This window comes from Jatropha curcas, chromosome 10, assembly GCF_041381405.1.
Source record: "Jatropha curcas cultivar XTBG-Jc1 chromosome 10, XTBG_Jcur_1.0, whole genome shotgun sequence".
Lineage (NCBI taxonomy): Eukaryota > Viridiplantae > Streptophyta > Magnoliopsida > Malpighiales > Euphorbiaceae > Jatropha > Jatropha curcas.
Window position 1 is genome coordinate 9,144,765 of NC_143160.1, and position 71,610 is coordinate 9,216,374.

The 71,610-nt window shown below is 29.9% G+C and overlaps 8 protein-coding genes and 3 long non-coding RNA genes across 16 annotated transcripts in view; 2 read left to right on the forward strand and 9 right to left on the reverse strand.

The window, feature by feature from the left end:
- Positions 1–8,132: 8,132 nt before the first annotated feature.
- LOC110009835 (uncharacterized) lies at positions 8,133–8,941 on the reverse strand. Its single transcript, XR_002284711.3, has 2 exons — positions 8,597–8,941; positions 8,133–8,407 (listed from the first exon to the last, which is right to left on the reverse strand). It is a non-coding gene; the product is annotated as an uncharacterized LOC110009835 (long non-coding RNA).
- Positions 8,942–20,634: 11,693 nt separating this feature from the next.
- LOC105636930 (uncharacterized) lies at positions 20,635–21,430 on the forward strand. The gene has a single exon (XM_012220339.4). It carries the CDS (start codon positions 20,824–20,826, stop codon positions 21,061–21,063), a length of 240 nt encoding a protein of 79 aa, XP_012075729.1. The 5' UTR covers positions 20,635–20,823; the 3' UTR covers positions 21,064–21,430.
- Positions 21,431–21,593: 163 nt separating this feature from the next.
- Positions 21,594–27,742, reverse strand: LOC105636929 (Nucleotidylyl transferase superfamily protein). The gene is made up of 12 exons (XM_037641436.2): positions 27,581–27,742; positions 27,384–27,482; positions 27,207–27,291; positions 26,949–27,018; positions 25,085–25,145; positions 24,937–24,990; positions 24,045–24,201; positions 23,867–23,963; positions 23,682–23,791; positions 22,923–23,029; positions 22,086–22,196; positions 21,594–21,995 (listed from the first exon to the last, which is right to left on the reverse strand). The coding sequence occupies exons 1-12, from the start codon at positions 27,668–27,670 to the stop codon at positions 21,879–21,881; spliced, it is 1,158 nt and encodes a 385-aa protein (XP_037497364.1). The 5' UTR covers positions 27,671–27,742; the 3' UTR covers positions 21,594–21,878.
- A 1,098-nt stretch (positions 27,743–28,840) lies between these two features.
- On the reverse strand, positions 28,841–31,748 carry LOC105636928 (phosphopantothenoylcysteine decarboxylase HAL3a). 2 transcript variants are annotated; one of them, XM_012220337.4, is made up of 3 exons: positions 31,409–31,748; positions 30,087–30,451; positions 28,841–29,375 (listed from the first exon to the last, which is right to left on the reverse strand). In XM_012220337.4, exons 2-3 carry the CDS (start codon positions 30,429–30,431, stop codon positions 29,082–29,084), a joined length of 639 nt encoding a protein of 212 aa, XP_012075727.1. In that variant the 5' UTR covers positions 30,432–30,451; positions 31,409–31,748; the 3' UTR covers positions 28,841–29,081. The 2 variants fall into 2 exon arrangements, with proteins under 2 accessions (XP_012075727.1, XP_012075726.1); XM_012220336.3 differs by having other exon boundaries at positions 30,087–30,434; positions 31,409–31,746.
- Positions 31,749–40,653: 8,905 nt separating this feature from the next.
- LOC149493037 (uncharacterized) lies at positions 40,654–42,853 on the reverse strand. The gene is made up of 3 exons (XR_016322859.1): positions 42,410–42,853; positions 41,712–41,777; positions 40,654–40,996 (listed from the first exon to the last, which is right to left on the reverse strand). It is a non-coding gene; the product is annotated as an uncharacterized LOC149493037 (long non-coding RNA).
- Positions 42,854–45,410: 2,557 nt separating this feature from the next.
- Positions 45,411–48,199, forward strand: LOC105636927 (receptor protein kinase-like protein ZAR1). The gene is made up of 2 exons (XM_012220335.4): positions 45,411–47,117; positions 47,238–48,199. The coding sequence occupies exons 1-2, from the start codon at positions 45,641–45,643 to the stop codon at positions 47,906–47,908; spliced, it is 2,148 nt and encodes a 715-aa protein (XP_012075725.1). The 5' UTR covers positions 45,411–45,640; the 3' UTR covers positions 47,909–48,199.
- Positions 48,200–50,374: 2,175 nt separating this feature from the next.
- Positions 50,375–51,259, reverse strand: LOC110009840 (auxin-responsive protein IAA32-like). The gene is made up of 3 exons (XM_020680438.3): positions 51,024–51,259; positions 50,653–50,749; positions 50,375–50,528 (listed from the first exon to the last, which is right to left on the reverse strand). The coding sequence occupies exons 1-3, from the start codon at positions 51,136–51,138 to the stop codon at positions 50,483–50,485; spliced, it is 258 nt and encodes an 85-aa protein (XP_020536097.1). The 5' UTR covers positions 51,139–51,259; the 3' UTR covers positions 50,375–50,482.
- A 2,210-nt stretch (positions 51,260–53,469) lies between these two features.
- Positions 53,470–54,416, reverse strand: LOC110009820 (auxin-responsive protein IAA34). The gene is made up of 4 exons (XM_020680371.1): positions 54,326–54,416; positions 53,881–54,012; positions 53,703–53,799; positions 53,470–53,575 (listed from the first exon to the last, which is right to left on the reverse strand). The coding sequence occupies exons 1-4, from the start codon at positions 54,414–54,416 to the stop codon at positions 53,470–53,472; spliced, it is 426 nt and encodes a 141-aa protein (XP_020536030.1).
- A 4,554-nt stretch (positions 54,417–58,970) lies between these two features.
- LOC110009812 (uncharacterized) lies at positions 58,971–61,622 on the reverse strand. Its single transcript, XR_005179036.2, has 2 exons — positions 60,894–61,622; positions 58,971–59,772 (listed from the first exon to the last, which is right to left on the reverse strand). It is a non-coding gene; the product is annotated as an uncharacterized LOC110009812 (long non-coding RNA).
- Positions 61,623–63,596: 1,974 nt separating this feature from the next.
- Positions 63,597–64,832, reverse strand: LOC105636976 (auxin-responsive protein IAA32). Its single transcript, XM_020680436.3, has 4 exons — positions 64,688–64,832; positions 63,957–64,205; positions 63,768–63,876; positions 63,597–63,645 (listed from the first exon to the last, which is right to left on the reverse strand). Exons 1-4 carry the CDS (start codon positions 64,830–64,832, stop codon positions 63,597–63,599), a joined length of 552 nt encoding a protein of 183 aa, XP_020536095.1.
- Positions 64,833–66,849: 2,017 nt separating this feature from the next.
- Positions 66,850–71,610, reverse strand: part of LOC105636926 (alpha/beta hydrolase family protein) — an 8,059-nt gene continuing 3,298 nt past the window's right edge. The window contains exons 5-9 of one of the 5 annotated variants that reach the window (XM_012220334.4): positions 69,565–69,665; positions 69,297–69,471; positions 67,654–67,824; positions 67,460–67,560; positions 66,850–67,376 (exon numbers count right to left, since the gene is read on the reverse strand). In XM_012220334.4, the coding sequence (XP_012075724.1) occupies positions 67,323–67,376; positions 67,460–67,560; positions 67,654–67,824; positions 69,297–69,471; positions 69,565–69,665 (602 nt within the window). In that variant the 3' untranslated portion in view covers positions 66,850–67,322. Of the gene's footprint in view, positions 67,377–67,459; positions 67,561–67,653; positions 67,825–69,243; positions 69,472–69,560; positions 69,666–71,610 lie in introns of those variants that run through there. The other 4 variants (XM_020680410.3, XR_001046981.4, XM_020680411.3 and 1 more) reach the window with 4 other exon arrangements.

Below are 71,610 nucleotides of genomic sequence, written 5' to 3' on the forward strand. Positions count from 1 at the left end.
TAATATAAGTTTAGACTAAATATTTCTCTCTTTTTTTACCATTTTATTTTTTAGATTTTTAACTTTAAAAAAAAGTGTATTTTAAAAAAAAATCTTAAGTATATCATGTAATAAAATATTATTGAGACTTTTAGAAATGTATTAAATAGGCTAAGTGATTATTATTTTAAAAATAAAAATAGAAAATTTTCGTTTCGAACCGGAACGGAACGGCAGGATCAGAGCTGGTTCAAGTTCAGAAAATTTTTAGTTTGAATCGATAATTTCGATCCAGTTCTGATTCATCTACAGTACGATTCAATTCTAATTCGGTTTTAGTTCAAAAAGAATCGGCCACCATGCGTATCTACAGCACAAATGTTAAAACATGGATAGACATACCTACCTCTCTATTATTAATGATGATCCTCACCATTCTTACTAATTTTAATTTTAGTGATGTTGAATGACTAAATTACCCCTAGTAAAATTTGAGGAAATTTATGGTAGGAATATAACTTATATTGGCTTGTAATAAAAGTTAATAATTAAAAAATTGATAGGACAACGAATGATGTTGTGAGAAAAAGTAAATGACATAAGCATAAATATATGTGTAAAGTAATTGAATTCATGCATGCATTTACTAAAAGAAAATATTACTCTCGGAGTTCTCTTTATATAAATAAACTTTTCAATTAGAGTATTTCTTTTATATAGAAAATTTTATTTCAAATGGAAATTTTGAGAAGAATGTCAGATAAAAATGCAAAATAATTTTATATGAGCTATGTTATGTGCGTAAAAGTTACACACTGAACGAGAAAAATGACAAACATGAGTGACAGTATGTGTAATTATCCATATATATACACACACAATCGAATGGTTGAACCCTAGTTTTAAAAGACCCTTTTTATGTTGATATTTGCACATTGTAAATATGTGCACAAATTTCATTATATCACTCAAGCACAATGCCTTCTTCTTTATCATTAGGTAAGGAGTTAAAATGTGACAGTTTGAAAGCTATGGGCACATTGTGAGATATGCATACATTTTTTTGTGTTATTTTAACCTTGCATCATTTTACATTTCCTTATTATTAGCATGAATAAGTTACACTGTGCAGATGCTCCGAATATTTTGATCTCTCTTGTAATTATGCAGTAATATAAGATTTCAACAGTGTCGAAGTGAAAATGAGGGCACCTTAGACAATTCCACGCACCAGCAGAAGAAGGCTAAACCTATAACAGAGAATATTGGCATTTACTGAAATGTATCTCCAAACTTAAAAGCTAAGAGTTAACCAGCAAAAATACTGTTCATCCGATAATTGTGTATTTCACATTTCTTTGAACTACAAAAAATACAACCAAAACATAGAAGACATGATTTGAGCGAATTGAAGAAAGAGAGAGAAGCGAAAGGGCGAGCGATCAGTTTGGGAGAGACGGAATTTTCACTTTCGGTGGCTAAGCTTGCTCAAGACCGTGAGCTCTGAGCATTTAATTCATCCATGTTAAGTTAACCTAGACAACTAAATTTGGATCTCGTTTTATTATTTTTTTTAATTGCTGAAAGAAATCCTAATTTGATTTTAAGGTGTTATTGATATAATAATTTTTTTAAAATGTTCATAATAATTTATAATATAAAAATGAAATGTGTCGCGACGTAAATTAATCAATTACTAATTTATATTATATTTGTTTCTGTAAAATAACTTGCAGGAAAATAACTTGCTGAAAAATATTTTTATGAAAAAAGTTTTCTTAAAAAATATTTTCCAAATGATTCACTTTCCGCTATTTGGTTATAATATTGAAAATTAGTTCAACATGTTAAATATAAAAAGAATATTATATAAAAATTTTATAATTTAAAAATTTTATTATTAAATATGAAAAAAATAAAAAAAATGTAAATTATGAAAGTTGAGGTGGCCGTGGTGGCCTAATATTTAATATAATCCATCTAGTTTAAACAAATCATGTTTGAAATTGTGCCCTCCAGTCGGGGACCTTACGCTAGATGCAGACCACTGCAGGGTAGATTTTCTTTATAAACTCCAATAATTTGAGTTTGCAGAACTGAGATTGCAACTTCCAGAAAAGTTAATATGACCAAGTCTAGCATGCAATAATAATTGTCCTATCTTTGAGAAAGTTTGCAACAACAATGAAATAAAATAAGATAAAATTTATTATATTTTGTATTCAAATTATATTTATTAAATATTTAAACGATAATAATTAAAAATTTAAACAATTAACAAAAACTAATTATTCATCTTTGAAACTGATAAATTGTTATATAGTTAAAATTCACACACATACATATATATACATGCACATAAATGTCTGCTATGTATATCCGTGACAATCTCCAACATGAAACTGCAAAATAAGAAAATATATACAAAAAGTGAAATATTTGATAGATATAAATGCAAAGCCTCGTGGAATAAATGCAAAGCCTCGTGGAATAAATGCAAAGGTTGTCCGCACTACCTCAGCTAGCTTTGGCCATTTGCATAAACGTGTTTGTGTTGTCATCAATAATACACTTGATAGATTTATTATATGTATTAATATGGAATTTATTTATAAATTATTCTTTTATAAGTTTTCTTGGTGATACATTATTCGTTAAGACGAAGAGTGGAAGGTTTTAAGTTCAAATTATTCCGATTACAAAAATTTTTATTAATTTGATGAGTTAATGAAAAAAATATCCCTATTTAAGAGTATCAAAATAGGTTATGATACGCGAATACGTACAATTCGCCTAACACGCAAAATAAATGGGTTAGGATTGAGGTTAAACGAATTCATATCATAAACGAGTTATCATTTACCTTAGCATATTACTACTATTTAGATATCTCCATAAATACCATTGATATTAAATATAAGATTGAATATAATTAAAGTTGTCTTGAATAATTAGATGAAGGCATGCCAATTGTGCGGGCTACTCTCTTTATTGTACATTATACTTTATTTCAAAAAAAAATTTCATTGATAAATTGTTAATAAATGAATAATAAAAATAATTGAAAGTTTTTTAGATAAAAATGATTTGAGCTAAACCTATTTAAATTTTCAAGACTTTTTAAGTTCATAAGTGTATCAAGTTTTATGTTCTAATGATACAACAATACCCCTTACAAAATATATAACTTTCATAATTAAAATAAAAGAATAATGACTTGCAAAAGTAAATTAAATAATAACATGCTAATTGTTTTTGATAGGTTAGTGTAATAGTTAATTTAGATGTGTATTTATATAAATATCACTAGATTCTTGAAAACTAAGATATATAAAAAGGTAAAAATGTGTAAACATAGATAAGGGAAAAAAATTCAAAAGTAAAAACTAATAATTATCTCTGTATCTATTAATTAAAAATAGCTGGGTTTATAGATATATATGTAAAAAAATATTTTATGTATCTAGATATTGACTCTTATTTTTCAACATAGGACACTAATTAAGTTAGAGTCGCATCAATTAAAAGTTACATGTTAATTAACAAAGTTCATAAAACCTCTAATAGATTTTTAATTATAATTATACTGATTTTTCAGGGAACCAAAATTATAAAATACCTATATGAACCAATCTCTATCAAACTAAACAAATTTTTTCAAAAAAAAAATCTTTGTATCAAACTACTGTTTTTATCCAAACTCGAGAAGTTGTAATCTGCAGTGACGAAATTTACATATGCCTCCACTCCTCTAAATTTTAGAACTGTCATATCATATGAATTAAAATAAAATACAGTTCAAGAAAATAAGTTGAAAAGTACCATAAGATTGAGTGAAGAGAAGAAAATTCATGACTTGGTTTGTGATAAACACAAGATTAATACTCTCTAAATTTATATCCAATTCATTCATTGAGCTACAGGCAGAAATAAAATACAACATATATAGAAATAGAAATTGATTAAACAACAACATAATAATATATTTGAGAATGAAAAGAAAAAAAGAAACAAAAGAAAAAAAATAGAGCAAGATGACCACAACTCAAGCGTAACCTTCTCGTAAGCCGCAACATGCATTTTTTGCAACAAAAATTTCCACCCAAAAGAAAAAGATGAATAACATAGAAAATAAATAAATAATATAGATAAACAAATAAATAAGAAAAATTAGAGAATAAATATACAGTGAACCAATAAATTAAGATGGGTATAACCAATTTGATTAGCTCCTCTAGAACTTTGATCAACTTAAATAAATAAAAATGGAATTTAAAAAATTTTAAATTAAAATAAATATTTTTATTTTGACGTTTAAATTTCAAAGATAATTATTTTTAAGTTAAAAAAAGTTTTTAAACATTAAAAAGATAAAGTAAGATATATTTTGTTATCTTAACCAATTAACTATTTATATATATTGAGTAAAAAATTATTTTTCTAATTAATTATTTATCTATAAAAACTAAAAAATAAGATAGAAAACTGAAAATTTTGTAGAAAAAGAGAAACAAGAATACTGGATGGAGAGAACGCCAAGTCAGCTTAGCTTTATAAAGATACTAGCAGTATGCCTGTGCTATGCACAGTATATATCTTTATCTATAATATTTTTAAAGTACATAATTTAATTGAGAAAAAATTTATAATTTAAAAACATTAATTAGACTAATTATATAAAAATTAATGTTTATAACAAAGTGAAAGAAAAGGAAATATATATTAAAAATCATTGATTTTAATTTATTTTTCAATTAATAGATTTTGTTAGACGATATTAAAAATAATAAAATAAAATACACAATAGAAATTGAATGATGAACGTATGTATATTATTTTTAATGATAATTTTATATAAACCGTTTTCTTTTATTATTTATCAAAATTTTCCTAATTTGATAGAGTAATAGAAATTAGAAGAGAAAAAATATATCAATGTTGAAAAGAAATTATATAAGAACTATTGAATTTGCCAAAAAAAAAATGATTATACCAAACCTTAAAGAGCTCTCTATCACCATTAACCTTCTCTATCATTCTTTTAAATATAAAATTCTTATATATAATAATAAATGATAATTATGAATGATTATAATGATATGCATCAATATGATAATCAACATCAAAATTATGATAATTTTTAATTAAAAAATAGGTTATAATATTGTAATAACTTTAATTATTTAATACATATTAATATGATAATTGAATGACAATTAAGAACAATATTATGTAATTTTAATTGAGAAAGATAGGTTATAATATTATAGTAATTATAATTATTTATTAATATGTATTAATTATGATAATTGAATGATAATTAATGTCGATATTTATATAACACTATAACTAATAATTAAATTTTATGTGGCACTATCAAAATTTAAGAGTCCTATGTGACATTATAATTCTATGTATCATCACCAAGAATTTTATGTGGCAAAAGTAAGGGAAGATCATTCATCTAAGAAATGTCATATGTCAACTTCTTAGGAAAAAAAATACTTGTTTTATATATATACTAGCATTATGCCTATGCTATGCATGGTTTTAATATAAAATTTTTTTATTAATTTTAAATTTTTTTCAATTATAACATTATTAATGATTTCTTATTATTGTAATATATTGTATAATTTTATTCGAATTTATTGCTCTATTTGACTAGAATATTTTTTTTTTCTTTTTTTTCTTTTCTCATTAAAGTATATTTAAAACAAATATTAGATGCATTTTTAGTATAAAACACTAATTGTGATAAGTTTTTTCCAACTATATTTGTTTCAAAGCTATATTTGAAATTTTTTTATATATTATCCAAATCACAGTTAAATTCAACTAATCTTTTTTGAAAATAACAAATAAATTCAACTAATCTAAAATATATCATAAATGTTTCAACTTTAAAACTAATTATAAAATGTATTATAAAACTCTCATTGTGAAAAATATATTCTAGCTATAGTTATTTAAAAACTATATTTAAAATGTTGTTATATATATCAGATCATTCATCACATTTACTAAGTTGTTTATTGTGTAAAATATTTATTTAAATTAATTTTAAATGACTTGAATTGAAATAAAAACATTTAGTCTTTTGTTTAATCAAATTTTTATTATTAGTTTTTATTATTAATAATTTCAAATGATGATAAATATATTGATAATAAATAATCAATTATTATATATTGATTGTGATAATTATTTATGTAAATTAATTGCAACTAATAGAAAATTAGAAGATGCAATCCTATTTGGTTCTATGCATAGATAATTTAATAAATATTGATTTTAATATTTAATTAAAATTTTTATATCTCAATTTTCATTAAATTGATTTGTAGATAAATAACTTCAGAATTTACATTGTTTAAATTTAATGTAATAAATATAGTTAAAATTTTTTATCTAATCTTTTTTTATTAATTAATTAATCTATTTATTTATTTTAAATTTGCAACGTAAGGCATTAAAAAAAAATACTTGAATAAATTTATTAACCAGCCAATATTAAATTCTAGCATGATTTGCTTTGTAATTTTTATTTATTGAATTGGCTTTAGTCTTTTCTTTTCATCAATTTTAAATTTCAATAGATTAAGTGCTTTGTAGTTGAAGGATGGATTGATTTTTGAAATTCAAATTGATAATTTTTTTAATATAATATGTTTTTTTATTATATGTTAAGTTCTAAAAAGAGTTTTATTTTTTTATCCCACTGGAAAGAGTTTTATTCTTAATGAAAAAAATTTATTTTTTATTTTTTATCCCACTATATTTAAAATTTATTTTTTATTTTCTTTCTAAAAATTTATTAATTCTTTTATTATATATATATATAACCGGAAGGTGTATTAAATTAGTTTAGATATCTTTTCTTTTTTTTTTTATTATTATTATAACCAGAAAGTGTAACTTAGCATAAATCTTTTCTGCACACTCAACAAAATGCATTTTTCAAAAATCGAATTCGCACCTTTATTACAGAGATTGAGATCACTTATCACCTCAACCAACACTTTATTAATTAAGTATCATCTCTTTTGATTCTTTTGATTTTAATTGAAAAATGACAAATGGCTAGCTTGTCTTTACCAAACACTTTCGCATAAATGTGGCAATTTAAATTAGAATATATAACCTGTGATTCAATAGAAATTCTGATTTTTAATTTTGAAAAAAACTAAAATCTATCATCCTATTTAATGGAATTATCTTTTTATACTCATCTTTAATATTCTCCCTCTCTCTCAAAATAATAAAGGTTTTTGGCTTTCTCGACAAAATGGGTTTTTAGAAATCGAATTTGTGTTCTCATCCTTATGAGATTAAGGTCGCTAACCACTAGTATCATTACTAACGAAAATCAACCTTTTCAATTTGAATCACTAAGCCTAAACATTCTTAGTGTTTTTCAGGCTTCTCTATGCTCCGTTATGTTATAGATAAGGGTGAGCAAACCGCCGATTTGGTTTGGTCGACGCCACAAAATATAAACCGAAATTTCTTTATAATAAATTGAATTGAATTGAAATTTGTATATGAACCAAACCAGTCAGTTCGGTCTATTTTTTTTGTCAATTTTTATCATTTCGGTAGGATTCTAAGCCCAACTGCCTAATATTTGTGTAATCGAATTGAACGGAGCAACAAATTCGGTTTAAAACCGAACGAACTGACCAACTGAACCTCTCTTGGGCATCAGACCGAACTAAAATGAGTCGGTTTGATTTTCAGTTCGGTCCGTTCGGTAATTTTGCTCACCCCTGATCTTATGTATTTTACAGTTAAAAGCATCAAATTCAGTATAATGGAAGAGAAGTTCCAAAAGTTTCGAGACATAAATGAATATCGAAAGAAGAATAGAATAGGTACCTGAGGAGCTTTTTCGATGAGTTCTTAAACGTAGTTTTCGCCCAGACACTGATGGCCGAGGTCATAGACATGGCGGAGGAGAGCCACCAGTTTAGTCTTGCTTATGGCCACTACTCGGTTCTTAATATCATGAAACTAATTAACAAATAAAAACTACAGTAACAGTCCTAATCAAAGAGTTCTTCTCAGTCTCAGCCTCCTATTTGCAAAATTTGCTCGCTGGCTATATAAAGCACAATTGCCTCTGAGAATTTTATATATGTAGATCGAAATAGTTATGATTAAATTTTAAAATTAAATTTAACTCACCTTCTTCGCATTTTACGCTTTTCAAAACTAAATATTCCATAGTAACAATTTATACTTATATTACTGATCAGATACCAAAAAGCAGAACATATGTAACTTAGCATCATCATCTATGGTTGATAAGATCATGAGTAGAGATGCTAAATCTTGGAGTCTTGGACTTCACTTGATTCTTTTTTGACTCGAATTCGACCAGCCGTTCAATATGCCAGAGTTAACCCGCTTGATTCGTTGATCTAACCTGAAATGTGAGTTAAAAAAAAATGACAATATATATAAATCCAATCTAAGTGTTTTAACTACAGGATTGCAAGAAGTTAAATAAATTTTTTATAATAAATTATTTTCATTCTTGTATAACCATTGTAAGCAATTAAGCTAATCTGAGAAAAGTATATCAGAGACAATGAAGATGAATGAAACGAATTACCTGATTTACTTGAAAGAGGTGGTTTTTGCTGTTGGGAAAGCAAAGTGTTCTTGATTTAGAAAACTCAAGAACCCACTGGAAGCCGCAGCAAAGTTGGACGAGGGCAAATTAGTGAAAGGCAATACTGGCAATTCTTCCGCCATTTGAGGAAACTGCAGGATATTATCAGCTGATAACGGTTGTGGTGGCTGTGGCACAAAAACTCCGGCGCAGGATTGACTCATGGACACACGTTCTCTATTCGGCATACCAGTTCCGCCACTTGCAGTCTGACTCATCTCGGTGGCTTGCCACGTGATCATGGAAAATTCCAGAGCCTTATTAACAAGACGAATAAAAGTTTTAGTGCTTTTAATCTCCAGAAGCAGCCTATATATTCACTATATATATATATATATATAATAATTACTTCATTTTGCATCTTTAAGGCTTTGATATATGCGATAGCGCCATCCAATATTGAAGCTTTATCCGTCTGAAATTGCAAGTTCGAAATGAAATTAAAGAAAGCTTTGAGGACCTAACACTTTTGCAGAAGCTTTGAGCACTGAAATCCATCCCAACTCAACTCTTGAAAAATAAATAAATGTTTTTCTATTAATCCTAAATTAAAGTTTCAGTATAGAATTATTATTTTAATTTTATATAAAATTAATTTTTTTATTAGATTCAAAGATTAGCCCAATAGAGTTTTATAACATTTGACTAGATTCATCACTCCGCTTCAAATTCAAATAATTTTTTAGTCAAATTATTTTACATAGAAGGTTCAATAGATTAAGAGAATATGTGATTAAACAACATAAACAATCACTTTTTTTAATAATATTTTATTAAATTTATGATAATTTTAAATTTAAAACCTTTTACTCTTCCTATCTTGTATAAAATGTGAAAAGATTACACGACCCTATGATTAAAATATAAAAGAGTATAAATAATAGAGATCGAATTAAATCCCCTCATCTTATTCAATATAATATTATTTTATTTGTCTACGGTTCTGCGGTGAACTTTTTATTCAATATAATATTATTTTATTTGTCTACGGTTCTGCGGTGAACTTTTTATTCATATATTAACCAAACATTTAATTGATAAAGTGTGTATCACTGTGAATATAAAAATATATTAAACAATTTTTCTTGTAAATATCACTTTTTCTATTAAAAGGTTAAAATAATATTATAGTAGACACATTCAAAAAATCTAGTCAGTGAAGAGCAATGTATAAATAATAAAGGAGGTAAAAGATAAAATTTTAAGTAAGTTGGAATCAATATAAACATATAAATATATAAATTAAAATCTAAAACATGAATATAATTGTCTGGCCTAAATTCACTTTTGGTTATACAAAAGAAGAATAATTGTATTTTGTTTATATAATATTCGTTAAATTGATGAAAACGAAGATGAATTTAAAGTTAAGACATTTCACTTTTATTTCCTTATAATGAGATATACCCACTAATGTGAATATAATATACAATATTCATTTGACCATCCGAAGTGGTGGCTTAGTGATAAAAACGTTGATCATCCGTCTGTTTGATTAATTTCGATTTCCTATAATAATATCCAATAGTTATGCATGATGTCTAAATATTGATTTTACTACCCGCAACACTACAATCTTACTTGAAGGGACAGGGTTCTTAAATCGGGACGTCAACACTTGACCGGTAGTCCAAGTTGACGGGACAATGAGTAACACACCTAATAGTCCCTTTTTTTTTTACAACAAAAAGAAATATTCGCTTCACTCTTTGCAAATTCAATTAACTTTATGCAATTTGTAATTTGTAATTCAAAACATGCTTCTAAAGCATAAACAGTGACTTTATCGAACAATATACATGTTGATAGCAATATGTATATTTGTACGTATATATATGTAAATATACATGTATAACCAACCTTCCAACTGTAGGGTATTAGTCCCTGCAGAGCTTTCATTTTTTCTTTGATTCGATCCCTACGCCTCTGCTTAATACAACAAGAATAGAATAAAAGAAATTAATTTTGCAGAACTTGCTAAAAGAAAATACAGTATCAAGTTATCTACTATATATACATCTTACCCTCTCATACATCTTGTGTATTTCTGATGAAAGAGTGGTTTTGGATTTTTTATATTGTTGCTTTTTATTTGCTTCTACGGAAAACTGCAATCAAATAAATTAACGAATAAGTAACTTTTATTCACTTAAATCAAAAACATAAATATAGGCTAAAAAATTTATAAAAATTTAATTCTTTTAACCATATGTATACTTCCAACCCTGAAAAACTCCATGCATCAATTACCATGTGACAAACAATTTTCTAAAAATTTCATTTAATTTCTTTATTCTAAATTTATATGTAAAGATCTAGACCTTCTTATAACTTATCCAGAAAAAGAACTACGTTGATCTTTGGACGCTACAACTCTCCCCTAAGAAATATTATTGTTAAGGGTTGAGAAATTATGTTTTACCCTCCCAATCAATTTCTAGTACCGTATCTTTTTTTTTTTTTTTTTTTTTTTTTTAAATGGAGAGCTAAAGCTTCAAAGATTACGTGCAAATTCGAGAGTGAGTTACATCACTAATTTAGATTAATGTCCAATTAAAATGGTATTAATGTCCAATTCTTTCTTTGCTCTTTTAGAGGCTTTTATAAAAATAATCTGTCAAAGCCATTTGTTTATATTTCATATTGTCTGTACAAAGACCTTGGAGAAAAGAGATTTGAAATCCACTAATAAATTGAAAAATTACAAACTAATTAGAAAAATAATAGTCAAACCCTAAACCTAAGTCCACACAAAGCCAAATATTGTAAATAATATTGCTTTATCGTAAATTAAGAGCAGAAATGTTAAAAAATATTATCTTAAACTTGTTGCCAAACTATGTGTCTCACCACTACTTACTCTCGCATTTGTCATATCAAAGATGTGTCGCCAATATCCTTCAAATTGAAGAATACTGAGCTCGCATGGCGAGCTCATTATGCAAAATTACCAATTTTAATTCTTTGGATAAGACTTGCTTGCTTACACTCCGTTCATAGAACCTTATCATACGATTTGAAAAAAATTTTCAAAAATATTATTACTATTCTATTATTTTTACTCAGTAGGCCGATACAAAGGGAGCAGCAAGATCTTCCCTAATCCCTTCATACTGTAGAATAAAAGCTTGCATGACAAGCTCATCATGCAACCAATGAGAGATGACTTTATGAAATTTAAGCTATTTTCTCTCTTTTCTTTCTTCTTCTTTTTCTTCTCTCTCTCTCTCTTTTTTTTTTTTTTCTTTTTCTGGGTTTCAAAGGGTAGCTAAGCTCCAACAAAACTAAAGACAGACTCTGGGATATGAAATCCCAATAACCAATTTTCACTTTAATACTAGATGCAAATTTGTTTCGAGTCCAACACTCCAAAAAACTGAATATGATACTTACTCCACTTGGACAATGACACCTTGGAATATCCATTTCAGTTGATTTCCTTTTGCTACTAGAACTTGATTGTACATTAGATGCGGTTTGTGAAGTCGCGCAACATAGAATATCTGGTACACCTCTGCAAACATCTTGAAGATAATTTTTTTCATACATGATCGCAGCGGAGTAATTTGATGTTTGGAATGAAAATTTTGGTTTATTGATACAAGAAATGGAATCATTTGTAACCATAGAATCATTTCCACCTTGATGTCTAAAGAATGGTTCTAAAATCTCCCATAGTGGCATAACCTGAGAGTTCATGATCCCATTAATGTAAAAGACACACGAGAGAAGAGTTATTTATTATAAGAGTTGCATGTATAGGGTTACGTGTGTACATATAAAAACTTCAAAAAGTTTATTATATTTTTTATGGAGTTATTATATATTTTTTGGATCTGAATTTTCTTTAGATATTTTTTACGATAACAACGATTTTGGAGCATTGGGAAGGGAAATATGTGCAAGGTGCGAGGTTGGGCAAAAGTTAAGAGATTATACTTTTGCGTGAACTAATTTTATGTCTCCGTTCATGGAACAATTTAAAATTTAATGCATTATTTCTTTTCAGCGTATGATTAAATATATTTTCGTTTTATTAAAAATTCTATTTTCATTTAATCTATTTTATATGTGAATGCGTGAATTTAATTTAAACAAGTCAACGACAAGATTAAATAAAAATCTTATTATATTTATATTATACTCGTATTCAAATATTTATATTTTTCAAACACGCGTTAGATATTTTAGATGCCTTTGTTTTCATTTAAATTTATTTATTTTGATTTTTCTATTTTGATAATATTTTATTGATTTAAAATTATTTAATTTTTTTATAAAACTATTTTAAAATGAAAAATAAAATTTTATGAAATTACAAAATTAATTTATAAATAATGATTTACGTAATATTACTTTCTGTTGTTAATTACATGTTTATTCTTTTTCTACTTTTTTTAGGATATTATTATTATTAGTATTATTGTTGTTATTATTATCATCATCATCTATGTTCGCGTTTATTCATTCAAAATTCACAAGCATTGATTTTATTTCTATGTAACATTCTCTTCTTCTTTCCTGTCTCTTATATATATATATATATATATATATTGTATCCTTTATTATTTGTTTATTTAAACTACTTGGATATAATATTTTTGTGCAATTGATTCTATACATAATAATTAATGGTTATTGTAACTTTAAAATTTAAAGATCAAATGCAAAATTTGTTTAACTATTTTGTTCTTAAACTTTAATTTTTAGAATTTTTATTATTAACTAAAATCTTTAGTGACTAAATAAGGAAGAAATTTGGCTATTAGGAGAATTTTTAACATCATGAATCAAAAAGAAAAAATAATTTTAGAAAAAAAAAAAGAACAGCTTCAAAGAAAAAATAATCAAAAACTAGAAACTATTTTTATTTCTAGTAAATAAAAATTAGAAACACACAACTATAACAAATAAACTTAAAAAACGTATATTATTTTTTTAATTTTATTAATTTCTAACATTATAAAAGTTTTGAGGGTACTTCTTAAACACTAAAAGAATATAATTGATAACTCTATAGAATTTTTAGATAAACATATTAACGAAAATTCAAATTAAAACCTTAAATATAAATTCAATAATTATTAATTCATACTCAAATTAAAATTAAGACATAAATAAAAAGAAAGAAAACTCTAACCAATAGTAAAAGGCGGCTAAAGGCTGCGAGGGGTACGTCAGAGTTTAATTTTCAAGGATTTGTCTGCGAGGGCCACGTCATTTTTTCATATCTCTGCCTCTTTCTGTAGTACGCATGTTAAAACGTGGATAGACATACGTACCTGTCTTTGATTCAGTATTTTATCACAAACGTACCATATGCACAGCGTATAAGTATAGGTATTTTGTGAATATTGAAAACGCAAAACAGTGTCTTTTTATGTGCCCATCTGATACAGCAGCGCCCGTAGCAATCTTCTCACCCTGTTTTTTGATTGGATAATAAATTATTTCCTTCTCAAAATGCCGAGAAAATACAAAACTTTTAGTATGCACCAGTGAATACATTAAATACGATTAATATTTGTTATTGATGATTAATGATTAACAATTAAAAAATAAAATTTTGTAATTACGATTTGAAATTGATGGTTGTAAAAGTCATTGTTAGCTAAGTAAAGAGGGTTAGAGTTGAATCCCACGTTAAATAATTTTTCTTCTGTTACAAAATATAAGTTATTTTTGGGTGATCAATTCGTCCTAAAATATAAATCGTTTTAAATATTTGAAGGAATAATAAATGTTCCAATATTATCTTTATTGACATTAAATATAATAAATACTTTTATAAGTAACTACTGACTTTGAGATAAAAATAATTTAATTAAATTACTCATATTTTTGTTATAATCTAGAAAAATAATTTCCTTAATCTTTATATAAAAACGTTAAACGACTTATATTTTGAGAGTAATAAATGGTCCAATATTATCTTTATTGACATTAAATATAATAAATACTTTCACAAGTAACTATTGATTTTGAGATAAAAATAATTTAATTAAATTACTCATAGTTTTGTTATAATCTAGAAAAATAATTTCCTTAACCTTTATATAAAAATTTTAAACGATTTATATTTTGAGAGAGAGAGTAATCATCATATTCGTTTTGCCCATGTATGCGTGATTATACTCGTTTTGGGATTTGAGAACCCTTAATCTTATAAAAATGGTCTACTAAACTCAATATCTAATTACTTGTCCCAGGTAACACGTGTATACATTCTTAAATATTCATAATAATTTACTTAAAAGATAGTAAAAATTAAACCGCCACAATGCAAATTGATCAACTGCTAATTTATTTTTAATCCAAATTTACCTAACTACTTATCATCCTTGATCGAGTTAAGGGATTTTGGGGTGGTCCCACCTCCCTAACAAAATTTTTTTTAAAAAAAATAACTTATAAAATATTAAATTTTTTTATTTTACCCACTAAAATAGTTTTTTTTTTTTTCAATTTTACTCCCTTAATTCTTGAAATTTTTTTAGTCTCCTCTAACTTTAATTCGTGGCTCTGCTTATCCTGTTACATATATCGTTTAAACAAATGATGTTTGGAATTGTCTACCCTTCACTCGGTGACCTGATAGACAGTAGTTGCAGACTAGACAGTGTAGGTTTTCTTATATAACTCCAACAATTTGAGTTTGCAGAACCGAGAAATGCAACTGCATGACAATTTCGTAATTTGAAGAATATTTACCAATTCTAGCATGCAATAACAATTGTCGTACCTTTGATAAATTTTGCGATAACAATGAAATAAAACAAGATAAGATTTGTTGTTTATTAGTATCTCCATTTTATTTTTTATAATTTCGTAATATTTATAAAATCATAATTTACAAGTTATCATTAAAGATTGCATTTAGTAATTCTTTTTTTTTAAATCTGAACCTAAAAGAAACTAATTAAATTTATTTCATTTAATAATTTGGACTTATAGCAAATTAGACTTACTTTTAATACAAAATGGTTTAAGCGTTTTTAGTTTGTTTGCCTTTCTCGTATTACTCTTGCACTCCCCGAAGTGGCAATTAGGGCCACTTAACAAGCACACAGAGGCTTAAGGATTTTCTCATATAAAATAATAAGCATTCTGGTTTCAAATTTTGATACCATGTTAAATTTGTCCTCTATGAGTAATTAATCAAATTCATTAATAATTAATAATTTAACAATCATTTTATAATAAGTTGGATTTATCTCTAACACGAAATAACCTAAATTATTTTGATTGATTTACTTTCCTAATTATAAATTATTTACTAATGTTATATATTTCAATCCCACATACTTCTATATTTTTAAATGATAGTAATTATAAATTTAAAAATTAAAAATAGCATAACAAATTGTTCATCTTTGAAAGTAGGGGAGAGCATACTTTGCAAAAAAAACTGAAAAATCGAGCTGAACTGATTTATTTCGGTTTTTTAATTTAATTATTTGGTTTTGATTTTTAATTTCATAATTTCGATTTTTTCGATCTTTGAATCAGTTAATGCAAAATAAGTATTTTTCAAGTAAAATCTAACTATATGATTTAACCAATAGATTCAATCTAATTTTTGAATTTACTTCGATGCGGTTTAGTTTCAACCAAAAAGGCTAACTTTGATTTTTGCAGATTGACTCGGAATTGAACCACCCGTTTGCACACTTCTATTTGAAACTAATAAATTTCTATATATTTTCAAAATGTTCTTGTTTGTTGAAGGAGTATCATATTCTTAACTCAGTGTGTTTATACGAAGTTTAACGAATTAAAAAATAATTTTCTATATAGTTATATAATTCAAATTTTCAGTACAAACATTTTATTTTAAAGTCGACCCAATTGGGACGCTTAATATTTGTATATAAATTACAAATTAATAAATTTAGCATTATTAAATGAATTATTGATCAAATCATATTAAACTAAATGTTTTTAATAAGAACAAAATTAACAGACCATAAAAAATTCATAACTTTGCAAATTTGAGAAAAATCTTATGCAATTTGAAAAATTAAAAAAATATATATTTCATTTTCTCTAACAACCAAAACTAAAAGAAAATGTTTTATTACATATATATCAAGCATAAATGTCTGTGCTATGTATATCCGGACAATACCCAACATTTAACGATAGTGAAACTGCAAAATAAAAAATTATATACACAAGAAATGAAAAATTCTAAACCTTCCATAAATCAAAACGTCGTGGGATAAATGCAAAGCTCGTCTGCACCGCCTCAACTAGCTTTGGCCATTTGTATAAACATGTTTGTGTTATCAACAGGTGGAATACATTATTTGCCCCTAACTTGCACAAAGAGTCTTGTGCCGGTTTCTTTTATTTTCAAAACGGCCTCTCCATAGTAGAAAATTATTACAAAATTATTATAATTTCACACCTCTCCAAACATACGGGAACAAGTGCATTTAAGAGGCACTGAGTGTCAAGAAAAGTGATGATATGTCAAGAATATATAGTAGAAAAAAGAATTTATTTTTCTTTTTTAATTTTTTTGTGTACTAAAATTTATATTTATTATTATCTTACTTTCAGTGCGCCCACTGACAACTCAATTCCTTCGTTTCAATTGTAATCCTGAGATTACTCTTTCCTTTTTCTTCATTATTTTTTTACCTCTCCACTTTCAAAAATGGCTCTCTCTCTCCCCCTCTCGCTCTCTCAAATTTCAAACAAAAATCATGTAATCTATCCTTCCAATTCTATGATTTTCACCTCGCGTCGCTTATGTATTTTTCTACCGCAATCTGGATGTTCTTCTTTAAAATTACAATCAATAAATTTGAGTTTTGAAAAAAGCAATTTGATACACTTTCATTTTGGGGCTAGGGATCATAGTAAGGTTATGAATATATTAAGTTTTATATGATTGTTATTTCTTTTATAAATGGTCTCATATCAAGTGTGTTTTGATGAAATAAAGAAGTGAATATGTTTTGATCAAAATAAAGAAAATATGTTTTGATGTAAATAGAGAAAATATGTTTTGATGAAAATAAAAAAATTCACAGAACTTGAATCTGTATGAAAAGAAGAAAATGATAGAGAATAGTTAAAATTACAATATTCTTTTAATTAATTTAATAATAAAAATATAATTTTAAACTATGAATGAGTTTAATATATAAGTTTGTTGTTTTTCAAATCTGCAAATTCTTGTTCTTTCTCCATATTTTGTTCATGTTTGATTCATTGTCCAGATTTGCTAGCTAGTTTCTTGGGTTATTCCATGTGTCAAATTTAAAGAGATAATTGTTTAGTTGAGATGAGAGATGAGAGATGAGATTGGTTTGGTTGAAAATTTCCATATCCAATGTCTTTGAAAAATTTTAATTTAATTGCTTACGTATCATCTTAGGAATTAGAGGAAATCGAAGCCCACATAGTTTTTTTTTTTTTTTTTTTATTACAATGGAAAATAACCTCCTAGTTATTACAATTAATTTTAGTCATCGGCGCCACTAGTGCCTGTTAATGAGCCGGAATCATCATCATCGCTTGAATTTTGTTGGTCTTGAGTTTTAAACGCCGCTCAAGTACAATCGTCAACACATTTTTGCATTTCCACATTATTTGGCGATAATCTTAATCGTGTTGGATCTAAAATTTGTCCACCCGCACTAAAAGCTGGCTCCACTGAAACAATAGAAAGTGGAGAAGCAGTAATATCTTTTGCAATTGAAGCTAAGACTGGAAAGCAATTTGCATGCTTTTTCTGATCCTTGGCAATTATAATTTCTCTTACCCATTTAACGAGCTTGCCCCGTAATGTTTATTTACTCTCCCTTTTAACTTATTTTCATACCATTTTTTACTTAGGAAAAAATAACACGAGTACTTTCATAAATTCGCTCAAAATAAAAAAGGAAAGGAATATTTTGGAAAGGGAGATGAGTTCAGCAACAGAAGTGGGATAGGTATGTGAGAACTTTGAGCTATTCATATACATTTAGAATTTTACTATTCATATTTTCTCAATCCCGATTAAAATTTTACTATGTGTATTTACGTCAAACCACTTAAATATATCTAGACACCTCGTGAAAGTATAAAAAAAAATCAATAATACAATAAATAATAATCATTTGACTAAATAAATGATTAAATAAATAATTTTAAATAGAATTATTGTAAATTTTTATATGACAATATAAATAAATAGAATTAAACAGAATATTTATTTCCTAACATTATTATATATATTTTTAAAGATGGTTTAATATCATAATCACAATTTATAAAATATTGAACTATATTTGTTAAATTAAATTTAAACATTGAAAAATTTCAAAATTATTTAACTAGAATTCAATTATATAAATAATAAAAAAATAAAAATTAAGATATAAAAAATTTAATTAAATATTGAAAACTAATATGTATTAAAATATTTGTGCATCGTGTAACCAGTTAACTATTATAACATACTTTTAGTATCTATATATATATATATAAATATATAATCTGTTAAATAAAAAAAAAAACTTTAAACGACTGACTTGGCATCTTCCTATCTAAGCATTTCTTTTTTTTTTTTTTTACAATTTTTTTGATTTTTTAATCCCCTTTCTTAGCATTTCTTTTGTCCCTTATAATTATTTTATCTATATATATTATCTATAACAATGGTTATATTAAATTTAAAAGTTAAGATTTAAGAGATTTTACAATAATTATATTAAATTTTAGAGATTTTCTTATCTCTTTCTAGAAATGCTAAAACTCATTTTCTTTCTTTTTCTATTTAGGAAAAGTGCAACTGCTCAATGAAAAATATGTATTGGAAAGAAAGTTTTCTAACTTGGTTTGTATATTCTGGAATTTTTTTTCTTTTTTTTTTTTTTTTTAAAGCAAAGAATTTTTTTTTTTCATTACTCTCATATATGTACATTCTAAACTAGCTTAGATTATGAAATGATATTATTTTGGTGACAGGAATTGATGAGAAGAAAAATGAAACTATTACGTTTGCCATGAATGAATTGATTCGCATAAAAGGTGTTCTTGAAGAAAATTTAAAATTGACCCACTACTTCTTCAAGGTATACAACATCCAATATATGCTTATCCATTTATTTTTTAATACATTTTATGTATTCATTATACCTCAATCTATTATGCTTGGATTCACTTTGTGTTTGTAAAGGGAGATCAAACCAACTTTAAGATTGAAGCATCATTTGGAGTTAAGGCATCAGAATTTCACCATCGTGTCAAATACACTATTATGGATGAATACCTTAACATCATTTTCTATGTTGACGCGCTTTTAATATTCTCCAGTTTAATTTATATGTATTTTTCATTTAATTTATTATTTTTCACTTTTGGTGTATTTTATGAAAATAAAATGTTATTATTACTTTTTATTTTCAGAAGAAGAATGTTATTGTTATTATACTATTGGGATATCTCTTATGGAATAAAATTATTATGCTTAATTTAGTTTTTATTTTTCTTAAATGGTCCATTGGATTTTTAATTAAATATAAAAATGCATTATCCTTTAGAATAAGTTTTAGTTGGATTTTAAATGCATGATAATTTGTTATTCATAATAATATTATCAAGATTTATGAAATACAAATTTGCATTCATGATTTTTTTAAAAGATTTTTGAGAAATGGACAAGAAAAGATAACTTTAAAAAAATAATATCTATTGCAATAATTAAAAAAAAAAAACTATTGTTGACATTAAGGAGATTAATAATTTTACCATCTTATGATTTATACGTAAATTATAAACTATAAAGTAAAATATACAATAATATATTAATCCATGCAACGTGCGAACCTACAATTAGTTAAGATGTAAAAAATGGATCTTTTTCTTTTCCTCCATGTGATTGGAAAATATCTTAGGGACATTTTTGTAATTTTCTAGATACTTAAGCTCTCGGGGCCTGACCGACGTAGTAACAATTAGAACCTTATCCTCTTTTTCGTTAACGTTTTTATCCTTTCATTTGGCATCCTTCCTACGTCAACAAAGTCCGCTACAAAATGGATAAAATATGAGACATTGGCGCCAGATAAAGTCAATGCCTAATTGCAACTTCACCTTCAGCACTCGAGACCCCGAAAGAAACCTAGTCGTCCATTGATTTGGGAGAGAAAATTAGAAACAGATTGGATATGGTTAGAGAATGGCGAGAGGCAATTAGTGGGTATGGAAGAGAAGGCGGTGACGGCGGCAGAATTGGAAGCCACGAAGCTTTACTCTTATGGTGGGCTGCACTAATCACTCTATCTATCATTACAGCTATCATCTTCTCATGTGCCGGCGGTGCCACCGAAGGTAAAGGCTCAAATACTCACGGTTCAACAGGCGGAACTGGGTGCGGAGCTGGGTGCGGAGGTGGGTGCGGTGGATGACTTTCATCTCCTCCGCCTGCCGCGTTCATTCTCATACAAGCTTGAGATAGAAGTGAATTAAGAGACAAATATCAATAGAACAGTAGAAACTTCTGTTTCTTGACCATTTGATACCCAAATATTTATTTAGTTGTGCTTTTGTATAGATATAACAGTCCCTTGCATATAGAATTGTAGTCCGACTGTAAGTTTCAATTATATAGGTACAACAGTCCCTTACATATAGAATTTTAGTCCCTTGCACAAGTAAGATATTTTTTTAAGTTTCAGGATCACTTGGATTGCCTTCAATTTGAAGAACATACAAGTTTCGTCCATGTATGTAATTCCATCTGCCATTACTATAATAAAAATTGCATATTATCTATATTTTGTGATTTTTTTTTCAACTTGAAAACACCTGCAAATTACTCACTCTAGAGTTACTAAGAGTAATAGGGATAATAGATGCTGCAATGTTAATTTCTAATCAAATTTTGGTTCGACTCGGCCAAACAAACACAGCCTTTTTTTAAAATAAAAAAAAGATCTTTTGAACAACATACATGTAAATGTAATATATGAAATGAAATGAGGTTTTCCAGAAATGCATATTTACTCTTTACAAGGAATTATTTACTGCCCCTGTTGGACGCAAATGATAAAAATAGTACATCTGACACACTTAATCATGTAGGATCTATCTGAATTTATTGAAAATGGGTTCTAAATGATTATAAGAGAAGGCGTGTATATACCAGGATCACTCAATAATTTCTCATTATTTACCAGGACAACAAGAATCATGTGAAGGGTAAATTTTGCTGCGTGTCATATTAACATCCCTGACTCTTTCTTATCTCAGTGGAGGAAATATCCATCCGAAACAGTTCAGCTGGTATAGAGATAAACATGTCTTTTAACATTTCTGGAACGTTGAAGTCTTCAAGAACCTAAAGAAAGACCGAAATATCGCATTGATAAAATTTCCAAATGAAAATCAAGCAAATGCTGCATAAGCTTCCAATAAGCAAGCACAATACCTTAAAGACACCATCTACATTTCGGCCACCAACAAGAAATGTGCATCCTGTTCTTTTGCATCCAGTTAGTATATCTATCATCTTTCCGTAGTCCCCATCATAGTATTTTGGCTGGAAAAGCAGTAGAAACAAATAGTCAACATAACTCTTTAACCTATAAAATAAATTGTAAATATAAGCTAATAGGTCATGCTGCTATATTAAGACATCACGCATGCGACAGATTTCAAGGACATCATGGATGCGTATGTGTACATAAAAGATTAGTTCCACAACAATACATTAGTTCAACTTCAATGAATCATTATACATATTTCATTCCATACCACGTACTGCCTAAACTAACCTATAGACATAGGTATTTGGAATGTGCTCTTTCAAAAAGGGCTTAAGCTAAACAATCTTTTCTGGTTCTAAAAATAATGCGGCCATGCTCTGAGAAAGAGCATCTTCTTTTGGTGTCAATGCAATGCATATGTATAAGAAAGAATACAAAGTTGATTAACCCTACAGTATAAGCATCATATATCCTCACCCTTCCATTACATTAATCAGGGAACATGTCACTATATGATTAATATGCCAGCAAAACAAAAAAATGTTATCCATGAGTATGCTAGAAAAAAAATTTTTTTCCCTTAATATTCTGCGTAATTTTCTGTTCATCTATTGTAACACACAATACCAAATTCAAAATAGTAAAGGTTACTAGTACATGAAATTCCAGGTAACTATCCAGTAGATAAAGTTAAACACTGTCATGTAAATGCATTAAAATTAAATAAAACATCAGAATGTATCTATGCATATTTTATTTAGAGCAATTTGATTACACACATTAATCAGTCTAGCAGCTGTGTCTGCACCAATTACAAAAGAACTTCCAGGGAAAAGCTCAGCCTTCTTATAAAAGAAAGGTTGATTGGAAATAATTACCGTCTTTCCTGCCATCCAAAAGGAAATGCATTAAATAATTATCAAATGGCTAGTTAATAGAATTTCCTAGACAATAGTTTGCGCTGTTCAGCATTTTAATCTTTTAAAAGAATTCAACATTAAAACCAGAATAAGAATAAGCAAAAGAATAATAATAATAATACTAACACAAAAGCACAAGCAGCTTTGCTGTCTTAAATGTAATCAATAAAATAAATTTAAGGCTTACACAAGCAAATATCATTTCTATTCACTTGCAGGTTTCAAGGGGGCACATTACATCAACAGATATCTGATATGAACAAGCATTACTTTAGGATGCCTTAAATTCAGAGCTGTATAACTCCCAGTCATAGCATGTGATCTAACTACTTTAACTCAATATTGTCCTCTGAATAGTCAATTGCCCAATTCAAAAATTTACATCCCAAATTGTTATACCATAACTGAAACTTACGATCAGTGCCCGGAAAATTTCCCCATATTTACATTCTTTCTGAAAATCATGATTCGTTTAGATTCATGCAGTAATATGCAAAATGCATCGACCACCCAGAAATATTGGAAGTCCAAATTATAAAAAATAAAATAAAATAAAATGTAATTCATGTAATAAGGAAATATATAGGACGAGAAAATGATATAAATAACGAGCCTCACCAAATTTTTCAAATTGCTTGACACGATCTTTGATTTGTGATACTGATAGTGGAGGTTTATCAGCATTGACTGCTGAGATTTCAAAGCATGGATATCCATTGCCACAGATGCTGCATAAAAGTGGTTATCAATGGAAAGTGACTTAAACAACTCTTAAACATAGTGTCAAAGAAAAACTTATATACCTAGTAGCCACTTCCAAGAGCTTCAGGTGACCCTCATGCAACGGATTAAAAGAACCAGAAAGTATTATCTTTCTCTCCTCCTTCGATGCATGTGTCACTACAAAACAGCTAGTACACAATAAATAACAGACAAAAGTTAGTGAATTTGGGATTTACTCTACCAAAGAACAAACCATACCATTGGAAAATGGATAGACCTTAAAGCATATTTGCCCATTTATAAGTTGTTCCAATTCTTCATCTTCAGTAAATCGTTCTTCACAATCATCAGACACATCAGATTCAGTCAGATGAGAAACAAAAGTTGCCTGGACTTTGCATGCATTTGCAATAGCCTGCAACCAAAAGCGGGCCAAAGAAAATTAAATAATAAGTCTGCCAAGGAAATGACTAAATGAGAACCACGAGAAACAAATTCTTTATACACAATTAAGCATGGTATATTTTTCAGAGACATGAAGGGAAACAAAGAAAAGGAATGTGTGGCTAGCAATAGCCATTTTGTCAGTTCACCCCACTTTTAAATATAGGTAGGTGCACCTTTTTAAGAATAATATGAGTTATGGAGAGAAAATGTGAAAATAGCGTACTTCTAACCAGATATAAGCTATGTTGCATGGAAACAGACACGGGGAAAAGACATTTTCAAAAATTTAGAAAATGGAAACGTGGGGGAAACAAATAAAAGGTATATCTGGTTAAGTATATTATAGACAATAAATCATTAAAAACCATCAAAGATATAACAATAAGTCAAGTTCAACCAACATTCAGCATATCCAAAAGACAAAAAAAAAAAATACTTGTTTTCAAGTTCCATATTCATTAAAAAATACATGTTTTATGGATTTATATTTATTTATTTACTTTAAACTAAAGAAACTTGTTTTTGAAGGCAGAAACGCGGTTTCCAAGTTACCAATTTACGGAAACGGCCCCGAAACATTTTCAAGGACTTTCCAGACATTCCCGTGCAGGAAACATTTCCAAAACGTCTCCGAGACAGCAATCAAAGCGAGTTTGCTTGCAACATAGGACATAATGGACAAATCCATGTGAATATTACACACCTTGAGTAAGAGATGACTTGAAATTGCATCTTCTTGCTCCCGATTTCGCAAACCCTATATGAAATCAGTAACCAAGTATTTGTAAATTTTGCAAGATGAAAAATTGAAATTCAAAGACAAAAAAAAAAAAAAAAAGGAATTCCTTAACCTTTGACAAAGTAACTGTAGATACCCAAAGTCTGTCAGATGTTCTTGTTGATAAGTAAAATCTATAAACAACAATGACAAAATGGATCTGAGAACATGAAAAGTCACTCGAAATGCAGCAGATTTTAAGAACTCCAGAATCACATCTTCGAAAATAGCTCCATGAAAATAATGGAAACTCAATACTCATCTTTAAAAGCTAGCTTCAATAGGATTCTCGAAACAAGAATACCCTATATGTAACCAGTAGCCACTATCATAAAGCATGAAGTCGACAAAACAATAAACACTGAATGTTATTTAGCATTTTACATTTTAAAAATAGGAATTTAATGAGAGGTTTAATATGTGTGATATGGAAACAAGAAAAGGTAAACAAACAAGAAACTGTTAAAAGCAAAATACCAGTCCATTTCTTTTAGTTTTAGCGACTGGTATTTATTTCTAGTTGGAATTTTGCAAAGCAGGTGTTCATTCCGGGAAGCAGGGCACTGTTAGAAGTAATGTTTTGGATAAGGCAAGTCCATCTCCAGGTTGGTTCAAATTCAATGTTGATGGGTCATCCAAAGGCAAGCTGGGTCAAGCAGGTGTGGGGGGTTGTTTTAAGAAACAGTAATGGTCATGTAGTTTGCAATTTTTATCATTCCATGGGGTGCTAGATCATAATGAGGCTGAAATCCTCGCTTTATTTTCAGCAATTGAGATGTTTTGGCAATTAGATGTTATAAGTTTCCCGTTGACTGGGGAATCCGATTCTAGAAATGTTTTGTGTTGGATATAAGTGGCCTTGGAAGTAGAGAACCTTCTCCAGGGGTGAAGCTAGGGTTTAAATTCGCGGGGGGGTGGGGTGTGGAGGGGAGCAAACACTTGAATGTGTAAGTTAGGGGCAAAGTGGTGAAAGTGTGTTACATTTTGCTGAATGGCCAGAGTTCAATCCCAACCAAAGTAAGCCATTTTTTTCAAGAGAGGGGGGCAATTGCCCACCCTCTCATCAAGGTAGCTTCACCATTGGCCTTCTCAATGCCAAAGGATTAAATTCTTTGAAAAATTCAACAAGTTAGAACAAACCATTTCTCAACTTAATCAGACACAATTTAATCATGTGGAAAGAAGCAATAACCATTTTGCAGATAGTTTGGCTAAGAAAGGTGTTGATGTCGAGAATCCGTTCTTAGCTTGGTTTTAAAATTGCTTTTATTTATTTTATCTTGGTTTTCTTTTTGTACTTGTTTTTTTATTCTAGTTTACTTCTCTTACCTTAGAGAGGTTCTCTAGTTTGTTTCTATAGGTTTTTTCTTGTCACATTTGAGCTTTTAAGTTTTGTTGGGTATATGAGGGAAGCCTATTGGCTTGGATTTAATCTTCCTCGGGTTTGATAAGTTTTTCTCCTTTCCTTCAGTTCTTAATAAAAAGGTTTTCATGATAGCTGACCCAAAAAAAAAAAAATGAGAGAACATAACTTAATTAATTATAATCTAATTGGGGTTGGCTATATAATATAGATCTTTTTTTCCTCCATTCTATTCAGTTAAGGGTTACATGTACAGAGAGGTTTACTGATACTAAATCCTTATTCGCTACTTCACTCAAGTTATCATACGTTTGTCCCCTGTTTTATTCACCATTGTGACTTGGAAATAAATTTACTATTGCAAAAATGCCATAGTCATTAAAGGCGCAAAGGGATCCTAGAGCCCAAGGCATGCTTTTAATACCTACTATTAGGGCCAATGAAAACAAGGAATCTGTAGTAAAAACAAGAGTAAACATGAAAAAGTTCTGACTTGAACTAGTAAGAAAACAATTTCTGTTCTATTATAAAGGAAACATTTCATGTAGGGGAAAACGTTTTCAATAAACAATACCTGTGGTCACCAAGCTTGGGACGTGTGCTAGCTAGAGAACCAGTAAAACCCACACCAAGAACTGGAGAACCTATTCAACAGATGAATCCAGCATATTAGATTAATATTAACACTTACTAAACCATTTCCCAAATTTAGAAACAATGACAAATGCTTCCATACCTTCATATTCATGAACAAGCTAACTAAGGAAGCATATATCATTCCATTTAAAAAATAATAATAAATCATACAAAATTGTACAGTGAATTAATTTACCAGGACTAGAGAGCTTAAGAGCACGATTGTAAGCCAATAAAGCCATTTCCTGTGCAGTTTGTTGGCTACAATAATGAGTAGGAATCTGAAGAAAAAACAAAAATGAAATTAACAGCAACAAAAAATATTCTAACAAAATCAGAAAAAAAAGAAAAAAGGAAAAGAAATGAAGAGAACCTTTCCAAGTAATTGAATCATGGACATTCTAGAGTAGGGTACCACTGCTTCAAGAACTGTATTTGTAGCTCCAGGAACTGACATCAAGCAGCCCAACGCCTAAGCACAAGATCTAATCAATTAGTTAAGTTGAATTTTAAAGATAATTACTGTTTTAGCATATACTTATGTCTAAGCAAATAGAAGGAGAGAGAGACCTGAGAAGCGCCGCCGGAGAGATAAAGGACGGCCTGAGTAGGACTGGAATGTATGGCTTCAACTAGCGGTCGAATCCAAGCTTCCGTCATCTTCTTCGTGGTGAATAAAATCAAATCTCTATTTTCAATTTTTCCCTTTTATCGATTAATCCATTTGTTACTCCACCAAACGCTGCCGTGTGGTTAGTCCTGTTATATTTTCTAATATCAAATGTCAATTGATAATTATTAACCTTTTGAAGTGCAATCATTTTAGGAGAAAATTTTGTGGCATCTCAAAATAATTAATAATTTGTTTTTTATAAATTAATCTATCGGTTAAAATTGAATATAAAATCTTCTTACAAACATTTTTTTTGTTGATCAAATATAATATAATTAATTTTTTCACTTTGTGTTAAAAAAACGCAAAATCTAAGAAAAAAGCTACTCATATTACATTATCTATTATATAAACAATTTGATGAATTTAGAAAAGGTGCTCATGTTATATAATCCAATATACTACAAGTTGATGAATTTGGTGTGCTATCTGTCGTACGGTCTACAATATTACTTTAATTTATTAAAACCTTTTAATGAATTATTGTTTTTAAAAAATTAAGGTTGGTTGAATTCATAAATCTTTTAATAAGTAAATGATGAATATTTTCGCAAATTGACTTAATTGATGTGATCTTGGGGTCAAATTATGAGGATGGCATGAAAAATCTGATTTGGAGGGAACCGAAAATTGATGCATAATATTAATTATTGCTAAATTAAAAAGATAAATAAAATAAATTATTCTGTTATTCAAGTTCATGTTTAAATTTTATGATTGACATTGTTTTACAGGATATGAGTCTGGATTGAGTTTTATATTAATAGATTCTCTTCCTTAAAAAGAAAATGTTAATATTTAAAATTTTTGAAAAATGGTTAAAAATTAAAACTGGATAGTGAAGCCAAAGGGTGGATACCATAATTTAATTTTTAGAATAAAACATTATTCTGACAATCTATCTTCTTATATCTTATATTTGAATAATTTGAATTTATATTGAAATGATGCCTATTTTTAATATGACAAACTTATATTTAAATAATCTCAAGAAAATTAGAACAAGATTATGTGAATTTAAAATTTTATTTTCATTCTCATTCTTTAAAAGAAAATCTTTAATAGACAAAAATTCATTGCTATCTAATAATTGCTTTTTACCTGGAGATAGATCGAGTAGATTTCATCATCAATCGCTAAACTACTGTAAAATACCATTAAACCAATGCAAGTCAAATGAACTCGTATATTACATGTATTCCTAGGTATACAAAATCTATGAAACATACTAATACTACATGTCCAAATATACGAGAGAAATTCTTACATTAGGTCAGGATCAGTGTTCCACCTTTCATAGCATGCCGGACATACATGATTTCACCACATATAAAATCAGAAGTAATAAATCCCTAGAAGATAGAAAAAGGATAAACCACACAAAGCACTTACATCCAATTAACCAATTCTTCCATCTCCTGGTTGAGTCCTTGACTCCAGGAAGAGTCTTATGGTTGAGTAGATTAGAGATGGTTCAGCCATCGCACCATTTCCATAATCACCGCAAGCCAGCCTTTTTGGTACAGGTGGAATAAGAGAAATTCCAAGTTCATCAATTGACATGAGATGCTTTTCTGTGAAAGGGTTATTCCACATGAAAGTGTTCATGGCTGGCGCAACAAAGAGGGGCTTGTTGTAATCCCATGCTCGAACAATGCAGGTCAGCAGATTGTCACATAATCCCCCAGCAATCTGCATCGATACATACATCAAAAAAAGATTAAATAATTTAGTAATTGGAAATCATGGTTATAACAAAACCAACCGCATGTCACAGCTACAAAAAGAGCATATTAAGCAAACAAGGAAACATTATGGCAACCAAGGAAAGTCATTCTCAAATATGATATACATGCATACATACAGAGGTAGATAAACAATAAATGACCCACATAAGCCCTGTCCTTTACTGCAACATCCAAAACCTAGAGGGACCTAAAAGAGGGACTGGCAATAATTCATTCTTTGGCAAATAATAACAAAGCATTCTAGTTAGTCCGTGAAACCAATTTGAAAAACGCACTTGGAAGAGGCATATGACTCGCCTACCAATCATGCCAATCGGTGGATTTTTGAGCAGGAAAATATTTGTACCAAGGATGAAAGGCATTGGTTTAATCAGATTCATGTTACTTGAGAAACTGAATACCAGTATCATCATATCAATCATTAATTATAGTTTCTCCACAAAACAACCAAAATATATGACTACATTTGTATGAAGAATACAAGTGACAATGCAAAACAAGGCCAAAAACTTGATCTATATCATATCGAGAGTCAGAATCTATTGGGGGTAGAAACAATCCCAAAGACAAACCTGTTAGACACAAGGTATCCAATGTGTTACATGGTTGGTGAAATGTTTGAGCTACACTTATAAAAGTCTATAACACTTATTACCTTGCCAAGTGTGTTTGCTGATAATGGAGCAATAACCATGATATCAGCCCACCGCCGCAGCTCAATATGAAGCACACTATCTCCTATTTTATTCCAGCTGGACCATTCATCCTCATCAGTGTAAAGCACTACATCCTTAGGAAGTGAGGCTCTATCAATGAAATGCAAAGAAGCCCTTGTGGCCACTGCTTTTACTTCTGCCCACTCAGAAAAACAATGGCAAAGATTTCCGAATTTTATAGCAGCTACACTTCCACTAGCAGCTAATAGAATCCTTGGTTTCCTGGGCACAGCAGTACCCTGGACTGGCTCCCTTTCTGTTGTTGCAGGTTCTGAGTATGCCATAATCTAGCCAATCAATGAAACTAGTTAAAAAATAAAACAGAAGCTTAGAAGTTAAAAAAACCAAGTCATGCCTAAGTAGGCTCGACCATTTTAACCAGATTTTGACCAAAATCAAATGGACCAATAAATTCAAGACGTGAAATGACCAACACTGATCAATTCTAAACAGTCATACACAAAGGGATTTCAGTGTTGCCATGCAAACCCCACAAGAACAAAAAAATGCATAGTTTGAGCACTCAAACAAAGTGTCATGCCCCAAACCCAGTCATGACTCAATCTAGAAGAATAACTCCAAGATAACATGAATCCTACTAATAGACATTCAAATGACAGTATACATTGTTTACGATAATCAAATTTCTACTAAAACCTTGCGAATATATATAACTCTAAAAAAAATTCAATACCATGTCCTTAAAAATTCTATCAAGCAAAACCATATAAACAGACTTTAAAAACTGCTCAATATCTAAAATGAAACTTATAACTAATATAATAATCTTCAGTGCTCTTCCATGTCCTTTTGCGAAATCATCTTTACCATAAAATTTATATACTGCTTGCCATGAGGGGGCAAGCAACAATGTTTAGTAAGTAAAAACTAAAGGTTTCAAAATAATTTATTTTAATTATTATGATCAATCAAATAATTCATTCAATCTTTATAAAACCTAAACAAGATCACACTTACTGACAAAAACTACATTATCTCTAGTTATAGTAACAGTGAACGACCGACTAATAACACTATTAAGTGATAACAGATATGGAACCCAAATCACTGATCTGATCTCTCCCAATTTTTAGATCTAAAAAATTTTAAAATCCAATCATTTACACCAATCGAACCAGAAACAAGAATTCACGAAAAATAGAAGGACAAGCAGGAAATAGAAATGAAGAAGAACAGAAGTTATTTCTTGAGAAACAAACAAAGAAAACAATCAAATAGAGAGAACAAAAGAAGTATCTACCTGAACGAAGTGACAGCTCGATTACGCTAATGAAAAGCACTCCAAGATCGCGGCCGATTGAAGTGGAAATCTAAGTAAAACTAGGGTTCTGTACTTTGTTGCGAAATTTGATGAAGGAGAGAATGTGGAGGAGGCGAAAGCTTGGTCACTGAAGGTGAACATTAAAACGGAGCATGTTACTAGTTTCGCCCTCCATTAATTGTTGAAGTAGAGCGCCGATTTACTAGTTTCAGGCAGCAAACAGTGAACGAGAGAACAACAGTGATTATCGTTTGAATGGAAAGAGGCGGTGAAGAGAGAGGGAAATTAAAATCACAATAAAATTAAAACAATAAAAAGATTTGGTATTTATTCGTTTTATCTGTTTTAACTACTTTTATTTTTTTAAGAAAACTATTGTGTCGAATTACAATTTTGACCATTTTTTGCGCCTCCAGTCTCCAGCCAGCTGAAGGAAGGCGCGTCTACACAAGCTGACTCGTAAAAAAAAAAAAAAGTGACAACGTGTCAATCAACCCTTTTGTAAGGAATCCATTGCCTTTGGTTGTTGGCACGTGCGTTCATAGAACGGCTGAACCCAATCCAAAACGATTTAAGTCCTTGATTTTTTTTTTTAAATATTTAAATCCCGAATTTAAAAGTTAAATGGTTCAGTTTGATTTGTAAATTTTAAAATCTAAATTTTTTGTTTGGTTTATAATTTTAAAATTAATACTGCTCAAACAGTTATTACCACGACCCGATACTTAGGTCCGTACTGGCACTAGCTTAAGGCCTCTGAAGGATGCGTTAAGCCTCTTCTATTTATTGCTAACTTAAAGCCCAGTTCCATTTCAAGGCCCAAACATTTTTACTACGAATTTTTTTTCCGTTGATATATTTATACTATAGTTTTGAAGTTATGTTTATACATATAATATTCCATTAATCTGAATTTAAATCCTTAATTAATAATAGAGACCCAAGTCTAAAGTCATTGCAGAATCTAATAAATTTTTACATGGACAAGTCGAAATCTCCAAAATCGAAGGCAGAGCTACTCCAGAGAAGATGGTGACAGATGAAGGAGACTATTAACCTGAAATGAAGCCAAATCAATACTTCAGCTCACTAAATAATAATAAATATTACGAAATGGATCTTTCTAGTTCCTAGTGTCACTCGCACCAGCCACACGATGACACTTTAACGTCACAAGTATAATGCAACACGATAAATCAATCACCTGGATCATTTTCCCAACAAAATGGGATTGCGTCTTACTATCTCAATTTAGCTTTAACTAGGTCAACTTCTCAACACCTCACAGCACTTATTTGCATTCATATATAATGAAATCCATATTTCATCTTTTCATAATTTCACATTTTACTTTAAGATAGAGTAGTCCTTTTACCAGCCAATTATGGACCAAGGAGCTCATCCCCATCCCTCTTTAAATCTTAGCCAAGGAGCCAATCCCCGTCTTCATGCCAATCTCAATATGGCCCTCGCTAGGGTACGCGGCGGGACAGGTACCCACAAGAAATAAATTATCCAAATCTGAATTCATTTTTAATTTAAGTATCTCAATCTGTTAAGGAATAAATCAATAGTATCTAAACTCATCCCATATCCGTTTAGAAATACTCGCATACTCTCTGAATTTGTTTAAATACCTGTTTAATCATATATTTATTCAATTCATAAAACTCAAACCCGCATGAAACCCGAATCCGAACCCAACGTGCAACATAAAAAATACATTAAAATTCAATTTCAAAATAATAAAACAACTTAACCTGTAATATTTAAAATAATAAAACAAATTAACATATAATATTCTCAATCAACAGTGCACAATAATATTAAAATATAACAAAAGAATTTAAATTCAAAGCAATATCTCAATTCTCAATTAAACAATTTGACAATCAAACATCTATTAAAATTGAATAAGAATAATATCAACTACAAACTAAAAACTAAATAAAATATAATATTTTCAGAAGGCATAGACATATTTGTCTCATTTTTGCTACTATCTTCACAATCTATACTCTCAAATGTTGATATTATATCATACAAGATAAAATCTATATTTAGATACAATATATTTAAAATATATAATATATTTAAATAGAAAAAGAAAACCAACAACAAAGTGATTTAAAACTAAAAGAAAAAACTAAAAGAAAAGGCAATTTAGAATATCAAATCAACTAGTTAGTTAGACTTAGCTAATTTAAAACTACCTACAGCAAATTCATTAGGGATAATAAACAAGTTAGCAAATTCAAAGTCTAGCAATATGACTAAAACACTTACATATTTAAGCTATCCAAGTCAGCTGTACATGCTTCTCAAAAAGAAAAATTCAGCCATATATAAAATCACAAAATACTAAAAAAAAAAAAAAAAATAATCAGCCCTATGTAATTTGCGTTATTGCTTTTAAAAGCTTATTTCTAGATAGATTTGTATAAATATTTCATTGTAAACAAATTAAACCTGTTAACTGTGTTTTGCTTTCATATTTTGTACACTTATCAAGTTTGATATTTGTAACTAACCTCATTTACAATATCAAATTTGAAATTTGAAATTCTATTATTAAAAATCAAACTTTGAATAACTTTAGCAGCAAAAAAATTAACAAACCATTCTTAGTATATGACAATTATATGCAAATAATCTCATTCTCAGTATCTCTAGACAATCTTAATCATTATTAACAAACCAAACTTTGAATTAACAAACCAAACATATCAGATTTCACTTAACAAACCACGGATTGGCTTATATTCACAATCCTTTTGCCTTTTAGTATATATATTTTCAACAAATAAAACATGCACAAAACCCATAAACGAAGAAATAAAATAATATGCAAATGATCTCGGTTGACCCATCAATTAATTCAACAATTCCTTCTCTTTGTCTGTTTATGTGTTTATATAAAAAATAAAAAAGAAAAAAAAGAAAAAAGAAAAAGGAAAAGAGACGAAGCAAAACGGAAAAAAAAAAAAAACTGAGAATGAAATAAAAAAAATCAAGAACGAAACCGGCAATTGTACGCTTGAAGAGCACGACTGCTGCAGAGGCGAGGGCCAAAAACCAAAGCAACGGGGAGGTATAAAGAAAAGCTGTGGCCGTAGAAGTGCAGAAAATGAGCGGCGCAGGGAAGGGAAGGAGGAGAAAATACGTTTGACTTGAGTTGAGTTTGAGAGAACTTTCTGTTTGTATGATTAAAATGCATTACTAGGCTAAACGACTAGTTTTGTTTGTGATTCATTTAAACCTAAATCAAAACTACGTCTATTTTGATGGTAAAATAGTTATTTATTTATTATTATTATTATTAAAGTTATTATTATTCTTATTATTTTTAAAGTTATTGTTATTATTATTATTATTATTATTATTATTATTATTAATTAAAATACTATAAATATATTTCAACATTATAGTAATTGTAATAAAAATATTATGTAAAGTATTAAGTTTAATATTTTTTATTAGAGAATATACTTAGTAGATTATAATTTATTATGGTTATTGTAATCCTTAATCTATATACACTAAACTTTGAAATATAATTATACTAATATATATGATGATACTAATAAAATAAAAATGAAAATATATTTAACCAAGATCCAATTATAATTATATTTATAAATTTATTAATGATAATTTATATGAGTCATATTCTAATACAATGTATAATTTAATTATACTTTTAAAAATTAAAATACATTTTCTTTGCAACGAATACAATGTACAAACAACATATATTACACGTTAGAAAAAACTAGTAAATTAAAAAGGTTTGAGACTAGTTTTAGAATATTAATTAAATTGGTAATGGGTAACAAGTAGCGGATATCTGAGTCCTTGAACCGATTTGAATTTGATATAGAAAATAAAACTAATACTTGAACCTATCATAACCCGTTTATTCTACTCGAACCCGTTAAAATAGAGTTATATTAGATTGAGTACTTATAAATTGGGTAAAATTGTCATCTCTATCTATATTGAATAATAATTAAATCATAATTTTATATTAATTAGATACACTACATAATTTTTTTATGAAAAGTTGAAATGTTAAAAGATTCATGTCAAAAATATATCAGCGTGTATTATGTATAATTTTTAATAATAAATGTATAAATAAATCAACATTTATATTTTATATCAATAAATTGTTTAATCAACATCTTATTTAATACATAATTTGTTTTGGATCATACTCAAAATAAATGTATAAAAGAATTAACGGTTAGCAAAAATCATATCTATCTTATACCATAAATCATATGTATTTTTACCATCATTTGTATTTACTATCTTATACCATAACTAAAACTGATTCTTTTTCACTTGATGACGGGAATGAGTTCATAGAGCATTGTTTGAGAGTTTGTGATTTAATGCTTCCTAATATGTGGAAATTCGATGTTCCTAAAATTATTGAATTGTTTACAGTTCGTGATGTTAAGACCATTCTAAATATCTCATTGAGCGTCCAACCTATGGAAGATAAAATTATTTCGGTATAGACAGAAAGGTTTTTTTTTTTTTTTTTTCTGTAATAAAGAGATGAACAAAAACTACAAGGTGAGCCTAGAATAGGCCATACCTCTTACATTATGGCTAATCCAATCAAAAAGCCTAGAGGGGCAAACATCCAAGATATGGGAGCCAAGTTGCAATGATACAGCATAATGCGTTAACCAATCAGCACAGCTGTTGGCTTCTCTGAAAATGTGCAAAATATTACACACCCAACCACCTGCCATTAGTTGTTGAAAAGAACCCATTAACGGCCGCAGTCCTCCAGGAACAGCTGTCTCCCGGCGAACCATACGAACCACCGCAAGACAAAAAGGGTGTTTAGTATGAAGTCATGCTATTTTCTATATCTTAGATGTTTTGATAGAGATAGTCAAGTAAATAATGATAGGTTTTGGCATTTAGATAGTTCTCCTAAGGTCAAGCATTTTCTACGGCGAGTATTGCAAAGTGTATTACCTTCAAAAGACAAGCTCTTTCATAAAGGTATTGATGTTGATATATTTTGTTGCTTTTGTGATGTGGTAGAAACAATTGATCATATTTTAATGAAATGATAGGTGTTGATACAATTTTTACCATGGTTCTGAAAAACCAAACCGGACCAGCCAATTTAATTGGTTTAATCGAGATTTGAACAGTGGTCCGGGCTAGATTACATAGGAAAATAAACTAATCTACAAAAATTCTTTAATTTTTGGACTTTTTACGGTAACACCCTAAACCTAGACAATCCAATTCAAAAATTTAGATATATTATCACCCTAAATGCAAAATTAGCTGGAGTTTCTAATATAATAATAATATAATGGACTCCGCGTAACTAGCTTGGGTTAACTCAATGGAACCCAAGCCCCTAAAAATCAGTGAAACGCACCGTTTCACAGCCAACATTTTTTTTTCCTCTCAATCGTCTCTCCCTTTCCTCTGCCATTATCGTACCTCTTCCTTCTTTCTCTTATGTTTCTCTCTATCTGTTCAAAGTTGGAAATATCAGCCCTGTCTTCTTTTTTTTTTTTTTCAAGAATAGCTTCTTCCAATTATCTAGCAGAATATTCCATTATAGCCAACACTACCACCCTCCTCTGTTTTTGGTATGTGGTTTTTTACTCTTCCCTCCCCAGCTCTTCTATCTATTTATTGACTTTTTTCTGAATTAATACAGAAGGAAATTTTAATACAAAAGGAAAGTTTAGATATCTTGCGTCTTGGTTTCTTTCATGGGACTCTGTTTTAGAATTAGATATTGTTATTGGAATTGAGTTCTACTTCTATATGTTTTTGAAGTCCTTTTGACGTTGGATTCTTGGGATTTTTAATTTAAACATTTTGAATGTAGACATTAAGTGATTATTGCAATTTTAATTTTATTTTATTGATTAAAACACTATCTTCAGCCCTGATGATTCCTACTTATTTGCTTTTATGGAAGTATGATTAAAAAAATAATCTACGCCTTTAATATCTCTTCATTTTTATAATAGAAAGCAACTCTTCTTTTTTATATTCCTTAGTTAAGCATTAATTATTAGTTTCATCTCTGTCCATTAGACCAGAAATCCTCTGCGGATATTGGTTTCTTTTCTCCTTTTTTTTTTTTTTTTTTTTTTTTTTTTATGGTTTAAGGATGAAGCTCTAGGAAACTACAATAACCCTTTATCATATTTTTAGTTTTGTTGGGTGGCTGAGATGGGTGAGATTGATGGAGAAGGAAAGGGAAATTAGGGGTTGTGTTGGGTTGTTTGAAACGGTGCATTTCAAGGCTTGAATTAAGTTAACTCAAGCCGGTTATGTGAGACCTATTATATTACTATTTTATTGGAAACTCTAAGGCTAATTTTGCATTTAGGTGGACAATATATCTAAGTTTCTAAGTTGAGGTGTTCGAAGAGACAAGTCGGTTTAGAGTGTAATTATTACAAATTATAAAGGTCCACCAACCGCCCGAATCACTGTAGAAAATCCTCCCTTTACTCAATGGATAGCGCTTATCCTCTTTCAATCAACAAAATGAGAAATGGGGGAAAAAGAGAGAAAGAGGTCTTTATTGAAGAGGCTTTGCACCTGAAATAGGACTAATGAAGATCTAGGGTCTGGGCTTTCGAGAAGATGAAGATACGAGTATTTTTGTAGGTTAGCTCTTAAAAATTGGACGTAATGATTTATTAGTTTTTGACCTCTTTATTTCTAAATCCAAAGTCCTATTATATTAAATAAAATAATTAAATTTCCCAACTTCAAAGCCAAATGTTAAAATTAATATTAATTGATTTTTTTTAGTATCAAATTTAGTCATATTTTACTCTTTTTGTTTAAAAGTATTTACTAATTTTTTAATTCTTTTTACAAAATCCAAATTTGAGAATGTTTTTTTTATTTGATATCAAAATTATTTTCCATAGACTTTCAATTTTATTTAATAAATATATTTAAAAATATTATATATAAAAATCCGGTTGAACCGTATTGAATCCAATTGATTCCTCCAATTCAAGTGAATCCCTATTTTCACTGGTTAACTGACCAGCTAATTCTCAAAACACTTTTTTTCAGATTCTCAACAATTTGTCTATGCCTTGTATTCATTTATTTTGGACAATTGAGTTTATGGTTTAGTTAACGGTGATTATAAGTTAATTCTAAACCGTAGAAATAACACAAAGTTCGTTGGGTTCGAAAGCAAGCCAATGTAGGAACACACCATTTAGCAAGAACTTCCTACATTTATGCTAGCTTTCAAATTTAGGATTCTATGTCTGAATGGTTGTTCTCTTTGGATCTGTTTTCTTAATGAAGTATTTCCTTCTTAAAAAAAAAAAAAAAAAAAAAAAACTCAAACCGATCCACGAACATGCCTTGCTTTTGATGAGAGTGGGTGTTCGTGCTTCTATTTTCTTCTCAAGCTCCACATAGTCTTTATTTGCACCACTAAATTTTTAGCTCCTTAAGAATTCCAATCACTTGCTTCTAATAAGGTGAAATTTAAAAAGAAAACGAGGTAATTAGTAAGAGAATTGCGAGAAACAGAGCAACAACTTCAAATCTTGACTGCAACTAAAATTTATATCAAGTTGAAAATAGACAAAGAAATTAAGATTAACATAATTACAAGAAACAAAGCACAAGCTTTAAAGTTTAACAGTAATTAAAATTCAATGCAAAGTAAATTTGGATAAACTCTAAATTTTTAAAATTGACATCACTCCGTTTTTTAGAATAAATGAATTTTATAAAATTTTATAAAATTTATTTGGAAATCCATAAATTCATGTTTGGAATGAAAAAAAAAAAAATATACATATTTCAATTCTATGAATTCAATTTTGCTAAATTGAACATAACTAAATAAATTCTATCAAAATAAATGAAATTTCTAAATGAATTTTACAAAACTAAGTAACCCAAATTTTTATAACAAAATTAACCCTCCGTTCACAAAGTAAATTTTCAATTTTTTGGTTAATCTTATAAAAACTTGATCAAAACCATTTGACTGAGAAAGTAAATCTCTTCGGTTATTATTAAAAGAAATTCTTTGAAAAACAATGAAGGAATTTTTATCTTCTGTAATTTCAAAACAATGTACACAGGGATTTTTGCAAGCCTAAAAAGTTCTTGGAAAAAATTTTTTTTAAAAATATTTGATTGAAAACAGACTTTTTTAATTTCATTTTTTTGTTTTACTACTTTTTATTATTATTAAATAGAGAGAAAGATTCAAGTAAATGCATTTATCACTAAATTAAATACAATAATTTTATTAATATTGTTTTGATCCTGTATATTTATTTTAATAAACAATAGAAAAATAATTATGTTGTATAAAATAAATATAATTCATATTTATTTATTTTTATAAAATTACTATTTTAAGGATATTTTAGAAAATAAAAGCAAATGAATTTTAAATTACGAATTTGTTCCATATATATTTATGTGATATTCAATTGAATTGCATATTTTAAGTTAACTATACCAAACATGAAAATCCATTCACCAAACGAGTTCCATATTTTAAATTCATTATACCAAATGGTGAAAATTTCAGATTAAATGAAAAAAAAAATCAAATTATAAAACAAGGACAAACTCTGATGAGGAAATACTTAATTAAAAAAAATTATAATCTAAAAAAATTTGAAGAAAAAAAAGTCTAATTCTTTATTTAATAAAAGAGTAGAATATTCATCATTGTAGAAAAATTTAGAAGGAATTATTTTTAGGACAAGCAGAGTTTGGTAAATCCACCCAATTGAAACAAATCGATTAATTTAGTTAAATTGAGTTTGATTTTTTTAAAATTCAATTTAATTTTAATTTTAATAGTAAAAATAAAAAATTTATTTGATTTAATTTATTTTATTTTATAAAAAAACTTAAAAATAAAACTGAAATATATATATTTTTTTTTTGAGAATAAAGGACAATTTGGCTTTAAACTTGCTTAGATACATTAAAAAAAAAGTCGAGTATGACCTTTTGAGCTAATTTAGTCTCTAAACTTATTTAAGTATAATTAAAAATGTCAAATTTGACGATCTTAGCCAATTTAGCCTCCTGTCACGACCCGTTTCCGTGGGCCGGACCGGCACTAGGGCCTAGGTAAGCTTAAGGCCCCCGAGGCCCGTAGTAAGCCTAAATTATTCAATCTGTCTACGTGATTCTCCTAATTTCAACAAAACAGTAAGCCCATATGACTTGAGATATAAGTTTTATAAAATTTTCAAACATCTGGCCCAATATCAAATAATACATAAAATTTAACCAGGGCCTATTCACAATAACTCATAATCACAATAAGGGCTTACTAGTTTACCTACAGTTAATTACACAATAATTAATTTATAGCGTAGTGCTAACAATAAGGCCCAATTTAAATACACAACCCTATAACTGCGGAGTTCAATAATAATCTGATAAAAGAGTAACTTATACAACCAAAATTAAATGACAAAAATATAAAGTTTACATTTATAACTCTGCGGAGAAGATTGCAGAGCTTCAATCGAATCAGCTGCTTCCTAGTACCTGAGAGGTTTGGAGAGAAGGGGGTGAGTTTTGCAACTCAGTGAATAATAATAAATAATACACACCACATACAGGCAAGCAAAATGCACCCTAGTATACTGAATGAACACACAACAGTCACTCATATGTCATCATATCAGCACCCACAACAATATCACCTTCAAATAATCACATCACGTGGAAATTAGTCAGTGGCGTCACCTAAATCCCCGACGAGCCGTCCTCTCAAACAGCCCATCCTCTCAAACATGTGCACCCGGGGAGCTAATCCCCCATATCTGGCCGACCGGTCTAATCCTCACTTGACCAGTCCTCTCAATATTTTATTTTTACATTCTCTCTTTTCTTTTCCATATCATCAACATCATTTCATCAGTTCATCAGGTGCACACGGGGGCGCCGATCTCCCATTTACCCGGCCGACGGTCCACTTTCATCAGTTCATCAGGATCCTTATTTATCGACCGTCCTCACAAACCCATGGTGACCCACTTCATCCCAACTCCACACAAACAGAGCACAGTATATACACAGCACAAATAATCAAACAATTCATTTATCATAATACACCAATTTCATCCAAATGCACAATTATGCACAAGTATAATTATAGTGATCATAACATAATATATATGAGAAAATACAATATGTAAATATATAAAAATGTAATGTTATGCAAATGCAGTGTTGATATGCATTATTTATTATTACTCACTGTGGTGGAGAGCGAAGCTCTAGTTTTGATTCTATCCGGGAGGAGCACTAGATGGACCCGAGCGATCTAAGCAAAGTAAAAATGACATCGGAAAAAGAATAATATCAGATAAAATATTTATTCATCACACTACTATTCTTAACCTATTTAATTTCTATCAATAATTTACTCTTTATAATTAATTAAATTTCTATAATAAATTTTATTTGCTACCGAAATTCATTTTATTTTCTACCGAAATTTCGACAGCATCTCCCTTAAAAATTGGACTTTCCACCTGTTAAAAATATCAACAATATCAAATATTTCCAAACCACACAGCCCATCCATCGGGCAATCAATCAAGTAACTTAATCCCGTCCTCCACATTATCCATATCAACATTAATTCATAAATTCTTCTTTAATTCCATAAACCATAATTTCCTACAATTTATTTATTACTAAAACTAAATTCTTTAATTAACCAAGTAATTTTAATTAATCAACACTTACTTTATAACTCAATTAACCATTCATAATTGCTAAGTCAATTTAACTAAATTAATTAACTACAAATAATGAATTTAATTCATTAGCTAATATTACTAAAATTAAATTAATCAACTAAAAGTATGAAAATTAAGCTAACTAAAATGACTAAATTTAGACTAACTATCATGAAAAAATTAAACTAATATTTCTAACATTAAATTATACCCAATATCTTACTGCCGGAATGAAGAGCAGGTGGAGGCTAGTGGCCGGAGGTGCGCTGGAGCAGCAGTAGGGCTGCTGTGGCGTCGGCGGAGGTGACCGATCGGCGCGCTGGAGCGGCGGCAGTGGCAGTAGCGCCTTGACAGGGCTGTGGCGCTGCTGTAGGCGCGACAGAGGAGCAGCAGTCGCGATCTGGGCTTGCTGGCGCGACGTGGAGCTGCTCTGTGAAGGTGCGACTTGCAGCAGTGAGCTACAGCAGTAGTGTGCGGTGGTCGATCTGCTCCAACTTGCAGGCGCAGCACAACAGTAGGGAAGAAGAAAGAAAGAAAGGAAAAGAAAAGGAAAGGAAAGAAAAGAAAGAAAGGAAGAAGAAGAAAAAGAAGAAGAAGAAAAGAGGAGGTGGAGGAGGAGTGGTGGTCGGAGGTGGTGTCGCTGGTGGTCAAGAAGCGCAGAAAAAAAACGGGGGAGGGGAGTGAGGTGTGCGCTAGAAATAGAGGAAAAAAGAAAATTCTAGATGGTTTGGGTCCAACCGGTTCGATTCGGTTCGGTTCGGCCCAAATCTTCGGTTTCCAATTGGTTTACGGGTTTTTCAATCGATTTTTGGTTCGGTTTCCCACAGAGTTCACATTAAAATATTAAAATAAATTTCCAAGCTGTCGGTTTATTAAATTTAATTGGAAAATCTTTGAAAATAAAAATTCGAGTTGTTTCACCTCCTAAACTTGTTATATTTTTTTTGAAAATTAATGAATTGATTCAATTTAACATGATTTACTTTTATCACTTAATTTATTATGCACTAAAAACGCTAACATTAAACTTTTTCAACACTCATGAACAGACATTTAAAATCCATAAAGCATCATCTATTTCAATGCATAGTAAATCCAGAATATGTAGTATAATTTTAATATATTCAATGTGAGAAATACATGAATTTTATATATAATAAATCTAATAACAAAGGTCAGCTTTAAAATGTTTAAATTATACATCAATGAAGTCAATATCATCGATTAAGGTAAAAAAGGATACAACATATTTCGTGTATATTTTTTTTTATTTTATAATTAATTATTTTTTAATAAATTATATAGCTTGATTCGAATTATAATTTTAATAAATGTCTGTCAAGGAATCTCACGTTATAAGTATAGTGAATAATTATGGATTCAATTTAATCATTTTAAGCAAATTCCGACATTAAATTGACCGAAAATGTTCAAATATAACCTTTTTAATCCCTTTAAATAAATTCAGGAGGTAAATTGGCTAAAATATTAATATAACATTTTTGATATTTCAAAATAAATTCTAGACCAAATTCGCCTTTATTATTATTATTTTTAACTGATCCAACTTCAAAGTAAGTCAAAACGAGTAACATCAAACCAAATCAATATGATTCTCCAAATATTATGATTTGGTTGGTTTTTTTTTTTAATCTTAATTTACTCTATCTAATGTCAATTCAATTTAGGTCGAACCAAACCCGGTAATTTTGCCATCATCATCAACTTGTCAACCGTAGTTAAAATCTCATGTGTAGTTCTATGATTAAAGTTATGTTTAAGCAAATTGTTGATAAAGTGGTTAAGCTATAATGGGTGACCATGTCCATGCCTTGTGCCCACTCGTCAACGGTCAATTTCTCTTCTATACTTCTCTCCAATTTCTCGTTAAATAGTCACGACAATAAATACTAAAAAGAATAATCAGTCTCCTGCTCACTCAACAGCTCATACAGAGGAGCTGATGAAGGAAACTTACACGTGTCGTACATTCATGAGTGAGGAGAGATCAGGACCATCAGTTTTACTGTGGTTTGCAACTATATGGCCTGATGTGGAAAATGTCTGATCAAGTGCAGTCGAGATTCCTCTAATGGGTACTTGTGTAATTTGATTAATGAAGGTGTGTATTTGTAGGTGAATTGTATAATATAATTGCGAATCGGCTAAGGTTACCCTAATCATGTTATTGTCCCCTTAACGGTTCATAAGCTAACGTGGGATCATCATGATTGTCCAATTCATTGGCTCTGTCCGTCTCAATCTTGACCGTTAATCTTGCTTTCCTCTCTCTCTCTTTTTCTGATTAACAATAAATGACAGAAGAAACTTACATTTTCTTTATAAAATAGAGAAAAAAAAAATGCCAGAGAAGTAAGAGGATACACGCAATGAGTTATTTACTTAAGCTTAAGCTTTATGATTTGCCTACAAGTCTAAAATCATAAGTAGGATTAGCTTTTTAAAAATCATATTCTATTCTCATAATGTTTTATCACATTACTCCATTGTCTAATTTTATTTTACTTCACATAGTGTATTAAGTAAGATATATATATACACACGCTTATATATATGAAAATTAATTGATATATAAATTTTAAAATCATCATTTAGAAATAATGTAGAAATTGGAGTTTTTTCATATAATGTATAAAGTTTGAATCTTTTATCCAACCAGTGATGGATTAAATATTGTAAGTAAATATTAGTCTAGATTGATCGTTCAATAGAATGTTCGTCTATTTTTGTGAAGAAATTAAAGAAAAATAAATTGTTCTAATAAATAAGTTGAATCAAATTAAATGGAGAAATAAAAAATCTACATTTCACCGAAATGGAATGAATTAAATCAAAAAAATTTTATTGCAAAATTAGAATAGTATATATAAAAAACTTACTTTTTAGATAATTATGCATTAGTCTCAAGTTGAGAGAATAAATTCAGCATTTTAAACTCAAACATTTTTTATTATATTGAGAAGTCACTTAAATTAAGGCTAAATGTGTAAATGGTCAATAATAATAACTTTATACATGTGGTGAACGAAAGGTAAAGAGAAGATGTAAACTTAGATGACAATCCATCCAAAATATCACGATAAATTTACTAGACTAGAAATTGAAGAGAGATTACTGTCAGCTACTATATAGCATAGGTTTTCTCACCAGCCTACACTTTTTCCATTTTGTTCTCATTTCACTGTAATTATCTATCTTCCCAAGGTCTAGTTCATACACAACACTTTACTTTTCTTCAACACTCCCTACCCTCTCACATGCCTTCTTTCCTCTCTCTAGAGTTTGTACCTCTGAAGCTTTTTTCTCAGTCTCATATGGTTGTCTCTGCTACTGAAAGGTGAGCCCTTTGTAGAACCCCAGTTTTGCATTTTACACTTCTTCTCTCCAAGGTTTACTTTTCTTTTGCTTTTTGTATGTGGAAATGTTTATCTTAATTTTGCTGGTTTTTGCTCTTTGTAACTGTCATGGATCAGTGGGTTCTTTGAATAACGAAGGGTTTGCTCTTTTGTCATTTAAACAGTCCATATATCAAGACCCAGAAGGGTCTTTAAGCAACTGGAACTCCTCTGATGAGAATCCTTGTTCATGGAATGGGGTTACATGCAAGGAGTTAAGAGTCGTGTCTCTTAGTATTCCAAAGAAGAAACTTTATGGGTTTCTTCCTTCTTCTCTCGGGTCTCTCTCTGACCTTAGACATGTAAATTTGAGGAACAATAGGCTCTTTGGTAACTTGCCTGCTGAGCTCTTTCAAGCTCAAGGGCTACAAAGTCTTGTCCTTTATGGTAATGCTTTTTCTGGGTTTTTGCCAAATGAATTTGGCAAGCTTAAATACCTTCAAACTTTGGATTTATCACAGAACCTTTTCAATGGGTCAATACCCATATCAATTGTTCAATGTAAGAGACTTAGAATCCTTGATCTAAGCCAAAACAATTTTACTGGTTCTTTACCAGATGGGTTGGGTTCTGGTTTGGTTTCTCTTGAAAAACTTAATCTTTCATTTAATAAATTCAATGGTTCAATTCCTAGTGATATGGGAAATTTGTCTAGTTTGCAAGGAACTGTTGATTTGTCACATAATCATTTCACTGGTTCAATCCCAGCTAGTCTTGGAAACCTTCCTGAGAAGGTTTACATTGATTTAACTTATAACAATCTGAGTGGTCCAATACCTCAAAATGGTGCTCTAATGAACAGAGGACCAACAGCTTTTATTGGGAATCCTGGGCTCTGTGGTCCTCCATTGAAGAATCCTTGTTCTTCAGACGCAACTGGTGCAAGTTCACCTTCATCAATTCCCTTTTTGCCCGGTAGCTACCCACCTCAAGATTTGGATAATAATGGTGGTAAGGAGAAAGCAAGAGGACTAAGTAAGAGTGCTGTTATTGCAATAATTGTGAGTGATATAATTGGAATTTGCCTCGTCGGTTTGTTATTTTCATACTGTTATTCGAGGGTTTGTGCTTGTAGTAAAGATAAGGATGAGAGTGGTTATGTTTTTGACAAGGGAGGTAAGGGAAGTCAGGAGTGTTTGTGCTTTAGGAAAGATGAGTCTGAAACTCTATCTGAGAATTTGGAGCAGTATGATCTTGTGCCGCTGGATAAGCAGGTGGCTTTTGATTTAGATGAGCTGCTCAAGGCTTCAGCTTTTGTTTTAGGGAAGAGTGGAATTGGTATTGTATACAAGGTTGTACTTGAAGATGGTCTCACTTTAGCTGTAAGAAGATTAGGGGAAGGGGGTTCTCAAAGATTTAAGGAATTCCAGACAGAAGTAGAAGCAATTGGGAAGATAAGGCATCCTAATATTGTAACTCTCAGAGCATACTATTGGTCTGTGGATGAGAAGTTGCTGATATATGATTATATACCTAATGGAAGTCTTGCTACTGCACTACATGGTAAGTTGTAGAAACCAGCTTGCAGCAAATAATGCACATTTACTTTTCTCTAATTTCAGTTAATAATAGTTATTTTAATTACTGAGCAATATTGTTTTTGTTCATTTTTAATGTCTTTAGGGAAGCCTGGAATGGTTTCATTTACACCATTGTCCTGGTCTGTCCGGTTGAAAATCATTAAGGGGATTGCAAAAGGCTTGGTATATCTGCACGAATTCAGCCCTAAAAAGTATGTTCATGGAGATCTAAAGCCAAGTAACATACTTCTTGGACATGACATGGAACCACACATTTCTGACTTTGGACTTGGGCGACTTGCTAATATTGCCGGAGCGTCCCCTACCCTACAATCCACTCGAATTGCTGCGGAGAAACCACAAGAGAGACAACAAAAGAGTGGACCTAGCTCAGAAGTAGCTACAGTTTCATCAACAAATTTGGTATCTTATTATCAGGCCCCTGAAGCACTTAAAGTGGTAAAACCATCACAGAAATGGGATGTTTACTCTTATGGAGTGATGTTACTAGAAATGATAACTGGGAGATCTCCAGTAGTCCATGTGGATACCTTAGAAATGGATCTTGTTCAGTGGATTCAACTTTGCATTGAAGAACAAAAACCACTTGCAGATGTTTTAGATCCATATTTAGCTCCAGATGTGGACAAGGAAGAAGAAATTATTGCAGTTCTAAAGGTAGCAATGGCTTGTGTTCATAGTTGCCCTGAAAGGAGACCTACAATGAGGCACGTCTCTGATGCTTTGAGCAGACTGGTTGTATCCTCTGACTGAGAAATCTAATGGGATTGTGTATTTGGGGCTTACTAATTCTTGAAGACCTTTATTTTGTCCATGAATATTGAAAAATGATGAAATTAATCTGTGTAATTTATGTCTTTCTTCTTGCTAGGAATTTTTTTCTTTGTTCTTGGGTCTGCATAAAGGGGCATTTTATTGCTTTTGTAGGAGATTAGATTGGCTTGTTGGTGTACATGTGAAGGGATGTTTTCTTCTTGCTCTTATTGCAGACCTTTGTCTCTTTGTTTGTACTGTCTATGAAAAGTTAATTACTTGTTTATTGCATATTTTTTGGTAATAAGAAACATTATTATCGAGAAGTGTATCAATTAGCGATGGATAAAATGTCCCAATGACATGAGAATTAAAAAAGAAAGTTCCTGATTATGGTTGACTGTGCCACTCACATACCCATAAATCTGGAATTTAGTAGGTTAATTTAATATATAACAGACTTAATACAGGGTTTGAGAACTGTTTTATAATATTATTATATCATCTTATTATTAAATTAAAAATTTATATAAAAAAAGACGTTGTTGATTGAAGGAATAAACTTAATGTAATGAACATAATATGGTATAGGTTAAGCTGATTTGTAATATCATTTTATCATTGCATTAAAGAAATAATAATAATTTTTAAGCATGAAAAGAGAATGGTTTTGTGCATGCGTGGTCTGATTAATCTTCTACTTATTTAAGGAGTAAGAGATTTCGAATTTGAGTCCTTTTGACTGTAAGTGTTTTCACCGATTTCGACCTATCAGACTTATTAATGAATAAAAAAAATTGTGGTTTAAAGAGTTTCATAACATTTCATGAATTAGGAAGTGTAACGGTTAGATGAAAGATTAACCCTTTTAGAGGGATAGAGATTATATTTTAAAGCCCTTCTCAATATACAGACTTCACGACTTGATCTCAATCATTAAATCAAACTATTTTGAGTATTATTAAGCATTATTTATATAATACTGTGACATAAAAATTATATATTTAAAAATATTTAAGTTAAGTGACTCGTGCTTAAACAGAAAGCAATGAGAAATGAATTTGAAGTGGGCCAACCATGTGGCGCGAATGTAGGGGGGTTGGACTCCACTAATCCAATCAAACAAGAAAGTTGTTCATTTTAGCTGTGATTGTCTTTAAATAATGATTTTGTTTATTTTATTTGACCTTTAAGACATATTTTTGTTGGAATGTCTTTTGTCAATTCACTCCAGCTAGCTCACTTACCTTCTGCCTAATTCAGATTTTAGGTCTTCGTTTTTTAATCTAGGGTTCATTTAATTTCTCTATTCACCGCAATATTTGGGATGTTACCAAAATTACTTCACAAATGTTATTTAGGTTAATTCATCTCGGTATTCAGTACATGTCTTGTAATGCAAAAAATCACTCACTTTGTTCTTAAATACTTATTATATTTAAATTTTCACGTTTTAAAGAAAACCATTTAATTTATGTAAATTATAATAAATGATTGAGTAAATTGATTATATTATCCTTAATTTATCTAAATTTCAATAAATTATTGAGGAAGTAAACCAATCATTATTGATCATATATAAAGAATAAAAATGAAAAAAATAATTTATTATTTATAAAATCCATAAATGTGACAAGTATTTGCAAACATAGTAATTCCTAGAGTAAAAATTTATGCTTGAAATTCTCTTATTTTTAAGCATTTTTACTTGCGCGTCTACAAATGATTTACCTCTTTTTTTTTAAAAAAAAAAAAAAATTGTCTCTATATAAGGTTTGATCTAATTCAATACTTCCTCCATTTATTTTCAACAACTAATTCAATATTCCTTTTAAGTTTCAGTCCATCAAACTAAGATATCTTTCCATTTATTTTAATGGATTTTACCGTTCAGTCAGCATAAAAAGACCAAAATACCCTTTCTCTCTCTATCTGTCTCTCCCCTTCTTTCCATTTTCATTTATCAGTTTTCTTCATAATCTCCATCTTGTTTCCTCGTAATCTCCATCTTGTTCTTCCCCCACTCCAATTCTTTTGTTCAATGTTTCCTCAAATTTTGAATATAAAAATTACCATAAAATTTTTCTCAAGCAGTTTAGAAATATAAATAATTTGCATCATATAAACCACTTCCATCAACTTTAAAAACATCCAGCGAATCTATCTTCCTTTGTTTTGTGTATTTTAAATATTTTACAGTTGGTTGGGTTCCATTCTATTGTCAATGTTGCTTTTCTATTTTTGCATTAAAATATAATAATCAAACCATCCAATTAAATTTTTTCCTTAAAATAAAGTTTCTTGAGAAACAAACAGAAAACAAAAACAAAAATTTTGAATAGAAAAACAATTCTGTTCAGTAACTCTAATCTCCATACATTTCAAAGTAACAATTTTGAAGTATGCACTTATGATGTTTAGTACTATGAAGTATACTTAGCATTAGTAATAGTTTTATTGCTCCATAAACATACACGAACTACTTCTCCGTTTATTACTTTGGTTAACGTCTTTCTTGTTTCTTTTCAAGCTCAAAATTCTTATCTAGTGCTTTAAAACCATTAGAGCAGAGCTTCACTTTTTTGCGATCCTTAGCCGCGTTACACGTTCTACTAACATGCTGTCAAAATTCAGAAAATAACTTATCATGTCCTAACAAACTACAATATATATCCAATCTAATATTATTAGATGAAAAAGATATATATAATTTGAGAAAAATACAGTAAAAGACTCTTAATTACCTCCAAGTAACATCGTCAAGAGACTTCCAATAGTTCTCCCTATCCTTATAAAGTAAATTGAATTCTGATTCTTTCCGAAACAGTTTTAATCCAGGTCCTGAAACAATTAAAAATGCAAATTTAATTGTATAGGCATTAAAATTTAATGTTTCAAACCTTCGGGTTGTGACTCAGTTGACAATGCAGGTTGGACATGTAGGAAGAATTTTTGGGTTCAATTCCCACTAAACACACTTGCAGGGAGGGGCGAAGAGTCTTAAATATGACTGAATCCCGAGCCAAATTTGTTGGTTCCTGGTAATAGGGTCCGGATACCAATAGTTTACATAAAAAAAATTTCATATTTCAAGATCGATTTTATATAAATATACCAAACATGTCGTCTAGGTCACTTGCTAGCATTGAGAAATCAGAATCAGCTCGTATGCAGACTTTCCTGCCAATATCTTCTCCATATTTGTATACTTTCACTTGTTTGCTGGACATTCCTCCTTGCCCTAAAACTTATACATGCACAATAAACTTCAGTTAGACATTTCTAATGTATTTTTTACTTTTGTTTTTCTTGGTACAAATAAGTTTCTATCTACTACTTGTTTTTGTTGCCCTCAATTGCTTCTAATTTTGTTCTGAACTCTCAGCTATTAGTTTCTGATATAGCTTAGCCTCAACACCTCTATAGTAAATTCTTTTAGAATGATCAATTTTAGAATATATTTTGGAATATATCTTACAATATATTTTATTAAATTCTCAGCAACATCAACTTTAGAATATATTTCATCCAAGAAAAATTTATTGCTCTCTGTCAATTTTAGAATATATGATCATGCACATTCATAAACAATATCTAAAATGATGCTTTTCTGGCAAAGCCATTTTAACTAAATTGAAGTAGTATTGGTATTGGTAATGTATTTAATATTAAGTTTATAATAAGTTGTGCTTACTTTTAATACAAAATGGCCTAAGCTACTTTGATTGGTTCACCATTCTCATTATATGTCACTTAGTATTTTATGTATTTAGCCAATGTGGAATTACCCACGCACTTCAATACTTCCTCCTCAATTGGGATTACCCACTTAACAAGCATATGATGACCCAACGCGAGCCTATCAGGGTACGACCCAATAATTATGACTAATAAAATAAATAATATCTTAGAGATGTTTAAAAACTAATAATAGTATTAATATCAATATTAATTAATATTTAGGAATAAATCTAATCAAATACACACACATATAAATATACTTGAAAAGTTGTATTAATTTTAATTTACCTATCTAGAATAATAATAACATATGTAAATAATACACATACACATATATATATGCCGGAAGGGAAAAATAATGTCACGATCCGTTTTCAAGATCGGACCGACACTAGGGCTTGGGTGGGCTTAAGACCTCCTAGGCCCACAGTAAGCCTAAATCAATTAAGCTCATTATGTTCACCATTGTGGCCTCAAGCCCAAAAATCATATTCTCGTAATCAAGGCCCAATCCGATACTTCATGGATGTATCGAAAATACAAATTATATGATCAATACATATATCCACATTATTCAATTACAACCCATTTGGAAGATAATTTCAGAACTTTATAAATTATAATCTTTTTACATTAACATGCTTTATATAATTATTATTATTTTCCTTTATTAGTATTTCAACTCAGTTGGATCCATAGGGTTCTTCTTTTCATGGAGTTAGATAACCTTCTCACCCCATATAATCACACGTATGATAATTATATTATACAATTAGTAGCCCTCCGGCTAATAATGAATGAACATGCAAGCATGAATTTCACATTTATCAAACAAATCACAATAATTCAAGTAATCGATCAGTGGATATTAGTCCGTGGAATTACCTATTATAAACAAGGATCATGCTCACTCCCAAAACATGCTTTAAAATAATTTCTGGAAAGATAAATCCATAGTTCTTATGTCAAGTGCACTCAGGGAGCCCATTCCCTTTTGGGCTTGATGGTTCCATTTCGTCTGATTCTCCTTTCTTTCTTTTCCCTTTTCTAACTATTAATTTTCTTTTCCTTTTTGTTTTAGCATTGATGCATAATGAAACATAGAGTGCACAGGGGGCGCCACTCCACCTACTTACGGCATTCTCACTATGCACGTGCTCTCACCCTAGGGTGACCCACATCATTTTAACTCCACGACACATCACAAATAAGTCATATACAATCACAAAATTTCATATTTTAACTATAATTATTAATTTTAATTTACAATGATTATTAATTAACTATTATATTCACGTTAATATCAATATGAAAACATATTATAATATTATAAAATTTAAATAATATAATAGGAGAATTATAATCAATGCTTAATATTACACAAAAAATTAATAAACGAATAATGAGAACATGCAACGTATGTCATATATATATATATATAAGTAGGATTAGGGAGAGGGAACATTGGGATTGGTTGAAAAAATATTTAATTTGATTAGTTACATTAGTTACATATTTAAATCTAAATTATATAGGCTAATAAATAAAATAAAAAATATTATTATTTTATAAAAAAATATAATGATTAATTTTTATTTATGAAATTTATTGTCTAGCAAGAAAGTTACTTTAATTAAAATTTATTGAATAAAATATTACATGTAATTATATTAATATTAATATGAAAGTTTTTAAAAATGTAAATATTACATTAGATTTGACAAATAGAATATAATAAATCAAACACAATTTAAATGATAGACAATTGTTTATACTTTGGCATAAAAGGTAAAAAAGAACATTTCCCTCTATTACTTTGGCTAACGACTTTCTTGTTTCTTCTCAAGCTCAAAATTCTTATGTAGTGCTTTAAAACCATAAGAGCGGAGCTTCACTTTCTTGCAATCCTTAGTCGCGTTACACGTTCTACAAACACGCTGTAAAAGTTCAGAAAATAACTTATCACGCCCTAAAAAACGACAATATATATCCAATCTAATGTTGTAATGATGAGAAAGATATAGTTTGAGATAACTACAGTAAAAACTCTTACCTCCAAGTTACACCATCAAGAGTCTTCCATTCGTTCTCCATATCCTTATAAAGCAATGAGAATGCTGATCCTGCTCGGAACAGATTTAATCCAGGTCCTGACACAATTAAAAATGCAAATTTAATTGCATAGGCAATAAAAAATTTCATGTTTCAAGGTTGATTTTATATAAATATACCAAACTTGTGTTCTAGGTCAAGTGCTAGCATTGAGTAATCAGAATCATCTTGTATGCAAACTTTCCTGCCAATGGCTACTCCATCCATGTAGACTTTCACTCGTTTGCCCGACATTCCTCCTTGCGCTATGACTTATACATGCACAATCAAACACTTGTTATCTAAACTTCTGCAGTTATGTCAACTTAAGTATCGATTGAAAATATTCTAGTATAATGGTTTTTGTAGTGTGATAAACATCGTTGTCACTCATGTTTTGAAATAAGAGTTTTTACTAGTTCTATTATCTGTTTACTGTTTTTCTTAACATCATTTCCTGATGTGCATGTTTGCCTTCAAAAGATGATTCTCCAAACTTCTAGTAAGAATTCTTTTAGAATATGCCTATATTAAAAAGGAAAAAAAAAAAAACTAATAAAATAAAAGAAAGATCAAGATTCATACATTGACTTGATGGATGATAATCTTCAGGCTGCAAGGTTCTGAGACTAAGATTGAGATCAATACCATCATCTTCCTTTGTATTAGAATCCATTATAGTATATAGCAGAAAGAACTAAATATTAATCTTGAATGTTTAGAAGGAATTGCTATGCACTAGATAGGAGAACCTAGCTATATATATATATGTATGACTGGGAAGGGAGAACATTGGGTTTGGTTAAAAAAATAAAAGTAATTTAATTTGATAGGTTACTTTAGTTTCATATTTAAATCTAAATTCTATAGGCTAATAAATAAAATAAAAATTATTTTTATTACAAAAGATTATAATTATAAATTCTAATTTATGAAGTTGATTGTGTGGCAAAAATTACTTTAATTAAAATTTATTAAGTAAAATATTATATATGTAATTATATCAATATTAACATAAAGGTTCAGAAAATTGTAAAGATTTACATTAGATTTGAAAAACGTGAAGAATATAATAAATCAAATACAATTTAAATGATGGACATTAGTTTACACATATTATAGATATTATTAACCATAATATAAAATTAAATTATGTTTCATCAATATTAAATCAAGTATATATTATGAGTCCTAATTATTATATTTTTTCCAATCTTACTGGGAATTAGAATCCTATTGTAATTCTAGTAAATTATAATGTCCTACCAACCACTATATATATTTACTTTCTCCGGAAAGACAATCAACACAAAATTTATTATTAACAAATAAATTTTATTTTCTTGGCAATGGAGAATTAGTTTGAAAGTCACTATAAAGAACTTTTGGGTTTGTTACAAAGGATATGTGAAGACTTCTTACGTTAGTATTGGTAATCAATTTTTTTTTTTTATTTTGCTATTTAAATGATAAATTATTTTTTTCGTTAATTTTCAATATTTTAATCAGATAATGGAAAATATTGCGAAAAATATTTTTAAAAAATAAGATATTGTTTAGAAAATAAATTATGCCTTAGATTTGCTATCGGTTTGTATTTTGCGGAAGAAAGAGTGTTACTATTTGATGGATAGTTTGTTACATAGAGATATAATGTTTTGCTTATGGTAAATCTGTAGATAAGTAATTGATATAGCTAATTCATTCATTCTAGGTTGTCAAGTACGAGTTGATTTTTCTATATTTTATTGTAATATTTGTCTATTACTTTTGTAAAATATTTAAATCTCTTCAATTAGCAAGTTGATTTTCTATATTTGGTTGCGATGTTTTTCTGTTACTTCTTGAAGAAATTTAATATTCTTCAATGAGCTTAAAATTAAAATGAGGTGAGGGTGAGGTTTAAATCCTGATGTAAGGTATTATAATTTGATGGACAATTTGCTATATAGAGATATAATATTCTATTTATGGTAAATTTGTAAACAATTAATTGATATAGCTTATTTTTTCATTCAAAATTGTTAAGTTCATGTTGATTTTTTTTATATTTGATTACAATATTTATCTGTTACTTTTGTAAGAAATTTAATACTCTAAATTAGCAGGTTGATTTTCTATATTTGGTTGCTTCGTCCCTAATTGATCGACACACTTTCTAATTCTCAAAGAATTAAGAAAAAATTAGTTATTATAGTTAAAAATATTAATTTGTATGTATTTTTCCTATTATACCATTACTTTGATATAAGATATACTTAATAATCTATTATTGACTTTTTGCATCAATCAAGATTAATTAATTATAGAAGATTGGTTAATATATATTGAAAATGTCTAAATTTAGTAAATACTCATATTTTCAATTTTCAAAGTGATTGTCAATAATAATGGCGTTGGAAAATAAAGAAGAATTGATAAAAATAAAATAGTTATTTTTAACGAGTAACATCAAATATGGGTATAATAGAATTTAACATTAACTAACTAATTAAAAGGGTATATGGCTTATACTTTGAGACAAATAAAAAAGGAAAGTTTGCCTATCAATTAAGGACGGATGAAGTACTTGTATAAAAAATTTAATATTCTTCAATCAGGTTAGAAATTAAAGTGAGATTCAAAATTTGACATAAAGTTTTACTATTTGATCGACAATTTACTACATAGAGACATACAATTTTGTACATGTTAAATTTGTATACAATTAATTAATATAGCTGATTCTTTTTTTTCAGAGTTGTCAAGTACATATTAATTTATATATTTGATTGTAAGATTTATCTATTACTTTTGTAAAATTTAATACTTTTTAATTAGTAGGTTGATTTTCTATATTTAATTGTAACCTTTCTCTATTACATTACATATGTAAGAAAGTTAGTATGCTTCGATGAGGTTGCAAATTAAAGTGAGGTAAGGGTAAGGTTCAAACCCGAACGTAAAGTGTCACTATCTAATGGATAGTTTACTATAACATGTTTTTATGGTAAATTTGTGAACAATTAATTGATATAGATGATTTCTTTATTTAGAGTAGTTAAGTACAAGTGATTTTTTTTTTTATATTTGATTGCAACTTTTATATATTACTTTTATAAGAAATTCATTACTTTGGTAAGAAATATGATACTCTTCAATTAGCATATTGATTTTCTATATTTGGTTGCAAAATTTTCCTATTACTTTTGTAAGAAATATAATATTCTTCAATGAGGTAACAAATTAAAGTGAGGTGAGCATTAGATTCAAACCTAGACGTAAAGTATTACTATTTGATGGATAATTTACTATATAAAAACATAACAATTTGCTTATGGTAAAGCTGAATTCCTTTTCATTCAAAGTTGTCAAATATAGGTAGATTTGTCTATATTTGATTGTAATGTTTATCTATTACTTTGGTAAGAAATTTAATACTTTTCAATTAGCAGGTTAATTTTCTATATTTGCTTACAACGTTTCTCTATTACTTCGATAAGAAATTTAGTATAATTCAATGAAGTCAGAAACGTAGGGTGAGATTGAGGTTCAAATTCAGGCATAACTTGTTATTATTTGATAGATAGCTTGGTATATAAAGTGTCATGACCCATTAGCTTAGGCTGGACCGGCACTAAGGCTTAAAGTCACCAAAGCCTATAGTAAGTCAATACACCAAACAAATTTTCCTGCTTAATAAAGACGATCTCGTCCCCAAAATCATCATCTAACAAATATCATAAATATGGGGCTTACTTTGCCTCTATCATCGCGTTCGATAATATTTCAATTTCTAAAGTTCTCAAGACTCTATACATTATAATGCAGAAACGTTTATAAATTTTACATCATTAAGTTATATAAATTACTACACATAACTGTCATAATTGTGAAACAATCTAAAACATATAATTTTAAAATATTTACCGTAGATTCTTCTAGACATCTGATGACAGAGGACAATAAATCATTGAAAGACCTGTAACTTGGAAAGAAAATTATTAAAGCAGGGTTGAGCGCCTAAACTCAGTGAGCAAGTTAGATAACCCTCTCGCCCCACACAATCACACAAATGCATATGTAAATCAATCTAGTCATCTGACTAGTTATATGATCATGCAATCAATCACACAAATGACATAACAACAATTACAAATATTAATACATCCACATAATCACATAAAGTGAAAATTGGTCAGTGGCACCACTAAAACCCCTGACGAGCTGTTCTCACACATGGCCCGCCCTCTCATCACGTGTGTACTAGGGAGTTGATCCCCTTACATGGCTGATCGGTCTCAACCTCACTTGAACAGTTCTCTCATTTTTTTATACTCTCTTTTCTTTTCTATACCAACAGGAGGCCACCATGTGGTTTTTCTATATCATTCATATTATCAGATGCATACAAAGGCATTGATCTCTCCATACATGGCTGACTGTATCGTAGACTGCCCTCACAAACCCAGCGGTGACCTACTTCATTCCAATTCCACACAAACAAAGCATACATGTTGCATACCACAACTAATCAAACAATCTTCAATAGCAATAAATAATTCAACACAAATAGCAATTTACTAGGTGATGCTTGTATAACATTTATCGTATATGCATAAATGCAAAATGCATGTGGATGATGTGAAGTTATCTAACCCTAGGGACTGAAATATTAAATTTTGTGTTATTGTGTAAGAGAAAAAGGGGATTGGTTTGTAAAAATTCAATCAAGGCAATCAAAAGAAAAGTAACTAATAAATTTAAATTGGAATTCAATCTAATAAACATTCAATTCAAGGTGATTTGCAATCCAATGCATACATGATCATAGACAAATTAGGAATTAATTATTCTTTGAATACTTAACTGAAACTTACCAACAATTAATTCTTTGAATACTTAACTGAAACTTACCAACAAGCATGATAAATTCCCTGATTTCCCTATTATCGTTAATTTGAGCTCAGCACCCTCATTAACTCTAATTATTAAATAAACCAGAATTAACCAATTCTTTTTAATCTAATGAAAGCATTAAGAACAGGGAGTAGTTAAACTTGCATAACAATTTAAAAACCATAAATTGTTTAATTCAACCATATTATTTCTTTAGATTATTATTGAAAACTTGGAACATAATCGGTAAAACCTAATTATAAATTATGAAGATGAAATAACACTTAATCATACCAAATAATTGACTAATAGGCCTTTTTAACAAATCATTCAATAGGACTAACACCTTAAATACAAGAAACAGCAAATATTCAAAGAGAATCAATTTAAAGTAAGAACATGTCTCACAAATATACAAATGGATGTTGAATCCCTTGAATTGAACTAAGAAATTAGCCACTCATGCCAATGGCTTACAATCACTAAAACAAAAGAATAGAAAAAGATACTCAAAATAGATGATGAACTAAGTAAAAACCTTAATATCTTGCTGCTTCCAAAATTACTCCTTTTATAGCCTCAAAGACGACAGAAAATCCCCAATAAATTAGGGATTTTGAAAGCAATCAATTGAAAATCTTCTCGTTCTAATTTCTCTCCCCTTTTTTTAGCCCTTCTCTTTTCGAATCTCTCTCTGATTCTTCAAAAAACTTGAAGATCTCCTCAGCTGTCCAACGAGCTATAATTCATCCAAAATGGATACTTACAGCTCAAGATATGGTAAAAACACCGAAATAGGTATGTTGGTCTTCAACATACGTTATAGCAGAATGATCAAATTGTCTGTCGTTTTTAACACTCAAAACGACGTCATTTCACTTAGTGGTCTTCATAACAATTGTAGAGCTGGCTATTAAGGTTCAAATGGGCCCGGGCTGAGTTTATTTGGACATGTAAAACTCCATATATGAATTAAACACCGAAACCTGCTGTGCATGCTCATTCTAAACATTTCTCCTGGATTCAAAGCTACTTTTGATCAACATTGAGGCTGAATTGGATTTTGATCCTTCTTAGACATTTGTAGAGTTTTGTTTCATCTTTCCAATGGATCAAACGGATTCTAGTTTGGACGCCTACAACTTTAGATATTCCTAAAAAACCGAACAAAGGTCAAGACAATAAAAATGTTGAAAATTTCTTAATTTAATGATATTATTCCAAAAGTAACTAAGATCATGTCTAATTGATAAAAATTGTCTAACCAACTAAGTTAAACTTAAAAATAATTCAGAAATACCAAAAATATTGAGAATAAAAGTAACAAATTATGCACATATCAGTTATCTAACACTACTCACTTGTTAGAACTTCTATTGATTCAAATTTCCTACTTCGATCTTTATCGACTTGAACAAGACCTTTCTGAAAATCTAGAAAGATAGCTAGGGAAGAAAATTTAGTTTAGGAGTTTCAAATTTAGTAGCTTGGTTCAAAATTCCTAAATTATTTATTTTAATTTATATATATGTTATATGTACTAGCATAAATTCTACATTTCGATTCGAATATTTTAGTTTCCCAAAATTTTTGATTAGTTTTGATTTCTTAATTGTTCCCCTAACTTATATTTTCTCCGGGCCTAATTCTTTTATTTCATATTGCCCATCCAACTACATTGCCAAAAATTCGGTAGCATCTCCCCTAAAACCGGATTAGTCCCATATTTTCGATCTTTCATGATCAAACACTAAAACACATATATTTGTATTGAAAACAAACGTAGTCCATCCATCGGACAAAGAATCGTCAATCAATCCCCATCCTCCATCAATTCACTAAGCTCAACTATATTATCATTCAATAATTTTCTTTGAAATAATATTCCTAATTCTTAAACCATTATCATCGATGTACCGTTTCAATTGATATATTGATCAATCATATCTATTAAACAAGGAAATTATATATTTGCATTCCAAAATCCTACGATTGCTTTTTAATTAACTAAGCTTGATTAAGTTTGATAAGTTATTATTATTATTATTATATTTTTTTTAATAATAATTTCCTATTTGTTGTTGAAGATTTAAACCTCGAACAACGATTAATTCAAATGAAAACTTTTATATGTTCTCCACTAATTCAAATTTGAGTTTACATTGCCAAATCAAATTAATTATATTTGTTAAATAGATTATTAATTTTTTTTATGGTCTAAAACCAAATTCAAGTCCTAACAAAAATATGATGAGTTCAAGACCTTAGAGCTTACCAATGCGAAAAGTAAAAGCGTCATGGTAACCAGCAAAATGAGAAGATGTTGCTGCCTCTATTGTCTCACCGGAGAGTAGCCGGAGCTGCCATGGACGGTGGCCGAAAAATCGAACTTCTCCAAAAAAATGCAACGTGTTGTATTATCTTGCTCCATTTTGCACGAGGACTCTCGTTCTAAGGCCCATTTTGCGAGACAAGGTCTCCTAATGGGCGAAACGACCTCGACAGTCTCCTCCCCACCACCATTCATGGTGGATCTATTACAACTCAACAGTTGCACGAATCGATGGAGGAAAAATCATTCCAGAGGTGATAAAGAATCAATCTCGACTAGCTTGACTGATCAACTTGCTGGAAATGGCTTGAATTCGGCCTGCGAAACTGAATCGGAATCTGTCTCTCTCCCTCACGCGAAGAACAACCAACAAAATAAGAAAGAAAGCTGACTATGATGAAAAGGAGGCCGAAACTCAATTTTTCTCAACGGAAATGGAGATTTAATTGGCCGTTGATTGGCCGAAAATGAATCGGAGAGGGTGAGGGAAAGGGTGCTTGCTGAACCTGAGAGGGAGAAAGGTGAGACGAAAATTCTCTCTCCTTACCCTAATGGCTAAAGGTGGAACTGGTTTTGTTCTTAGAAGATTCTAGATTTTAGCTGGTTCAATTTTTTTGTTTCTAGAGGTTTCTCTATTGGTTCAATTGATTTTGTTGATTTCTATTAGTTTGGCCTATCCTTATTTTTGTGTTTAATAATATTATCAATTACAATAATATTTGAGTGTAGGACAATAAATTAAACGGCAGTCATGTAATAATAATTAACTTAATATTTAATTCTCAATATTTTATTTCTTATATATATTTAAAAATTTAAAAGGTTCTCAATTAAAAATTTTGATAATATGTTTTTGAGCTTGAACCCAACTTTGCAAACTTGGATTTAAAGTATAATTGTTCAGCATTTACAGACTATATAGTCGAAAATCTGAATTTTTAATTTAATTGAAATTTGAAAGTTTTAAAAATAAAATTATGGAATGTTTCATAGTGGTATAACATTTTACTTATGGTAAATCTCGTGGACAATTAATTGATATAATTGATTCTTTCATTGTTGTTAGATCCAAGTTGATTTTTTCATATTTAATTGTAACATTTGTCTTCTTTTATAAAAAATTTAACATTCTTCAATTAGCAGGTTGTTTTTCTATATTTGGTTATAATGTTTCTCTATCACTTATAAAATAAATTTGTTATTCTTCAATGAGGTACAAATCAAATTGAGGTGAGATTGAGATTCAAACTCGGATGTAAAATATCTTTGTCTTGACTGTTAGGCCACAATTTTATTAGCTTGTTAGATTATATTATAATTGCATTAAGTACGATAAAAAGTACCTTTTGACCATTTTATACACGAAATCTCATTTTTAATAGTAAAATTGGACACAAGTAGAAAATTGCACAACTTAATATTGGATTTTATGAAATTCAATTATCATATACTCTCTTTATTCTCTTCGTATAGAGAAACTTTTCAATTAAGGTGTTTTTTTAGATAGAGAATTTTACTTCAAATGAAAACTTTGAAAAGGATGTGAGATGAAAAGTTAAAAATACCTTATATGAGTTATATTATCCGCATGAAAATTACTCTCTGAATGAGAAAAATGGCAGACAAAAGAAAAGGAATAGCATTTAATGTACTTATGTTTTTAAAGTATGATCGAACAACTATTTTTCTACGTGGTTTTTCACAATGTGCTCGACTTTATGGATGTGAATACAAATATGATATTTTGTGTAATTATCTATAATATGGACACAATTGGATAGTTACACCTAGTTTTAAAAGACTCTTTTATGTTGACATTATACCTTGTAAATATATACACAAATTTCATTCTATCACTCAACCACAATGTCTTATTCTTCATCAAGTAAGGAGTTCAAATCTAATAGTTGGAAAATTGTGCTCATATCTTAAGACTGGGTGAGCGAATTTGTTGAAATGGTATTGAGATCAAGTAAAAATGGAGGGTTCATGATGTAAGAATTATTTTTTCCCTCTTTCTATTGCCCTTTTTTTGAAAGTCTGTGGATACAATTACATATTTATATTCTATTCAATTTATATTTGAGCATATTGTAGAAGCTGAGGAGATAGGGAGAGTAATTAAAATTTTAGCTCCGCATTTTCGTTATATTTGCAGGAAAAAATATTTGAAAATGCTCAAGAGTTGATTTAAATAAGGGAAATTTATAATTTCAAACAAGAAGAATTAATTTGGGAAAATTTGAATTTTTAAGAGAATAATGTGGATATCTCACATTTTCCTTCTGTGTTCTCTAGAATTCCCCTAATTAGTTAGCCTTTGGGAGTCTATCCGCATGAGTTGACTCTCTCTCAATTAACGTCATTTAAGGGTAAAATAGGCATAAAATGAAAAATTGTTCAGTTGGAATGTCCTCTTAATCCCTATGCAAATTTTGTTTACATCCAGAAACTTACATGAACTACATTTCCCTTTATTACTTTGGCATAAAAGGTATTAAAAAGAACATATCCTAACTTACAAGAAAATTGTATTACTAGATTAATTTTTAAAACACAAAATTTTGCATTTTAGTAAACAATTTTCTTGTTTCTTTTCAAGCTCAAAATTCATATCTAGTGCTTGAAAACCATGAGAGCAGAGCTTCATTTTCTTCTTGCAATCCTTAGACGCTTTACACATTCTACAAACTCCCTGTGAAAATTCGGAAAATAACTTATCACGACCTAACAAAATACAATATATATCCAATCTAGTATTATAATGATGAAAAAGATTTAATAGTTTTAGATAATTACAGTAAAAAAAACTCTTACTTCCAAGGAACATCACCAACAGTCCTCCAATTGTCATCCCTGTCCTTATAAAACAAGCAGAATTCTGATCCTGCTTGAAACAGCCTTAACCCAGTTGCAGTTTGTCTTCCTGAAACAATTAAAAATGTAAATTTAATTGGATAGGCAATAAATTTTCTTGTTTCAATGTCGATTTTTATCTAAATATACCAAACATGTCTTCAAGTTGAAGTGCTAGGCTTGAGTAACCAACATGATCTAGTATGCAAATTTTCCTGCCAATAACTACTCCTTCCATGTTTACTTTCACATAAGCCCAATTCTCTTTGCTCTGCACTCCTTCTGCCTCTTCATCACATTCTTGTTGCACAGTTCCTTGATATCCAGAATTTGAATGTTTTATCGAAGAATTAGCCTGACCCCAACTCATCATTTCACCACATCCTTCTTCCCCTATGACTTATACATGCACAATAAACTTCAGTTAGACATTTCTGATGTATTTTTTACTTTTTTTTTTTTTTTTTTGGTTTCAAATCAGTTTATGTCTACTAGTTGTCTGTTGCCATCAATTGCTTCTAAGTTTGTTCTAAACTCTCTGCTGTTATTTTCTTATATAGCTTAGCCTCAGCAGCTACTTTTTGTAACTTGTTTTTGTAACAGATAAGTTATATTTTTTGTAACTGCCAATAGTGGCTTTTGTAGTATAATAAACATCTCTGTCGCTTATGTTTTGGAAAATTTTGGAATTCGGAGTTTTTACTAGTTCAGTGTTGATTAGTGGTCCTCTTATCTATTTTAATGTTTTCTTAACATCATTTCCTGACACGCATCTCCGCCTTCAAAAGATGATTCTGCAAACTTCTAGTGAGAATTAGCAGTTGGATACAGTAAAAAGAAAAAAGAAACTAATAAATTAAAAGAAAGATCAAGATTCATACAATGTCCTGATGGATGATAAGCTTCAGGTTGCAAGGTTCTGAGACTAAGACCGAGATCAATAATACCATCATCTTCCTTTGCCTGATAGTAAACTGAGTGAATAGCAGAAGGATTCAGAAAAAAGCCCGATGCATTAGAATCCATTATAATATATAGCAGAAGGAAATAAATATTAGTGTTGGATGTTTAAGATGTATTGCTATGCACCAGGTAGAGGAACCTCTATATATAATATTAGATGTGTCATTGTTATAGCTATAACTGAATCTGCAAAAACAGAATTGGAAGTACTAAGTGGAAGCCAATTGGGCAAACATGGAAAGACAAGTAAAGTTATAACCCATTATCAATCATTGAGTGGTGCTTATCTTCTTCTGTTACTTCTGGTACTACCAACATGTAAATACACAAGGAAGCTACTAAAAAACAGAAAAACAAGGGATGGTCGAAGTGATTATAACAAAAGTTGGTTTGGATTCTGCAACCCGACATTACTACAAAGGTTCTTCTTTTCAGGTTGAAAATCCAAAAAGATGGTCAGGATGAAACTGCTTGGAACCAACACTAACAACAAGCAGGACATGTACAATTCTGCTTAAGTTTAATGACTAGCTATTATGAAAAATTAGTACTATTTCATCTGCTTTTTTTAAAGCAGAAAGTCGAGTCCAAAAAATCTATTATTCCTTCCTGTTTAACACTTTCGATCGACCAAAAAGTTCGTACTTAATTTGTTACCATTAGGCTAATTACCCAATTGCTTACTGGTCAATTATTTAACTTCTGATGCAGAAGATTAGGGCCTAAATCTTGAAAACTCCTTTCCCTTCAAAATTTTCTGATCTAGCTTAAAGAACGAAACTTCATTTCTCCCTATCTTGATCCTAAAGCATGAAGTTTTGGTTTGGGAACTCTATTTTCAGAGCTGTCAGGAGCATAACTCTTAAAAGGGGGACAATGATCTGATAACAAAAACCTAGCCCACTCTGCCTTGCCTTAAAGAGGATAGTGTTTCATGTATGAGACCTGCTCTATCACATGGGATTCTCTTGAAATGGATGAGAGTTGTTAGACCACAAGTTATCAGTTTCACATCCTATCACTGAAATTTTAAGCCTGAATTAATCTTATCCCCCTCGCTTGAACCCCACACCTTACCAACAAATTCTTTGGTAAAGTCAGTTTAAAATATATCTGATAATATTCTATTTTATGAATGGTGGAAGGGAGAAACTCTTTGATGATCAAATTAATGGCAAAAATAACCTCACCACCACCAGATAAAAAGGAAAAAAAAAAAAAAAAGAAGAAATCAAGCTAACTAACAGGTTGCTGTTTTCCTCAAAACAAAGAAATAGGTTACTCAAACTCATCAATGGTAGAGATGATCATGGATCGGGTTTAGATATCCCATTGGGCAACAAAAAATAATATCGATCAGGTCCGCCGTATATTAGATTAGGTCAGGTTAATAGACATAAAATTACTGAAAAGAGATTAATTTTATTTTTTTAAAAAAAGAGTAAGAAAAAAATTAATCAAATTGATTTCGGATTGGCTCAAATTGGCAGATACCCATGTCCGCTACATTTATAAATGGATCGGTTTATCCCGTAAATTCGGATCAGGTTAAGTCTGATGAAAATAAGCATGTCTAATCAATGGAGTAGTGTTGAACTGTTTACCAGAAATTATTTTGTTAACTCCATTAAAATTTAAAAGCTTAGTGCCATTTGTTTCATTTGGTTCATTATTTTTTGAAAAAAAAAAAAAAGAAAAAGAACTTAAAAGGAAAGAAAAATTCATCAACAAAATTCACCTACCATCGAAATATAAGCTCAAAAATCTTCAAATCAATGGCCACAAATTTCCAAGCCAAATGTCACCCACCAAAAGCAGTCATCACAGCAAATTAAGTAGACCCTCATTCACTTGTACATCTTTCCATCCAATTAAATCTTTGTTAGCTCATTTCACCTTCCAGTAAGTGGAAATGGACTTCTAGATGTACAGGAAACCATTACTACCCTCATTTTGGAGCTTCAAACTGGCCATCCCATGAATCAAACTTAAACCATTATTAAAAAAATATTTAAAAAACAAATTTAAAATTTAAAGTTTAAATCACAGATGCTGCAATTTAAACACACTGAAACAACAATTTTGATCAGAAGAAATTGGCATTAGTGAGAGATAAAACAAGTGCACTAATTACAGACATAAGGTGTAAGGATGTATTACAACACTAAGAAACTGAAAGAACACAATTTTGCAAGGGCAACCAGAATTCAGCATTGGATAAGGAATAATACATATTCTTGAACAGAACATTATGCAACCTAATTTGACCTTGAGTTGCGATCAAGTTGACAACATTTGATCTTGATCCAGATGCCGTTGAATGTAGAAATGAGAGAATTAATCTTCAATTTACTCTTTCCTTCCCCCTTGATTTTCATAATGAATTTTTTTGTAGATCGGTATTAAAGCATATGCAAACTTCATGAATTGCTTCAACAAGGCTGGACATAATTGCCATCCAAGACAGAGATTCATGAACTAGTAAAAATCACGCTTGCTGCTTCTATTAATTGTGTGTGAAAATGATGAAGTTCAACAGCCTAGATAATCACGTCAGTCATGTTGACTAAGAAATCGGATTATGCAAGGATAAATTTGCTCTACTGCCTGAAGAGGAAAACAGGAAAGGAACAAACAATTACACAAAGTATTGAAACAATTAGTTATGCTATGAATCTGGAAGTGCATACCAATCGTCCTCCCACCAAATCATAGTGTGCATAATGTGGACCTCCGGGCTCTCCAAACACTTTATAGGTAACCAAATGCTTGGGAATAAGCTTAGCAGTTTCTGGTGAATTCAAATCATTATGAGCAAGAAGCATTGTGCATTCAGATCAACTAAAGGTAAACACACACACAAGTTGTCTCCGTTTTAACATACCTTCTACAGCTTCAGGTGGGCAAATTAGATCTTGGTCTCCAGCTATGGCTAACACAGGCACATTGGTTTTGTGTAGATGATTCTTGTGGAAAAATTTACCACTCCTGTCACATAACCCACCATCTCGAAAAGCTGTTGTAAGCTGCAAGATAAGTTTGGCAGGTATAGTACCTGCCAGTAATAATCAGATCATATATTTGTGAAGAGTTAGTGAAATAAATAGGAATAAAAGGAAGCATTAAAATGCAAAAAAAGCAATTTCAGCTGAACAAGGAACTTTCCTTCATCACATGCAAACCCACCCCCAACCCACAGACCAGAAAAATGACTGGGAGATGCACAAAGACCAACTGCCAACGATATTGGTAGAGAGGCAGCAAAACAAATAAATTTTCAGCACATGAACATATTCTATTGATTCTTGAACAGCTGAATGCATGAAATCATAAAGCTAACCATTTTTCAACGACTGCTATATGGTCATTCTTAATTAGATTGCTGGAGAAGTGGAGATATTTATTAAATTTCTGCTTTTCCACCAATATAGGAGCTAACAAGTATTTCCCATTATACCAAACAAACAGGTCATTCTTGTTTAGCAAAGCCCTATTCTATTAATTCTGGCCTTGTTGTCAACTGATCAAGTCCAATGACTTCGGAAATGACCAGTAAGAGGCAATAAGCTTTTCAATTACAAAATGACAATAAAGAAAATGGGCAGAAAAGGCAAGGAAAGGAAAGAAAAGGAAAATACAATAAAAAGCCATCACACTTTTTATAAAAAACTTTGGAAAATGGAAAACGGTAATTGACAACAATATTTTATTGTTAATATTTTTAGCAAATTCCAGTCTAGGAAAGACCATACATATACCATGACTTTCCGTTTTTTATTCTTTTCTTTTAGGGGCATCTTTGGATCAGCAACAACTTATATATCTACAAAGGCAAAATCCCTTTATCATATAAGCACAAGGACACATCCCCTCACTCAGCCTGTATTCAAGAATAGGCCCCAAGAACTGGTCGAGTAAGGAGAAAACTCTCTTGCCAACCCCTGGTGGGTTGAACTTGTGGTTCTTCCTCACAAGTACAAAATTCTTAACTTATTATTTTACGACCAGTACCTTAAATTTCAACGTAACTCCTAAATACATTTATGTAAAAGATATTGACACATTATCATAGCTAACAAATCCTTTCAGCTAATTCTCTCATTTTGTTAGCTAATAGTTAAAACTAGAGTATGTCGATATGATTTCACACCGGCCATCTACACAGCAATCTACCTTCTCTATCCGGGATTCAGGTAAATTGTGTAAGGATACATTTAATGCATTATGGTAGGTTATTCATAGAATCATATCAGATTACGGCTAAAATGGCTTTTCTCTTAGCCCCTGAGCCATCTTTCCATTTTCAAATTTTCAATACACCATATCTTAGGAAACAATTCTTAGACCTCCAAGAATTGCATACCAAAGACTAAGTTGGTCTTATGTCTTTCCCAAGTCCATATACGTCTAGGATATGTAATTCAACTCATATAACAGAAATGCAGGGAAACAACCTAGATCTAAACTATATTACCTATATATAAAAAGACATTTTAGGTCAACTGGAACAAAGGTATCTATTCTTACAAAAGTTGTTCAAGACAAGCTTTTCTAACAACTCTGGATGCATCATGTCCTCTGCTGATATCAGATGATTAAGCCAAGACAACACATAAGGAGGACGAGATGAAAGAGGATATGCTGCTGACAATAATGCCCCCATAGGAACAACAGGCACATTAAGAGCCTGAGCGGGATCTGCCTGCACAATAATTGCCTCAGTATTACTTTCTCAATATAGCCATTACAATAAATATAGAGTTTAAGCACAGAAGTACAAGTCTTAACCACCTACAAGGGGCAAAAGCATTTTGAGTCTTGAATTTGACGATGTATAGTCAAGTGATGATGCCAAAGTAACAATAGCAGCCAAGCCAGAGTCTTTTCCTTCACAACCTAGGAAAAAGATAGAAAAAATGTGAATATTTGTGGCACATCTCTTCCTTTTTTTTTCCTTCAAAAAAAAAAAAAAAATGAAAGCAAAAAAATAATATAAATGATAAGAACACAAAATAGCACTACAGAAACATTTCGTAATGATTAATGTAGGCTAGGCATATTTGTTTCCAGCAGAACAGTCCAGTTGCTTCAAATTGAGATTACAACTTGGAAATCTCATGTAATCTTCTTGCGTGAGGAAGAACTGGATTTATGGAACAGAGAAGAGCTACCCCAAGTTGGATGATGGCCTTGCCAAAGGGCATGCGAAACCTAATTTAGTACATTTTTTAAAGCTTTATTTTGGCCAGACACAGTCGAGATTCTTTGGGCTGTGCTGTGTCTGCAGGAATTTTGATTGGATATAAAGCTAGGATTTCAACAGCATTTACTTGCCTTTGCTATTTGTATAAGAGACCATTCTCCTCTTTTAAGATGGCATCACCATGCTCTTTGTGTTTGGAGGGTTTTCTTCTAGAAGAATAACATACCATGTTCTTCTGCGACTGAAGAGTCCTTCCACATCAATAGTTGCGCTATTATTGTCCTACTCACAGTTATGTTAACATTGTTTTAACAAAAATACATTACCCCAAGGGGCATCACAGTAGTTATTGAGGCTTGTGAAGTTCAAATTTTTAATCCCAGCGACTCTTCTTCAATACACAAGTATATAAGGAATCAAGGAGGAAATCTTATACCCTCACCAAAAATGCTCAGTCAAAATTTTAAGCTAAACAAAAATGTTAAGGCCAAAATCAAGCATCAACGATTCAACGCATACTAATCTTTAGAGGAGAAGAAAAACTTCAAACATTTCAGCAGCAAAAAGTTCAATGGATTGTACTATTAAAGTCCAAATGAATCTTGAGTCCAACATGCCGTGTGCCATACATGATATAGAATTAGTAACGCAGGGGAAGAATATAGGCAATTAACTCTCAACAATTAGGGCTAGAATAGGATGATTTTGGTTGGAACAAAATAACATATTGGTTTCAAAGAAACCCTTAGAATTAAAATTCTGAATTCATAGATAAAAAAAGACAATTCCTAAAACTAATTGTTGCTGTCCTATTTATATTAGTTAGGACAAATCCTAATTCTATACTGAAAAGTATTCCTAATTAGCTAAATCCTAAATAAAGAAGGAAACTGAACATTATTTCCCGATTAATTAACATTCTTTAATTTGATCAAGAATCCTAAATAAAGAAGGAAACTAAAAGAAAACTTCTTAATTAGTTTTGGATGCTCCTGCATCATTCTCCTCAAGTTTGAACTTGGCTTCCACAAGGAAAGCTTGGATATTTCAGCCATGAGAATAGGATCAATTTGTGTAAACTTCTCCTTAGAATACCACGTGCTTAAGGCTTTTGCAAGGGCAACCAACATCACAAGCCATTCAATCCATCATTTTTCCAAGCAAGCAAAGCTGGTTTAACAAAAAGAATTTTTCGTGTTTGCAATAGCCTTCTTGCTTGAAGATGTATTTCAACCTCATGGACTACTTGCTTCAAACAATCTGCTTTTGGCAGTTTTATGCTATCAACATCCACAAGCAAATACTTTTGTGAAGAATAACAATATTCCTTTGTTTTTCCACCTTCAATGTTCCAATCTTTTTGTTATTCTATTTTAGGGGTAATAAGAACCTGCTGAATGACAGTATTTTCTCCTTGGGTAGCAACTAGGTCAATTTCTTGCTCTTCTTCATCATCATACTCATCATAGATTGGTTCCATAAGGTCCTTGTTGCTGCCTTCATTGTTTTGATCATCAAAATATATCTTTCTCCTTTTCACTCTCCTTAGGGTCATCATCATCCAACAATGTTGTTATTCCCCAATCTAAACAATCTGCTGTATGTAACTCTCCATGAAGATCAGCTACTTCAATCTTC

Coding starts and splice junctions, on each gene's coding strand:
- LOC105636930 (XM_012220339.4), top strand. CDS start 20,824: ATGGTTAGAGAATGGCGAGAGGCAATTAGTGGGTATGGAAGAGAAGGC.
- LOC105636928 (XM_012220337.4), bottom strand. CDS start 30,431: ATGGCATACTCAGAACCTGCAACAACAGAAAGGGAGCCAGTCCAGGGT. Junction 29,376..30,086: donor CAGCAAACACACTTGGCAAG/GTAATAAGTGTT, acceptor GTATCGATGCAG/ATTGCTGGGGGATTATGTGA.
- LOC105636976 (XM_020680436.3), bottom strand. CDS start 64,832: ATGGATTCTAATGCATCGGGCTTTTTTCTGAATCCTTCTGCTATTCAC. Junction 64,206..64,687: donor TTATCATCCATCAGGACATT/GTATGAATCTTG, acceptor TGCATGTATAAG/TCATAGGGGAAGAAGGATGT. Junction 63,877..63,956: donor TCAACTTGAAGACATGTTTG/GTATATTTAGAT, acceptor TAATTGTTTCAG/GAAGACAAACTGCAACTGGG.
- LOC110009820 (XM_020680371.1), bottom strand. CDS start 54,416: ATGGATTCTAATACAAAGGAAGATGATGGTATTGATCTCAATCTTAGT. Junction 54,013..54,325: donor TTATCATCCATCAAGTCAAT/GTATGAATCTTG, acceptor TGCATGTATAAG/TCATAGCGCAAGGAGGAATG. Junction 53,576..53,702: donor CTTGATGGTGTAACTTGGAG/GTAAGAGTTTTT, acceptor GCGTGTTTGTAG/AACGTGTAACGCGACTAAGG.
- LOC105636927 (XM_012220335.4), top strand. CDS start 45,641: ATGTTTATCTTAATTTTGCTGGTTTTTGCTCTTTGTAACTGTCATGGA. Junction 47,118..47,237: donor TCTTGCTACTGCACTACATG/GTAAGTTGTAGA, acceptor TAATGTCTTTAG/GGAAGCCTGGAATGGTTTCA.
- LOC110009840 (XM_020680438.3), bottom strand. CDS start 51,138: ATGTCCAGCAAACAAGTGAAAGTATACAAATATGGAGAAGATATTGGC. Junction 50,750..51,023: donor TGACCTAGACGACATGTTTG/GTATATTTATAT, acceptor TAATTGTTTCAG/GACCTGGATTAAAACTGTTT. Junction 50,529..50,652: donor CTTGACGATGTTACTTGGAG/GTAATTAAGAGT, acceptor GAATTTTGACAG/CATGTTAGTAGAACGTGTAA.
- LOC105636929 (XM_037641436.2), bottom strand. CDS start 27,670: ATGACGGAAGCTTGGATTCGACCGCTAGTTGAAGCCATACATTCCAGT. Junction 27,019..27,206: donor TCTTAAGCTCTCTAGTCCTG/GTAAATTAATTC, acceptor TCTGTTGAATAG/GTTCTCCAGTTCTTGGTGTG. Junction 22,197..22,922: donor CAGCTGCTAGACTGATTAAT/GTGTGTAATCAA, acceptor CTGCTTTTCCAG/CCAAAATACTATGATGGGGA.